Raw genomic sequence first — 72089 nt, forward strand, 5'->3', positions numbered from 1 at the left:
AAACACGTTCAATATGCAGTGTACTAAAAATGTTCTGCTCAAGGGGGCGGGGTATTGGGCCCATCAGATATATCAGTGTACCGGGCCCCAAGATTTCTGTTGCCAGCCCTGTCGGTACCTGTAGGTGATGTGGAATATTCGGGTACAATCCCAGTACTATCTCTTATATATTTGGCTACATCTGTCACTCAAAGTGTGTCTGGAGCTATAAAGCTGGGTGGAGCCTCTGACTCACATGACTGACTCATATGACAGAGAACCAGCCCAGTGAGCCCACAGACAGTGCCAGACACCCTCTGCCTCTCCATGTTACACAGCAAAGACACAGCTACTCACCAGACACACCAGGTGAGCGCCCCACACCTCCATACCTCCCAACATGACCCTCTCCAGGAGGGACAGAATGCTCTGTTTGTGGACTTCCATCTTAATTTATGATTGTCATCACCATCCTCCCCTCTCCCCTCATTGCCCAGACCCACAGTCACCAGACGTAACCTCGGGTCTCTTGACCCCACTGTCCTGTCTTCCCTGGAGACTTTCCTCTCTCCTCTCTCAACCATGACTTGCCCCAACCAGGCTGCCTCTTTCTATTACTCTTCTCTCACCTCTGCTCTCGACTCTGTAGCCCCCCTCCACACTGTTCCCCTTCGACGCTCTAAACCACAACCCTGGCACAACAAAATAACTCGATTCTTGCAAAAATGTGCACGCTCTGCTGAACGCCTCTGGAGGAAATCTCACTCTCTGGAAGACTTCCTCCATTTCAAGTTTTTTCTCTCCTCCTACAGCGCTGCTCTCTCCTATACCAAACAATCTTTCTTCAAATCTCTCATCTCTTCCCATTCCTCCAATCCCCGACGTCTCTTTGAAACATTCAACACTCTACTTCGCCCTGCACCACCCCTCCTCCCTTCATCTCTCACTGCCACTGACTTTGCCTCCTTCTTCCTCTCTAAAATTGAGGTAATCCGACATGATATCTCCTTCCATACCCCCTCTGCTGCCCACCCACCCCAATCATCCTCCCCTACCAACTACCACACTCTGTCATCCTTCTGCCCTACTACAGCTGAGGAAGTCCACTCCCTCATCTCATCCTCTCCCCCCTCTACCTGTCCCTTGGACCCTCTCCCCTCCCGTCTCCTCAGTTCCCTCTCCCCCACTGGCTGCTCCCACCTTGCTCACCTCTTTAACCTATCTCTTTCTACTGGCATCTTTCCCTCACCCTTCAAACACGCTCTGGTCTCGCCTATTCTTAAAAAACCTAACCTGGACCCTTTATCTCCCACAAGCTACCGCCCTATCTCTCTTCTCCCATTTGCCTCTAAAATACTAGAACGGCTGGTTTACAGGCGTCTCACCAGCTACCTGTCTGACCACTCCATCCTAGATCAACTTCAATCTGGCTTTCGCCCACTTCATTCCACTGAGACTGCCCTAGTGAAAGTCACCAATGACCTGCTGTCAGCCAAATCCAAGGGTCACTTCTCCCTGCTTATCCTTTTGGACCTATCTGCTGCCTTTGACACTGTGGATCACCCTCTCCTCCTCCACACACTCCAAAACATTGGCCTCTCTGGCACAGTCTTCAACTGGTTTTCCTCTTACCTCTTCAACCGTTCCTTCTCAGTCTCTGCCTCTGGCTCTACCTCACCACCTTCTATCCTTCCTGTCGGGGTCCCTCAGGGTTCCGTCCTTGGCCCCATTCTGTTCTCTCTGTACACCTCCTCTCTGGGTGCACTCATTAACTCCTTTGGCTTTCAATATCACCTCTATGCAGATGACACCCAAATCTACCTCTCCTCTCCTGATCTGTCCCCCACTGTTTTCTCTCAAGTTTCCAACTGCCTCGCTGCCATCTCTACCTGGATATCTGAGCGATTTCTGAAGCTGAATATGGACAAAACCGAACTTATTATCTTTCCCCCACCCAGAGCTATGCCCCCTACTAATATCTCAATCACTGTTAACAACACCATCATCTCCCCTGTTCCCCAACTCCGCTGCCTGGGTGTCACTCTTGACTCCTCCCTCTCCTTTGCACCCCACATCTAATCCCTGGCCCATTCTTGCCGGTTCCAGTTACGCAACATTGCTCGCATCAGGCCCTTTCTCTCACAGAGTGCAACTAAGCTGATCATCCACTCATTGGTCATGTCACGGCTTGACTACTGTAATGCTCTTCTCACCGGCCTCGCTCAATCCCAACTAGCTCCTCTCCAATCTGTCCTCAATGCTGCAGCCAGGCTTATCTTCCTCTCCCGACGCTCTAATTCTGCTACTCCCCTTCAACAAAATCTGCACTGGCTTCCATTCCCCTACAGAATCCTCTTCAAACACCTCACACTCACATACAGGGCCATCTCTAATTCCATTGCTCCATATATCTCTAACCTCATCTCCATTCATACACCCTCCCGCCCTCTACGGTCAGCTGACGACTGTCGTCTCTCCTCCACCCTGATCACTGCTTCCCATGCTAGAGTACAGGACTTTGCCCGTGCTGCACCCCTTCAGTGGAACGCACTCCCTCGCTCCATTAGACTCTCCCCGACCTTGCAAAGCTTCAAACGGGCACTGAAAACTCACCTATTCATCAAAGCGTACCCTTCCACTGCATAAACCAGCTGGTTCTCCGACCCCTTGCCTGTTTACATCCTGCTATCTAACCACCACCCCCTCGCTTGCACCTCTTGTAATTTGTCTGTCTCCCCTTCCTACTAGATTGTAAGCTCCTCCGAGTAGGGCCCTCTTCCCTCCTGTTGTCAAAGCCCACTTCTCTTCACATTTCACTCACAGCTCTCCTTTACTCCAACACTCAGTGACCATCTTCGTCTGCATACTCATCTCCATCATTGGCCTCAAGCTTCTAGTTATATGTTGATTGGGTCCTCACTACTTACATTTAAGCTGTAATGTGTATTGAACTGTGGTGCTCTTTATTTGTACTGTATTTTTGTTATTTATTCAATGTTATGCCAAGTTTTGTCTCCCTGTATTGTTCCTTTGTACGGCGCTGCGAAACACTTGTGGCGCCTTATAAATAAAATTATAATAATAATAATAATAATAATAATAATAATAATAATTGATAAGAAAGGTGTTTAAGCACAGGTGATGGTAATCCATAAATTAAGAAGAAAGTCCAGAAACAGAGCAATGTGTCCCTCCTGGAGAGGGTCATGTTGGGAGGTATGCACCTCCCTCCCCCCCCCCCCCCCCCATTCACGGCATCCCCACGATTAAATGGCACATGCAAAACACTGACATGGCTATGGTCGACAATGAAAAAGGATGACAAGATTTATTTTTCACTTTTTCAATGTTTTCATATTCATTCTCATGTGTCGACATGGACACCAATGAAGTGCCACACTTATGTCAACATTTACATGTGTTGACCTTTCTGTGTTGATTTTTTCTTGTGGCGATTTGCGGCACCCCCCGCGACCCCCCTCCCGCGATTTGCAGCACACCCCCCCGCACCCCTGGTGACTCCCGCGATTCGCGGCCCCACCTCATGACACCCCCCCCCTCCTGCAATTCGCAGCACCCCGCGACCCCCCCTCCCACGATTCGCGCCAACCCCCCGGCCCCCCCTCCCGCGGTTCACAGTGCCCCCACGACCCCCCCTACCGCGATTCCCCACCCCTGACCCCCCTCCTGTCATTGCGGCAACCCCCCGCCCCCGCGACCCACCCTCCCGCGATTCACTGCAACCCCCCGCGCCCCCCCCTCCCACGATTCGCGGCAACCACACACCCTCCCCCCCCCGCGACCCCCTAACCCGCAATTCACGGCATCCACCCACGACCCCTCCTCCCGTGATTCGTGGACACCCCTCACCTCCTCCCTTCCCCCCCCACCCCCGCGTGCGATTCACGGCAACCCCAGGATTAAATGGCACATGCAAAACACTGGCACGGCTATGGTCGACAATGAAAAAGGTTGACATGAGTTTTTGAAGATTTTTTTTTCTTTTTGAATGTTTTCATATTCATTCTCATGTGTCGACATGGACACCGATGAAGTGCCACACTTATGTCAACATTTACATGTGTTGAACTTTCTGTGTTGATTTTTTCTTGTTGAAATTTTTTTCCAGTGACAACTATGAACTATGTGCACGTCAACCTACACATCATCAACCAATTCTTTGTATAATATATAACACCTGTTCTGTTTTACTGTAGGTGTTTTAAGTCAGACCTTTTATTGCTACTATTACTGTTTATGTAAATGCATTCTGAATGACAGCAACATCCTACCATCCTTCTACAAGAATATATAACCAACTAGGTGATTCATCGCGCCCCGTGCCCCCCCCTCCCGCAATTCACGGACCCCCCGCGCACCCCCCTCCCGCGATTCGCAACCCCCCCTCGCGCAATTCACGCCCCCTCCCACGCTTTGCGGACCCCCGCCCTCTCCCGCGATTCGCTGACACCTGCGCCCCTCCCTCCCTTGATTCACGGCACCCCCCGCGCCCCTCCCACAATTCACGGCACCCCTAAGCCCCTCTTTAGTTCCCCGTATACTCACACACCCCTATCACTACCCAGCTTCCTGCTCTCCTGAACCGTAACTTCCACCACTGGGGAGTCACTGACGCTGTTGTGCCCACATGCCCCTATCATGCCTCATAGCCCAGCCTCCTGCTCTCATGCACCCGAACTCCCACCCAGTAGGAGGAGACACTGACTAAGGGCCACCATCCTGTACTCCTGTACTGCCACGCTGGACCCTCACCCACTGGCAGAAGCTGCACAGTATCTCCCACCCTCCTCTTTAGTCCCCCTTATGCCCACACACCCCTATCACTACCCAGCCTCCTGTTTTCCTGTGTCGTGACCTCCGCCAGTGGGGAGCCGCTGACTCAGAAACACCCTACTATACTATTGCACACACACACCTAAACAACATGCACACACAGCCCCCCCCACACCCACAAATGTCACTGTACCATCCACACTATCAATGTACATCTTACTCTGTAACCGCTTTTTAATTAAACATAACAATACACACCCCCTTCCACATCATATGCTCTCTATTTAACACATTTCACCTATAACTCAAGTTGCAATACAGGCATCTTTCATACAATTCTAACCATCTTTTTCATATACAAATGTTCACAAATTAAGGGGGCGCAGCCCCTTACGACGGTGTGAAGAGCGCCCGTAGGGCGCGATGAATCACCTAGTATGATATAAATGTCTCACCTCCTGGAGAAGTGCTGGATGACGGATCAGTGTAGACAGTTGAAGACTCTTCTATTGCAGTAAAATGTAAGACATCTAAATTTGTGCAAACAGAGACAAGTTAAAATGTTTATTATACAATGATTAGTAACTATGGGAAATCTATATACAGTAATTATTATCAAGTTTATATCTGCAAAACCACTGGGATCTCCCGGAAATACACAGGAATCATGAAGGGAATAGGAAACTACAACCAAGTGTCCCTGTGACATCACACAGACTTCCTGGCTCCTCATCCCCTGATTCCTTTGGCCACCTGTGGTAGCTGAGATGTTGTGAATAACCGACCATTCATGGCAGCATCTGTAGCCATGGAAACTACCAACACAACCTGCAAATATAACTTCAGATGTCTCCCATGTCTCTTATGCTGGACACTGCTCCACACACTTCTGTAGGCAACACTGTAATCAGTATGCTAACGCTATAGGTGTGTACACACAATTTTTTAGATTCGATGTCTGATTCGATTTTCCATTAGATTAGGCATTAGATCTTTGCATTCAATTTGGCATTAGATCTGCACATTAGCATTAGATATCGTTTTCGATATCGTTTTCGATTTACATTCAAAGTACAGTACAGACATTCGATTTACTGGATCTAATTCGATATTTCTTTGCCTGCACAGTCTATTTTTCTTTTCGATATAGAGGAAATGGGAGCCTGTCAAATCGAAGCTTGTGTACACCCCTTATGATATACAGTATAATGCCTGGTCTTTCACCAATGCATTGGCAACCAGGATCGGATAGATAGATAGATAGATAGACAGACAGACAGAGTGTTTAGTACCTGTAGGCAGGGCCAGCAACTGAAATCCTGGGGCCCCATACACTGACATTTCTGAGGGCCCCCCCCCAGTGCTCGAAGTGGAAACTTAAAAGTGGGGGTATGGAAAAATAAAGGTATAAATCATGCGCGCTCCAGAAAAAGCGGCGTGCTCAATTGAAAAGGGGTGTGGCCAATTTAAAAAGGGCGTGGGCAATCATATCCCTTCCCCCATCACTGTGTGCCTCATATCCCTTCCCCCATCTCTGTGTGCCTCACAGTTTGACTCTGTCCCCAACTCATCATCCCTGTGTGCCTCACAGCCTGCTCCCCATCACTTAGCCTTTCCATCTTCGTCACCAGCACCCCCCAGCCTCCCACCCTGCAGCGGTTTCAGGGTAAACCCCGGTGAGGGAGGGTGGAAGGTTCACTGGTGGCGGGCAGCAGCTGCAGGGTGCAGCATGGGGGACTTCACTCTAGTGGTGGGCAGCGGCTAATGGGTAAACTCCGAGAAGGTGGAAAGTGCAGGCGCGGGACTCCAGCAGAGAAGGTGAGTGGGGCGGGCGGGCGGAAAGAGCCAGGGGCATAGTGGTGTGCAGCAGGCTGACAGCACAAATGGGAGGTGCAGGGTGTGGCAGGGCGAATGGCAGTGTGTGAGCACCTACCTCTTCCCGGGCGGCTGCGCGCTGTCAATCACCGCCAGCCTCTCGTGCAGGGGACCGGTGCGCAGTGCTGTATTCGTGGCTCTCCCTATCTGCCCACTGGTGCGCCGTCCTCTGTCGCTGCCTGTTCCCACCATCAATCACCGCGGGAGCCGCTGAGGTATTCTCGCTCCGGCTGTTCAGCGCCACACTCTCCTTCCCTCCTCCTCCTCGGCACACCAGATCTGGGACCTCCTCGCCCAGGACCAGTGGCGCCAGTGTCAGAGGGGACCAACAAAATAAAGCGTATTATAGAGGAGCCTCTTCTAAGTGCGGCGGGATGGCCACTCCCCCGCCTCCTGCTGCAAAGGGCTGCCTCTGAAGGCTAAATAGTGTAAAAAAAAAATAATTTCCGGGACAGTGGAAGAAAGGTGCTGGTATGCTATACCGTTGCATACCGGCCCACTTCGACCACTGGGCCCCCTAACCCCTCAAGCAATAGAAGTTGTGTGGAGCAGGGATGGACGGTGGGTGTATTGGTGGCAAGAAGTCCCATATAATGGCTGCCCCCAGGGCATACAGTATCACTTCTGAACCAATAGCTACTACACATTATGCCACACACCGTAATGCCTACTACACATTATACCACAAATCGTAATGCCCATTAGACATTATGCCAGATGCCGTAATGCCCATTAGACATTATACCACACACAGTAATGCCCATTACACAGTATGCCACACACCATAATGCCCATTGCACATTAGGCCACATGCCATAATGCCCATTACATATTAATTCACAGGTACTCTTTACCTAGAAGGGCGCCAGCGATTGAAATCGCGGTCGTCGGGGGTAAAAATCGCGGTCATCGCGGTCATCGCGGGCATCGCGGGTAAATCGGGATGGCCGCGATGCCCGCGATGACCGCGATCACCGCGATTTTCCCATAGGGAACAATGTTAAAACGGCAGATTGACCGCGATTTTACTGTTAAATGCCTCAATGGACCCGATTTGGGGCCAAATAGGCCAAATTAACCCTTAAATGTCCCCCCAAATTTTTAACGCCACCCCACGATCCACGCCAACCCGAAGCGTGGCGAGCGCAGCGAGCCCGCGAGGGGCGGCGGTACGCGTCCTCCGACCTTTTCATGCCCTACTATCCACTAGGGCGTGGTGTGAGAATATAATAGTGTGGCGAGCGCAGCGAGCCACCGAGCCCGAAGCGTGGCGAGGGGACGCGGATACCTTCACAGGTAGACGCGTCCCCTCGCGGGCTTCACAGGTGTCCGCCTCGCCACGGACACCTGTGAAGCCCACGAGGGGACGCGCATAACTGTGAAGGTATCCGCGTCCCCTCGCGGGGCTCGCTGCGCTCGCCACGCTTCGGGCTCGGTGGCTCGCTGCGCTCGCCACACTATTATATTCTCACACCACGCCCTAGTGGATAGTAGGGCATGAAAAGGTCGGAGGACGCTTACCGCCGCCCCTCGCGGGCTCGCTGCGCTCGCCACGCTTCGGGTTGGCGTGGATCGTGGGGTGGCGTTAAAAATTTGGGGGGACATTTAAGGGTTAATGGGCTCTGTGGCCCATTTAACATTGATTCCTATGGCCAAATCGGGTGGATTGAGCCATTTAACAGTAAAATCGGGTCCATCGCGCCTTTTAACATTGATTCCTATGGGAAATCGGGAGCATCGCGTCGCGGGCATCGCGGGTACATTTATGGCCGGCCGCGACGCGACCGACACGATTTCCATGTTTAACATTGGTTTCAATGGGAAATCGCGGGCATCGCGTCGGTCGCGTCGCGGCCATACATAAATGTACCCGCGATGCCCGCGACGGGCGCCCTTCTAGGTAAAGAGTACCAATTCACACAGTGTAATGCCCATTACATATTATACCACACACCATAATGCCAATTACACATTAGGCCACATGCCATAATGCCCATTACACAGTATGCCACACACCATAATGCCCATTGCACATTAGGCCACATGCCATAATGCCCATTACATATTATATCACACAATGTAATTCCCATTACATATTATGCCACACTCCATAATGCCCATTACACATTTTGTCACTGGTATTGCAGAGAAGATTCTCCTCCACTCACGGACCGCATACAGTCTGCAATGACCTAGCACATGGCTGTCACAGTACAACTACGGACTGTAACCAATAACCAGTCAGTGTGGTTTGTTTGCTGCTGTCTTATGTCGGGATCAGCACCGGTATTAGCATTGCAGAGAAGATTCTCCTCCACCCAGGGAGTCATGCAGGTGATATATGTGATCACCACGGGATCCGGACCAGGAGCATTTTAGATAAGAGTAAAATTTTGTATTTGGGAATTTTTTTTTATACTCATCTGGTCATCTGGCAGTCCCCCGGCAGTCCCCCAGTGACCCCAAGCTGTCCATCGCATCCCTCCGGAGGGGCATACCCGGTTCCAATGATGCAATGTGCAGGTAACATCATAACATAGCAAACGCAACTGAGCAATTGAACTTTGGCACCGGGAATGCCTCTGAAGATGGACGCCAGGTGAGTATGAAAAATGGTACAGGGGGGGAAACCTGGCATAGTTAAAAACCTATGAGGGGACGCGGTGCAAATACATGTCTCAGGTGTTGACAGAGACACAAAAAAAATTGATACCTTTTGATATGTTGACCTTGTACCTGTCAACCTTTTTGGGGTCGACCTGGAGCACTGTGGACATAATTAATGTTGACCCCATGATCCGCACCTGGGCTCCACACATTACTATTAGAGTGGAGGACTGATTCCAGTCTACCAGGAGACCCAGAAATAACGTATATGTACAGGAATGTAAGTAATACTGCCGGCCCAGTGCTGCATCTGTGCCCAGCTCCAAATACACTATTCCTCCAATTAACAGAACAATAAAGCAATGTCTGGCGTGTAATGGCAGCCTGGTGGCACAGTGGTTAGTGTACATTGCTTCAGCCATGCCTACTTTTATGATCACTGCCATATCTGTGTGGAGTTTGTGTGTTCCCTGTACTTGCATAGGCTTCCTCCTGTGCTCCAGTATCTCCCACACTCATACATAACTAATAATAATACCCCCTTCACGACATATGACGTATATATACGTCATATGTCGGTTGGGGGTGAATCAAGCCAGCTCACGGAGTGAGCTGGCTTGATAGAGAGCAGGTAATGGCTGTATATTACAGCCATGTCCCTGCTCTCACGGCCACGAGCGGCGAGTTCGCCGATCGCGGCCGTTTAACCCTTTAAGCACCGCGGGCAAAGCGCCCGCAGTGCTTAAATAGCTGATCGGAGGGGGGGCGCCCCCCTCCGGCGCCGATCGGGGCCCCCCGCAGCGCGATCGGAGGGTGCCGATCGGTTGCCATGGTAGCCAGGGGTCTAATGTAGACCCCTGTGCTGTCCGTGTATTCATACCTATTACATCCTGCCTCAGGCAGGATGTAATAGGAAGTGAAAAAAATCACTACGTTCAGCCATAGAGCTCTATGGCTGAACCTAGTACAGGCGATCGCGCCCCCTAGTGGTCAAGTACACTAGGGGGCCTTGTAGTAAAAGTAAAAAAAAAAAAAAAATAAAGTTTAAAAATAAAAAAAAAATAATAAAATATTAAAAGTTCAAATCACCCCCCTTTCCCCATTTCCCAAATAAAAATAAATAAATAATAAAAAAAATAAACATATTTGGTATCGCCGCGTTCCTAAAAGTCCGATCTATTAAAATATAACATTAGTTATCCCGCACGGTTAAAGGCGTAAACGGAAAATAATCCCCAACGCCAAAACTACGCTTTTTGGTCGCATCGCCTACCCAAAAAAAAATAGCTAAAAGAGATCAGAAAGTCGCCCATATCCCATAATGGTATTAATTAAAAAGTACACTTCAGCCCGCAAAAAATGAGCCCTCACCCAGGTCCGTAGGTGGAAAAATAAAAAAGTTATAAGCCGCAGAACATGGCGACGCGACGCAAATTCGAAAAACCGTAACATTTTCTATTTTTTTTTTTAGTGGTAAAATGTAACGAAAACTATATAAGTTTGGTATCACCGGAATCGTAACGACCCATAGAATAAAGATAACCCATCATTTTAAACGAACTATGAACTCCAAAAAAACCGTAACCAGCGCAAAATTGTGGAATTGCGTTTTTTTTTTTTTTTACCCCACATTGAATTATTTCCTGATTCCCCAGAATATTATACGGTATAGTAAATGGTACCATTAGAAAGTACAACTTGTCCCGCAAAAAAAAAGCCCTCATGTGTCTATATAGCCGGAAAATTAAAAAAGTTACGCTTATTTGAACACAAGGAGGAAAAAAAAAAAAAAAATTACCTTAAAAGGCAATGTCGTGAAGGGGATACAATTAGATATTCCAGCGGATGTTAGTGATTTATACGCACCTGTCCTGTTGTGAGATATTTCACACCGAGATCCTGTGAAGTCCTCTGGGCATATACACTTTATATCATCATAAGCGCCGCCATTCAGACAGTAATCTATACACAGATACATTAAAGATCTAGATCAGCAACTAATAAATATCAGTCATTGCTTCATTTGCATAATTCATTACAGGGCCGATATAACTTCGTCCAAACTTCATACGGCCCCTTGCCCCGTGTTCGGGGTCAGCGCATGCGCAAACCCCAGACAGCATCCTCATAAGAACGCTGGCCTTTCCCCTTAGAACACATGCGTGACGATGCCTGCTCAGGGTGGGTGGCAAACGTCACATGACATCAGCACCCGCCCCCAATTCGGCAGATAGCGAGCATCTGAAAACTTTTCAGAGCGAAGGCTGCAGAAATCATTAGAAGGTCAGTGACCATCGAATGATCTCTCCTCCGTACCGCCCCATGCGCCAGGGCCGGCGCCACGACTAGGCAGCTTTAGGCATTTGCCTAGGGCGCCGGCCACTGGAGGGCGGCATTTGGAAGTAGCTCTTCCCCATCGATTGGAGCCAGGTGATCGGTGCCCGGTGCCAAACACACACACCCCCCCCCAACCGAGGTCCTCATCACCCCCCCCCCCCGGACTCAGCAGCGGCGGCCGCAACAAGCTCCTAACACTGCCCCCACTCCCTGACTCGGCGGCATCATGCTCACATCACCACCCCCTCCCTGAACTCAGCGGCGGTGGTGGCCGCATCAAGCTCCTACCGCCACCCCAACTCCCTGACTCGGTGGCGGTGCCCGCGCCTGCTTCACCCCCCCACCCGGTCTCGGCGACGGGCGCCGCATCACCTCCCACCCCCCACACACCCGGACTCGGCGGCGGCGGGTGCCGCATCACCTCCCCCCGGTGAGCGGCGGGGAAACCCCCCACCTGGGGTGCTGTGGGGCTTAGCAACAGCCCTGGGTTGGGCAATAAATATTCGTCAAGTTGATCATTTGCAACTTTGCAAATACGCTGCCAAAATTACAAACAGCAATAACTCCAACTATTGTTCTGTTTGCCAGACTCTCACAAGGTTTGGATTCCGCAATGCGTATGCCCATCATCTTCTAACTACCCCGGTCTCCTTACCCTTCACTAATACCTATACAACATTTGTGGACTTAACCTGAGAGCTCATTGTTATTCAGTCACACAGTCCTTTATTAGATGCTGACATACCTGGAACTCAACCCAGGGCCGGTGCTAGGGTGTCCGGCGCCCTCCTGCAAACCATACATTTTGTGCCCTTTCACATTGCCATTGCAACAAGCTGCAGCCCGATTGTGGGAGTGTATGCAACATGCGATCCTATGGAGGATCTCGGGTGCATGTACATGTATGCATACACCATCTCAGTGCTGTGTCCACAAAATGTTGCAGGCACTAAAGGTGCCCATACACGCTGCGAGAATCGCATAGTTATCGGCTAGATCGCATCACACGGCATGCATGCAATGTGTGTGCGATGCAATCCGAAAGCAGTACAAAAAGTATGTGCAGCACATTACACCCCTCTCGTGACTGAGGGGGAAAGAAGGGGAGAGCAGGAGGAGATGGAAGAAGAGGGGAGGAGATAGAGGGGGCTGAGTGTTGAGGACTGGCAGCGGCACTGGCAGAGCACACCGAGAAGAGGGAAGGAAGGGGAGGCGGCGCTGTCCGTGAGGAAGATGGAGCTGCTCAGCCTCTCCATACTGCTGCCCCCTGCTGTCAGACAGGCTGAAGGCGGCGTGCAGGAGGCAGTGACAGTGAGGGCTGAGGCAGCTTTAGCAGAGCAGGGAGGGAGACAGCGCCTTTTCTGCATGGCGCCTCCCTGCTTTGCAGGAGCTGCTGAGTGGGTAGCGCCGGCCCTGACTCAACCCAATCACCTATTGCACTGCAGTCAGACATGCTATTCATCAGCTACCTGCCCTTGCACAAAATGTTAGAAAGTTCTAACTACTGTATTTGATGCTCACCTTGTACTTCATGAAAAGTTGATCAGCATTGCAGCTGAGTAGATCTATGTAGTGGGTGGCTGCAAGGGATTGGAAGTGGCTGTACACTACAAAGATCTGCTCGATTATTTTTTACAAAGTACAAGTAGCTTCATATAGATAATACACAGTAGTTAGAAATCTCTGGTTTATATTTAGGATCAAATATTTTTAGGTCGTACATGCTGGAATATAACAGGTTATGGATTTGAATTCTGGGTATATTGAAATTAGTTTTTTTAATAAAGGATATTGTTACTGAATAACAAAGACATCTGAAGTTAAGTACATGCATGTTAGAAAGAGTATCAGGAGCCTTTCAGATAACGCACTTAAGCGTGTCCCGGCCATTTCCATTCAACCAGGATGCTGCGTCATGTTACCAATATGGATTCTGGATATAGGTGTGATATTGAAGAGTCACAAGTATATTGCTGTAGTAGTTTCAGGGCCAGATTTATAGATAAATGCTAATTCATGGCCTCTGAGCCCTAGTATACAGCAGCTGTGTGATAATGTGCAAATGCAACAGAAGGCGCCTTGTGTAACTATACACCGCTTATCTGCTGCTTGGTCCAAAGACGCAACGGTACTTCTTTCCTAGCACGGCGCCCACGATCTAGATTGTATGTGTGGGGCTGATATCTCAAGCATCTCATGCATCTTATGTGTTTGTGCGGCATAAGATGCATGAGATGATGCAATCGACGCGATCTACGAAATCTTTACATTGGAATCAATGTAAAAAGCCCCCAAAACCCCAATTTTAATTGCTAACCCCCCCTCATGGGTGAAATGGCCCCCCCATTGTTAACGTCACCCCACTATTGACGCCAACCCGAAGCGTGGCTTGCGCAGCGAGCCCGCGAGGGGCGGCGGTACACGTCCTCCGACCTTTTCATACCCCCACTATCCACGTCGGCGTGGAGTTGATTTTATATAGCGAGCCACCGAGCCCGAAGCGTGGCGAGCGCAGCGAGCCCTGCGAGGGGACGCGGAATACATGTAAAGTAGTCCGCGTCCCCTTGCCACGCTTCGTGCTCGGTGGCTCACTGCGCTCGCCACACTATTTAAAATCAGCTCCACGCCGTCGTGGATAGTGGGGGTATGAAAAGGTCGCGGGCTCGCTGCGCTCACCACGCTTCGGGTTGGCGTTGATAGTGCTGGTGGAGTTAACAATGGTTATTGGGGGCTCACGATTTTTTATCTCATGGATCTCATGGATCTTATGAATGCATAAGATCCATGAGATTAAAAAATCGCGTCCATCGCGTTGATTGTATGCCTTAAGTACCTTAAACTTAAGGCATACAATCAATGAGACGGGCGCCGTGCTAGGAAAGCAGTACCGACGCAACATTTCTTGTTTACATTGGATACCTGTGCTAGATATCGTGGTTCCAGTGGTAGGCTCAGGAGTCGTGCCAGATACAGTGGTTCCAATGGTAGGCTCAGGAGTCGTATCAGATGGACTGGTGTCTGTAGGTTCTACGTGTGTAGTAATTGTGTGAGATATGGTCTCTGTTCTTTCAGGCATAGTTGTAGTGCTGGGTGTCACTGATGAAGGTGACTTGCTTGTAGATTTTGTAGTAGTTGGGGCTGTTGAAGAAAATTAGGTTTGAACTAATTTGACACTAAACAATATGGCTGCTCTTTGTAAAATCAGAAAAATATGGACTTACATCTTTGTATGCTATTACCCAGGCTTTTTTTCTATTACTATTAATTTAAGTATTTTCAGAAGTTATAGTGATCAATATGGTTATTTGTGTGCAAAAAAAAGTAAAATAGGCAATATCCCACATAGCAGCAGCAATGGTAGAACATTTCCAGGCTGTGCTACTTTTAATCCTGCTACTGCTGTTACATGTACTAGAAGAGTGCCCCCTAGTGTTACAGCTAGTACCTAACATGGTAATGTATCTTCTGTAACATCTTACTGTCGCTCTCTGAGGTTTTTGTGGATCCAGCTTTGGATCTTGGGTCACTTCACTGGCGACCAGACATCTAAGTGGCTTGGGTCTGAGCAGTTGGGTTCTGGGCTGAGTGTCTAAGTCACAGGGGGTCTCGGGGCTAAGCAACAGCAGAGCTAGTGTCTAAGAGGTGTGGGGCCAGGTGGCTGAGCAGCAGGGGGGCCAGGTGACAGGGCAGCTATGGCTGAGTGAGGCGCTGGCTTTGGGCCCTAACATTGTCAGGGCCCGGGACGGTTGTCCACCTTGACACCCCTTTCGCCGGGCCTGCCTGGACTGTATACGCACCTTAATGACTAATAATCTATGTACGGCGCTGCGGACACTTTGCGGCGCCTTATAAATAAACATACTACTACTACTACTACTAGGGTGTGACCGCTGTCTCTGTGGCTGTAATAGGAACTGTTGCTTGTCTTCAGTTCTATTAATCTACTAATAGTTACTTTACAACATATAAAACACAAACGTTGGCGGTGTATAGATTATTGACGTATGTAGTTTATCTCATGTCCCTGTTTCGACCATACCTCCCAACTGCCCCGATTTTCTCACACAAAGCCGACAATGTCCCGCGATAGGGGGGGGGGCAGTTGGCAGTTGCATGCGCACAGAAGCTATTCCTAGAGACAGAGGGGCTGGGGGCATGTCAAGCAGCCCACAGCTGCGAAAACAGGGGCACACCCACTTGACATTAGGCACGCCACCAACTTTTGTGCTGAGCTCGCCACGCTTCGGGATGGCATGGATAGTGGAATTTACAAGGTCGACAGCTGTTGCATCGACTAGTGCCATTGTGGACAGGTTTTAATAGTGTACCCCTAGACCCAACTAAATTTAGATGCATTAGGGTCTAAATTTAGATGTACCCCTAGACTCAACTAAATTCAGACGCTTTAGCGTCTAAATTTAGATGCCCCACCACCTTAGCGGCTAGCAGGGAGTCTAGATTCAGACGCTTTAGCGTCTAAATCCAGACTCCCGGCTTCTTAGCGGCTTGCAGATAGTCTGGTTTCAGACACTTTAGCGTCTAAATTTAGCGTCTACATGGGGGACACCCCCTTTGATAGCGGTGTGCCGGGGTGTGTAGTTTAGAAGCCCCGGCACGTCAGCGGTGTGCCGGGGTGTCCACTTTAACATGCCCCCGTTGTCAGCGGTGCCCAGGCGCTGCCTATTTCACTGTGGAACTACAAGTCTGTCAGCGCCTGGGCAGCGCGCTGCTGCTGCCCGGCGCTACGCTACGCTAATAACGTAGCTGGAAATACGTAGCTTACAGCTAGAGCGGCACGAGCACAGTCAGACAGAGCTAGAGCGGCATGCGGCGGCGCCGTGAAACTACACAAGTACCGGACTTAATTTGCTCATTGCCAAGGGGGACGTACCCCCCTCCCCGCCCGCTCCCTGTTCTACCCGGCTGAGCTGCCCACCCTGTCTGCAGCTATTTTCAATTAAGTCTCCTGCTCTGCCCGGCTGAACTCAGCTGCTACCCTTTCTGCCGCTATTAAGTCTCCTGATGGACCGCTAGCCAATAGGCGCCTGCGGTCCAGCAGTCATCAATGCTGCTTCTGATTGGCTGCTTTACCGCAACCGCCTATTGGCTAGCGGTCCAGCAGGAGACTTAATAGCGGCAGAAAGGGTAACAGCTGAGTTCAGCCGGGCAGAGCAGGAAGTGGGTGGGGGGGGGGGGGGGGGGAGCGGGGGAGCAGGCTGCATGGCTCAGGCGCCCTTTGATGTCTTGGCGCCCGGAGCTTGGGCTCCGCCCTCCCTACGCCTCTGCTTGTGAAAGCTACTGGTGGGAGTCTTGCAGCAGTATACTCCTCACTGCTGCACCCTCTCCCTTTACTCCTCTTTCTCCCTATATGTACATACTCTATACGTACATGGTCCCCAGGCGTACCCCCTGTGTCCATCGTGTCCATCCTGAGATGCAATGCGCGTGTGCATGGATGACATCAATGATTAACCCGTGCAATACATCTTTGGGACCGGGAATGCCTCTAAAGATGGACACGGGGGGGAGACCAGGTGAGTATGAAAAACGGTACAGGAGGGGGTTTAAGAAAAAAATGGGATATTACAAAAACAAACGAGGGGACGCGGTACACTCACTGGGGGTCCATGTGCTCAGGTGTTGACAATGACGTGAAAACATTTTCATATTTCGACCTTTTCCATGCTGACCTTTTGCTATGTCAACCTTGTACATGTCAAACTTTTGGGGTCAACCTAAATCACTGTTGACATAATTAATCTTGACCTCATGATCCACACCTGGTCTCCCTACATTACTATTAGAGTGGAGGACTGATTCCAGTCTACCAGGAGACCCGGAAATAACATACAGTGGGGGAAATTTACTAAGAATACGAATACGAAATTTTGTATTCGTATTCTTAATACGAACGAATACGACTGCATACGGCTCTTTCAGCCGTATGCAAATTCATGTTCCGGAAGATAATTTACAAAGCAGTCCGATACGACTGCTTTGCAATCCTCCGATGGCGTATCCATTTTTTTTAGCGACCGTATATACGGCCGCTAATACGAATTCGTACAGGCAGTCTGCGCGGATCAGTCAGATCTGTGCAGGCTGCATTGTGTTAAAAAAATAGAAAAATAAATAAATATATTTAAAAAACAGCGTGGGGTCCCCCCCACAGGCGTAGCCAGCATCAGGCTGAAAGAGCCGGGGCTGGTAATAAAAAATCAGGAAACCCGGAAAATAGGGGTTCCCCGATTTTTTACAACCATCCCCAGGCTCCAGGGCCAGGGCTGGTTCCCAAAATACAGGGGAAAAAATGACTAGGGGTCTCCTGTATTTTAAGAACCAGCTCCAGGCCCAACCAGCCAGCAGGGTAATGCCAAATCCTATTTGCCGGGTTTCCTGATTTTTTATTACCGGCTCCGGCTCTTTTTGCCTGGTGCTGGTTACGGCTGTGCGGGGGACCTCACGCCGTTTTTTTAAAATGTATTTATAAATTTTTCTATTTTTTTTACACTGAAGCCTGCACGGATCTGATTGATCCGTGCAGGCTTCTGGCAAATACAACAGGAAAATGAAGTGTATTTTCCTGACGTATTTGCCTGGCCATTCCCGGACGTTTTACGCCAATTAACGGCAGTATTTTCAATACGGCCGCTTAGTAAATCAGAAATCACCATTCTTTTGAATGGGGATTCCTGTCGTATTCCATCGATGGTGTATTCATTCGTATTTGTAAATACAAATACGAATGTCCCATCAATACACGAATACGCCCCAAAAAATTGTATTTTCCTATGAAAATACGAATGTTTTTTATGAATTTATCTATGTAAATTTCCCCCAGTATATGCACAGGAATGTAAGTATGGCTCCCGGCCCAGTGCTGCATCTGTTCCCAGCTCCAAATACACTATTCCTCCAATTAAAAGAACAATAAAGCTATCTGTAGCATGTAATGGCAGCCGGGTGGCACAGTGGTTAGTTACATTGCTTCAGCCATGCCTACTTTTATGATCACTGCACTATCTGTGTGGAGTTTGTGTGTTCCCTGTGCTTTCATAGGCTTCCTCCTGTGCTCCAGTTCTCCAGTTATCTCCCACACTCATACATAACTAATAATGTTAATAATAATAATAATAATAATAATAATAATAATAATAATACAATTAAATATTCCTGGGGATGTTAGTGATTTATACGCACCTGTCCTGTTGTTCGGTATTTCACACCGAGATCCTGTGAAGTCCTCTGGGCACTGACACTTTACATCATCATAAGTGCCGCCATTTAGACAGTAAGCTATACACAGATACATTAAAGATCTCGATCAGCAACTAATAAATATGAGTCATTGCTTCATTTGCATAAGTAATTAAATGTATGATTGATCAATACATGTGCATCAAATTGATTGATACTTGGCAAATATGCAATAAAAATTACAAACAGCCATAAATCCAACTAATGATTTGCCAAAACCTAGAGATGTTCTGTTTCCCAGACTCTCACGAGGGGCCTTATTCTGATCGGTGCGGCCGGATCCGAATATACGGCCAGGACCGTGCGTGCGAAACCCTGCCTTCCGTACGGATCGCCAACTCCGTCCGTACGCGGTAAGAAGCTGGCCGAACGGACCGCACGTGTATTTTTCATGGAATACGCCTCCTCCATCTCAGGGATCCTCCCCCATCATTCGATGGTCGCAGACCATCGAATGCAGGACCGAGTGGTCCACCAGCTCCCGCAACCTCAGACCACACGGACATTTTTCCGTGCAAAAGCAGGGATCTGGGCGGGCAGCTGACATCCGGCAATGTCATATGTCCGCCCCCTATACGTGCGTCACGGCCGCATTACCATACGTACGCCCAGCGTTTGCATGGGAACGCCCATGAAACGCGGGGCGTACGCATATGGTAATGAACCCAAATAGCCTTTCACGCCTCTCTCCACCCCCTGTTCGGAGTGTTCACATTTCATGCGGGATTTGGCCGTACGCCCCGCTCGCACATGCGCAGAGACGCCTCTGCACATGCGCAGACACAAAACATTGGCGGCCCGAACGCATGCAGATATTACCGCACCAACCAGAATAAGGGCCAAGGTTTGGAATCTGCAATGCGTATGCCCAGCATCTTCTCACTACCCCGGTCTCCTTACTCTTCGCTAATACCTATACATTTGTGGACTTAACCTGAGAGCTCTTTATTATTAAATCACACAGTCCTTTATTAGATGCTGACATACCTGGGACTCAATCCCATCACCTATTGCACTGCAGTCAGACATGCTATTCATCAGCTATCTGCGCTTGCACAAAATGTTAGAAAATTCTAACTTTTTTATGCGCATCTTGTACCTTGCAGTTGAGTAGATCTATGTAGTGGATGGCCGCAAGGGATTGGATATGGCTGCACACTACAAAGATCTGCTCAATTATTTTTTACAAAGTACAAGTTCCTTCATATACTGTAGATCATATAGTTAGAAATCTCTGGTTTATATTTAGGATTAAATACATTTAGGTCCTACATGCTGGATTATAACAGGTTATGGATTTGAATTGTGGGCATATTGAAATTTGTTTTTTTACATAAAGGATATTGTTACTGAATAACAAAGATATCTGAAGATAAGAACATGCATGTTGGAAAGAGTATCAGGAGCCTTTCAGATAACGCACTTAAGCGTGTCCCAGCCGTTTCCATCCAACCAAGATGCTGCGTTATGTTGCCACTAAGGATTCTGGATATTTGTGTGAAATTGAAGAGTTGCAAGTATGTTGCTGTAGTAGTTTCAGGGCCAGATTTATAGATAAATGCTAATTCATGGCCTCTGAGCCCTAGTATGCAGCAGCTGTGTGATAATGTGCAAGGTGGAGATAAGTTAAGTAAGGCGCAATAAAATGGGTTGTCTGTCCATGCCGCAGTGTACTAAAAAGGGTTGTCACACCCGTATATGAATTAAAAAAACAAGGAGTACTGTAGGTGTACACTGCTTTAATAAATTCTCACATTTAATAAATATTTAGGTGCCAATAACATTCAATAATTAAAAACACAATTCAATAATAATAGACAATACAAATTAATTAATATATAATGGCAACAATAAATGTAAAAATATATGCTACTAGGTATAAATGCCTGAGAGGGAATTAGTAAAGTAGACCAGTCCATATGATACCGTATCGGTTGGGTGATGAGATCCGTTCCTATGGTGCATTTTATCAATGTCCTGCAATGGATCCAATATTGTGATGAGTCCAATGTAACCACGGGTTGCTTTATTTAGTCAATCCTTTTTTAGGGTGTCACCTAGAAAAAGCCACTTTATGGGTGAAACGCGTTGGTAGATGAGAGGGAGTTCTACAATCCAGCACCTTTTGCCACAAGCATTACCTTGAGACTGAACCAACCTTTTTACCACACTTATTGCAATAACTTCGTCACTGCTCCCCCCTAGATCTGTAGGGGTGGTTTGCAGTCCAATTGAGTGGATCCTCTTCACACAGCTGCTGGGGAGTGCTATCCCATGTGTGAAGTTCCACCTAAAAAAGGATTGGCTAAACAAAGCAACCCGTGGTTACATTGGACCCATCACAATATTGGATCCATTGCAGGACATTGATAAAAGGCACCAGAGGAACGGATCTCATCACCCAACAGAGACCGATACAGTACCGTATGGACTGGTCTACTTTACTAATTCCCTCTCAGGCATTTACAGTATACCTAGTAGCATATATTTTTTAATTTATTGTTGTCATTATATATTAATTTGTTTTTATTGTCTATTATTATTAAATTGTGTTTTTAATTATTGAATGTTATTGTCACCTAAATATTTATTAAATGTGAGAATTTAATAAGTTAGCGCAGTGTACACCTTCTCCTTGTGTGATAATGTGCAAATACAACAGGAGGTCGCCTTGTGTAACTATACACCGCTTATCTGCTGCTTGGTCCAAAGACGCAGCATTGGATCATTTCTGTGGACATTGGTTACCTGTGCTATATATCGTGGTTCCAATGGTAGGCTCAGGAGTCGTGCCAGATACAGTGATTCCAATGGTAGGCCCAGGAGTCGTGTTAGATGAAGTTGACTTGCTTGTAGATTTTGTAGGAGTTGGGGCTGTTGAAGAAAATAAGGATTGAATTACTTGACACTCGACAATATGGCTGCACTTTGTAAAATCAGACAAATATGGACTTAGAACTTTCTATGTTATTACCCAGGCTTTTCTTCTATTACTACTAATTTAAGTATTTTCAGAAGCTATAGTGATCAATATGGGTATTTGTGTGCAAAAAAAAAAAATGAAAACTAGACAATATCCCACATAGAACACGCAGTTTTAGAACATTTCCAGGCTATGCTAATTGTGATCCTGCTACTGCTGTTACATGTAATAGAAGAGTGCCCCCTAGTGTAACAGCCAGTACCTAACATGGTATTGTATCTTCTGTAACAACTTACTGTTGCTCTGAGGTTTTTTTGGATCCGACTTTGGATCTTAACCAAAATGGATCCAGTTAATGATGTCAGAAACTTGCTGGAATTTATAGTTGATGCTCATGGACTGTAGAACTCCGACTAGTAACAGGTAGTTAATGGAGACCCAGAGCAAGGGCACAGTCTAACACACTGGCAATTTTCACCAGGGTTCCCCCGCTGGGAAGTGTGGACTTTATTCCCACATCTGACATGGAGGCCTCAGTCATCTGACTGGGCCATTCCATAATAGTGCTGGGATATCTCGAAGGGACAAAGAAGTAGGAAACTAATTAAGGGAATTACCCAAGGGACAGGAAGTAAGATTAGGGCTAGGATACAGGTGTAGACCTGAAACTGTGAGTTCTGAAATCAAACTGTAAATGAAGAATAATTTTGGACTAGAACCAAAGAGAATATACACAAGCTGGAGCTGATTGGAGCAAATGTCAGTCTGGAACTGATGGGAGTATTTATCAAGCTAGAACCAAAAGAGCAGTTTTTGAACTTGAATTGATTGGCGAAGGAGTCTCCGGATAGGACATTTTTCTGCAGGGGCTCTCTGAAGGCAAGTGTGGCATCCCAGACTTTAGCTGAGCTGCGGACACATCAGGGGTTAACAGAGACCATTTTATTTCAAAAGCCATGCAGCCTTATCTATGAGTGGGAAAGAGTATGGCCCTAACCAGTTGGTTGTGTTTCTTGGACATACAGGGGGTGGACAGAAAGTTTTAGAACAAAGGACAAAGAACATGCTGCAGTTCAGTGTGAACTGAGGAGTGAGGATGGAAGACACAGGCTAGTGTCCAGGACAAAGAAGCCAGTCCTGGAATTGTGGACACTGGACAGGCTCCAAGGTCCCTGGAATTATGGAAAAAGAGATCGCAGTGTGAGGGCAACAGTATGCAGAGATCAGTGGAAGGAACGCAGGGATCCCTACCTTCAGTGGTACCCAAGCAGCAGAATGAGAGGTGAGGATCTTGGGAGAGGACTATCTGGTTGAATGGTAGGCAACCACGTGAGGCAAAAGGCCCCCAGCGATGAGTCTATGAGATATCCTGTTTAGATAGACTGTAGTCCAAGTTGCATATCACCCGGCCGGTACCCGCTCCCGGACTGAGGAGAGACGCTAATGTTTCATGTTCAGCACCTCTCCTCCGAATGATTCTATTGGCCACCTAGCGGCCAATCAGGAGCCTAGAAATTCTGCTCCTGATTGGCCGCTAGGCGGCCAATAGAAACATTCGGAGGAGAGGCTCTGAACAAGAACCATCAGCGTCTCTTCTATTAGTTAGGCGAATCCTATTTGCCGGGTTTCCTGATTTTTTATTACCGTCTCCGGCTCTTTCTGCCTGGTGCTGGTTACGGCTGTGCGGGGGTCCTCACGCCGTTTTTTTAAAAATTTATTTATTAATTTTTCTATTTCTATCTGACCGATCCGTGCAGGCTTCTGGCAAATACAACAGGAAAATGAAGTGTATTTTCCTGCCGTATTTGCCTGGCCATTCCCGGCCGTTTTAGCGGCAGTATTTTCAATACGGCCGCTTAGTAAATCAGGAATCACCATTCTTTTGAATGGGGATTCCTGTCGTATTCTATCGATGGTGTATTCATTCGTATTTGTAAATACAAATACGAATGTCCCATCAATACACGAATACGCCCCAAAAAATTGTATTTTCCTATGAAAATACGAATGTTTTCTATGAATTCATCTATGTAAATTTCCCCCAGTATATGCACAGGGATGTAAGTATGGCTCCCGGCCCAGTGCTGCATCTGTTCCCAGCTCCAAATACACTATTCCTCCAATTAAAAGAACAATAAAGCTATCTGTGGCATGCAATGGCAGCCGGGTGGCACAGTGGTTAGTTACATTGCTTCAGCCATGCCTACTTTTATGATCACTGCACTATCTGTGTGGAGTTTGTGTGTTCCCTGTGCTTTCATAGGCTTCCTCCTGTGCTCCATTTCTCCAGTTATCTCCCACACTCATACATAACTAATAATAATAATAATAATAATACAATTAAATATTCCAGCGGATGTTAGTGATTTATACGCACCTGTTCTGTTGGTAGGTATTTCACACCGAGATCCTGTGAAGTCCTCTGGGCACTGACACTTTATACCATCATAAGTGCCGCCATTTAGACAGTAAGCTATACACAGATACATTAAAGATCTCGATCAGCAACTAATAAATATGAGTCATTGCTTCATTTGCATAAATAATTAAATGTATTATTGATCAATACATGTGCATCAAATTGATTGATCCTTGGCAAATATGCAATAAAAATTAAAAACAGCCATAAATCAAACTAATGTTCTGCCAAAACCTAGAGATGTTCTGTTTCCCAGACTCTCACAAGGTTTGGATTCTGCAATGCGTATGTCTGTCATCTTCTCACTACCCCTGTCTCCTTACTCTTCACTAATACCTATACATTCGCGGACTTAACCTGAGAGCTCTTTGTTATTAAGTCACACAATCCTTTATTAGATGCTGACATATCTGGGACTCAATCCCATCACCTATTGCACTGCAGTCAGACATGCTATTCATCAGCAATCTGCGCTTGCACAAAATGTTAGAAAATTCTAACTTTTTTATGCGCATCTTGTACCTTGCAGTTGAGTAGATCTATGTAGTGGGTGGCCGCAAGGGATTGGATGTGGCTGCACACTACAAAGATCTGCTCAATTATTTTTTACAAAGTACAAGTTGCTTCATATACTGTAGATCATATAGTTAGAAATCTCTGGTTTATATTTAGGATTAAATACATTTAGGTCGTACATGCTGGATTATAACAGGTTATGGATTTGAATTTTGGGCATATTGAAATTAGTTTTTTTACATAAAGGATATTGTTACTGAATAACAAAGATATCTGAAGTTAAGAACATGCATGTTGGAAAGAGTATCAGGAGCCTTTCAGATAACGCACTTAAGCGTGTCCCGGCCGTTTCCATTCATCTAAGATGCTGCGTCATGTTGCCACTAAGGATTCTGGATATGGGTGTGAAATTGAAGAGTTGCAAGTATGTTGCAGTAGTAGTTTCAGGGTCATTCTAATTCATGGCCATGCTAATTCATGGCCTCTGAGCCCTAGTATGCAGTAGCTGTGTGATAATGTGCAAGTTGGAGATAAGTTAAGTAAGGCGCAATAAAATGGGTTGTCTGGCCATGCCGCAGTGTACTAAAAAGGGTTGTCACACCCGTATATGAACTAAAAAACAAGTAGTAGGTGTACACCGCTTTAATAAATTCTCACATTTAATAAATATTTAGGTGCCAATAACATTCAATAATTAAAAACACAATTTAATAATAATAGACAATACAAATTTATTAATATATAATGGCAACAATAAATGTAAAAATATATGCTACTAGGTATAAATGCCTGAGAGGGAATTAGTAAAGTAGACCAGTCCATATGGTACCGTATTGGTTGGGTGATGAGATCCGTTCCTCTGGTGCCTTTTACCAATGTCCTGCAATGTATCCAATATTGTGATGGGTCCAATGTAACCACGGGTTGCTTTATTTAGTCAATCCTTTTTTAGGGTGTCACCTTGAAAAAGCCACTTTTAGGGGCGAAACGCATTTGTGGATGAGAGGGAGTTCTACAATCCAGCACCTTTTGCCACAAGCATCACCTTGAGACCGGACCAGTCTTTTTACCACACTTATTGCAATAACTTCGTTACTGCTCCCCCCTAGATCTGTAGGGGTGGTTTGCAGTCCAATTGAGTGGATCCTCTTCACACAGCTGCTGGGGAGTGCTATCCCATGTGTGAAGTTCCACCTAAAAAATGATTGACTAAACAAAGCAACCCGTGGTTACATTGGACCCATCACAATATTGGATCCATTGCAGGACATTGATAAAAGGCACCAGAGGAACGGATCTCATCACCCAACAGAGACCGACACAGTACCGTATGGACTGGTCTACTTTACTAATTCCCTCTCAGGCATTTACAGTATACCTAGTAGCGTATATATTTTTTAATTTATTGTTGTCATTATATAATGTCATTATATATTAATTCGTTTTTATTGCCTATTATTATTAAATTGTGTTTTTAATTATTGAATGTTATTGTCACCTAAATATTTATTAAATGTGAGAATTTAATAAGTTAGCGCAGTGTACACCTTCTCCTTGTGTGATAATGTGCAAATGCAACAGGAGGTCGCCTTGTGTAACTATACATCGCTTATCTGCTGCTTGGTCCAAAGACGCAGCATTGGATTATTTCTGTGGACATTGGTTACCTGTGCTATATATCGTGGTTCCAATGGTAGGCTCAGGAGTCATGCCAGATACAGTGGTTCCAATGGTAGGCCCAGGAGTCTTGCTAGATGAAGTTGACTTGCTTGTAGATTTTGTAGGAGTTGGGGCTGTTGAAGAAAATAAGGATTGAATTAATTGACACTCGACAATATGGCTGCACTTTGTAAAATCAGACAAATATGGACTTACAACTTTCTATGTTATTACCCAGGCTTTTCTTCTATTACTACTAATTTAAGTATTTTCAGAAGCTATAGTGATCAATATGGGTATTTGTGTGCAAAAAAAAAAAAGGAAAACTAGACAATATCCCACATAGAACACGCAGTGGTAGAACATTTGTGACAGGCTCACTGACACGGTGTGGTGCAAGATGGCGTACCTTGAGCTGGACCCTCCTGCTTCCGATGTTCGCCGTTTCTTCCTGGAAGACCTGTAGCAGGGGATAGGACAACCCAAGGAGACCCACAGAAGACAATACTAATACGCTTAGCAGCAACAAATATTTATTTAGAAAGAAGATACCTGTACCGGTTGCTGCAGTGCATTTACACATATATGAATAGCAATGGAAAGGTTGCAACATGCAAAACAGACAATAATTAAAGTAGTAAATACTCAATGGCCAGATTAAAGATAGAACAATTATGCAATAAATGACATCATAGCAATCGCAAAGTGCAAGAATAATATTACCTCACTAGAACACTACAGCACATATATAACACAATGTCACAATATGTCCGCCAGATGGCGTTACACCTGACACATATGCATGCTCAACTGTAGTCCCGGGTGCAACACAGTCCCTGAGGGTGAATAAAGGTCCCACGCAGAACAAGTCCTCAATAGCGAATTAGGCCCTAACTTAGTGTGCACACTACTTTTAGAGATATCAATAAAATGATCCTCATTCAGAGGGACAAGCCGATTCCCGTTACCTAGGGTAACCGCTTGTATTTAAAGGCAAAAAGACAGGCTTCAGGCACTCTCTTTTATAAAGCTCTATCAGCAAGGAGTCTCACTGGATGCCTGGTGCAGGGCTTTCAGGACAGCAATGGGACAACACAATGTCCCTGTAGCTGGGGTGACTTGGGGGATCTGTGATGGGGCAATATGGGTACAGGCTGGGTGGGGTATAGAGCACTCCAGTACCTTATATGTTGCTGGCTCCTGCCAGTTAACCACCAGCTGTGCAGCTCTTGTGTCTCCAGGTGCACCATGCACCACCATGCGGCTCCCAGCTCTCTGTATCATGTGCAGGGGTATGGGTCTCGATGTGTGCCTCTCCACTGTTCTCCTCTCTCCCTCTGCAGGGTCACTATTCTGCCTGCTGCCAGGTTCAAGCTACAAGCTGTCCTCCTCTTCCATTACTCTCTGGGCTGCTCTTCACATATCCAGCACACTGCTCTTTTTCACAGGGAGTTCACAGGGCTTTCTCCTCTCTCCACGCTCCCTCTCACACTGCTGCAGGGATCACCTCTGACCTTCCAGTTTCCTGTCTGCAGGGGAGCTGGGACACTAGCTGACTCTGTTAACCCCTCACAGCCCTGCTGACAGGGGAAAGGATCTGTTCTGACAGCATTGGCTGCAATGTTAACAACCTGGGGGTACAGGAATAAAAGGGGTACCCCCTGGGGTGCCACATACCTCCATGCTAGAAACTTGCCTGTCCCCAGGCAACCAACCAGGGGCATTAAATCCTGAGTACAGTCTTTCAATGTCCATGACAAAATATTTGAATGACAACAGAAAACGGTGAACATACACACATTCAACAAATATACATCGCTACCTCTCTGTCACCTGATTATCCAATGTGGGCTCCCTGGGTCAACCATCCCTCCGCCAGAGGACTCCCATCCCTCTGCGGTCCAGGTGCTTCACTGCTGTAAATGGATGGTGCCCACTCTCACGGCGTACGACCGGTTCTAATTGCGTCTTGCCTCTTGGTCTCGCTTCTTAGACCTCAGTATCGTCTGCTGAATCCTGATGGCGAATTCCTCTCCTGATATCGTTGTGTATTCACCATTTGTTATAGGCTTCAATCCAGTGGGACAGGTCTCGGCCTTCTCATCTCCCAATGGCATTTCTTCCTCTGCCTTAGATTCATGTGGTGGCATAGCTGGCTCTGCTTTTGAGAGCTCCACGGTCTCTGTCGCAGCCATGTGGACCACAATCTCAGGGCTTCTCTGCTGTTCTACAATTCTGGCATTTCTTGGCCCTAGGTTCGCCGCCCGATAATCAGCATCATCCATTCTTGGTACATACTCCCGCATTGGCTCTGGAGAACGTTGAGGCCTGGTCGCTTCTTGCCAGTTCTGATGGACTGCCTCACTCCGCACGACTGGTTGTTCACTTTCTCTCGGCGGTCCGCATTGCCTCATGATGTCAGGTTCCGGTGAGTGGGGCATCTGTCCAGGTCGAGGAGGGTTGGCGTTAAAACTGCTACTCTCGCCGTTGGCTTCCCTCGCTTGCCCTTCATTCCTGTTTTGCTGGTAGCCTTGCTGATGGTGCTGTGGAGGCTCACTATGAGGCGGGTGGCGCCAATGTTGCTCTGGGGCGTGTCTGTAGTGCAGCACCGGTGTTCCATTCGGCCCAGTCACTTTGGCGGCCTTGATGCCTCTCCTCCCATTCACCAGTTCAAATTCGACTGCCTCACCGTCGCTCAGGCTCCGGAAGCAGTTTTGGGGGTCAGCATGCTGGATGGCGGTATAATGGACATACAAGCTACGCCCGGTATCTGCACGTTTAATAAAGCCATACCCGCGTGGTACATCAAACCATAGGACACGACCAGCAATTCTTCTTGGTCTGGTTCGTGGTCTATCCCTCGACTGTCTCACACCGGATGTTCTTTCTGTGTTCTGAAGCACTGCCGGTGAACCTCCTTTCACGTGTCTTCTCGCAGTCTGTGGGCATGCGATGACTCGGTCAGAGGGTAGTCGTTCTGACCTCAATGGGGGATTCCACTGCTGTCTGCGCCTTCTGACACATTCACGTCGCCATCTTCTATGCTCATATTCCTCCTGTTCTATTCTCTGGTCAGCTAGGGTTTTCCTCATCTCCGTCATCATCTTGATGATTCCATCCAGTGCGACAGACATTTCACTGATGGACTGGTCATATGCGGTGGGGTTGCCTTTATGCACTTCCATGTCCGATCCTGTTCGGTATGACGCCAAGTGTGACAGGCTCACTGACACGGTGTGGTGCAAGATGGCGTACCTTGAGCTGGACCCTCCTGCTTCCGATGTTCGCCGTTTCTTCCTGGAAGACCTGTAGCAGGGGATAGGACAACCCAAGGAGACCCACAGAAGACAATACTAATACGCTTAGCAGCAACAAATATTTATTTAGAAAGAAGATACCTGTACCGGTTGCTGCAGTGCATTTACACATATATGAATAGCAATGGAAAGGTTGCAACATGCAAAACAGACAATAATTAAAGTAGTAAATACTCAATGGCCAGATTAAAGATAGAACAATTATGCAATAAATGACATCATAGCAATCGCAAAGTGCAAGAATAATATTACCTCACTAGAACACTACAGCACATATATAACACAATGTCACAATATGTCCGCCAGATGGCGTTACACCTGACACATATGCATGCTCAACTGTAGTCCCGGGTGCAACACAGTCCCTGAGGGTGAATAAAGGTCCCACGCAGAACAAGTCCTCAATAGCGAATTAGGCCCTAACTTAGTGTGCACACTACTTTTAGAGATATCAATAAAATGATCCTCATTCAGAGGGACAAGCCGATTCCCGTTACCTAGGGTAACCGCTTGTATTTAAAGGCAAAAAGACAGGCTTCAGGCACTCTCTTTTATAAAGCTCTATCAGCAAGGAGTCTCACTGGATGCCTGGTGCAGGGCTTTCAGGACAGCAATGGGACAACACAATGTCCCTGTAGCTGGGGTGACTTGGGGGATCTGTGATGGGGCAATATGGGTACAGGCTGGGTGGGGTATAGAGCACTCCAGTACCTTATATGTTGCTGGCTCCTGCCAGTTAACCACCAGCTGTGCAGCTCTTGTGTCTCCAGGTGCACCATGCACCACCATGCGGCTCCCAGCTCTCTGTATCATGTGCAGGGGTATGGGTCTCGATGTGTGCCTCTCCACTGTTCTCCTCTCTCCCTCTGCAGGGTCACTATTCTGCCTGCTGCCAGGTTCAAGCTACAAGCTGTCCTCCTCTTCCATTACTCTCTGGGCTGCTCTTCACATATCCAGCACACTGCTCTTTTTCACAGGGAGTTCACAGGGCTTTCTCCTCTCTCCACGCTCCCTCTCACACTGCTGCAGGGATCACCTCTGACCTTCCAGTTTCCTGTCTGCAGGGGAGCTGGGACACTAGCTGACTCTGTTAACCCCTCACAGCCCTGCTGACAGGGGAAAGGATCTGTTCTGACAGCATTGGCTGCAATGTTAACAACCTGGGGGTACAGGAATAAAAGGGGTACCCCCTGGGGTGCCACACATTTCCAGGCTGTGCTAATTGTGATCCTGCTACTGCTGTTACATGTAATAGAAGAGTGCCCCCTAGTGTAACCGCCAGTACCTAACATGGTATTGTATCTTCTGTAACAACTTACTGTTGCTCTGAGGTTTTTGTGGATCCGACTTTGGATCTTAACCAAAATGGATACAGTTAATAATGTCAGAAACTTGCTGGAATTTATAGTTGATGCTCATGGACTGTAGAACTTCGACTAGTAACAGGCAGTTAATGGAGACCCAGAGCAAGGGCACAGTCTAACACACTGGCAATTTTCACCAGGATTCCCCCGCTGGGAAGTGTGGACTTTATTCCCACATCTGACATGGAGGCATCAGTCATCTGACTGGGCCATTCCATAATAGTGCTGGGGTATCTCAAAGGGACAAAGAAGTAGGAAACTAATTAAGGGAATTACCCAAGGGACAGGAAGTAAGATTAGGGCTAGGATACAGGTGTCCACCTGAAACTGTGAGTTCTGATATCAAACTGTAAATGAAGAATAATTTTGGACTAGAACCAAAGAGAATATACACAAGCTGGAGCAGATTGGAGCAAATGTCAGTCTGGAACTGATGGGAGTATTTATCAAGCTAGAACCAAAGGAACAGTTTTTGAAATTGAATTGATTGGTGCAGGAGTCTCCGGATAGGAAATTTTTCTGCAGGGGCTCTCTGAAGGCAAGTGTGGCATCCCAGACTTTAGCTGAGCTGCGGACACATCAGGGGTTAACAGAGACCATTTTATTTCAAAAGCCATGCAGCCTTATCTATGAGTGGGAAAGAGTATGGCCCTAACCAGTTGGTTGTGTTTCTTGGACATACAGGGGGTGGACAGAAAGTTTTAGAACAAAGGACAAAGAACATGCTGTAGTTCAGTGTGAACTGAGGAGTGAGGATGGAAGACACAGGCTAGTGTCCAGGACAAAGAAGCCAGTCCTGGAATTGTGGACACTGGACAGGCTCCAAGGTCCCTGGAATTATGGAAAAAGAGATCGCAGTGTGAGGGCAACAGTATGCAGAGATCAGTGGAAGGAACGCAGGGATCCCTACCTTCAATGGTACCCAAGCAGCAGAATGAGAGCTGAGGATCTTGGGAGAGGACTATCTGGTTGAATGGTAGGCAACCACGTGAGGCAAAAGGCCCCCAGCGATGAGCCTATGAGATATCTTGTTTAGATAGACTGTAGTCCAAGTTGCATATCACCCGGCCGGTACCCGCTCCCGGACTGAGGAGAGACGCTAATGTTTCATGTTCAGCACCTCTCCTCCGAATGATTCTATTGGCCGCCTAGCAGCCAATCAGGAGCCTAGAAATTCTGCTCCTGATTAGCCGCTAGGCGGCCAATAGAAACATTCGGAGGAGAGGCACTGAACATGAACCATCAGCGTCTCTTCTATTAGTTCGGCGAATCCTATTTGCCGGGTTTCCTGATTTTTTATTACCGGCTCCTGCTCTTTCTGCCTGGTGCTAATTACGGCTGTGCGGGGAACCTCACACCGTTTTTTTTAAATTTATTTATTAATTTTTCTATTTTTTTAACACTGAAGCCTGCACGGATCTGACTGATCCGTGCAGGGTTCTGGCAAATACAACAGGAAAATGAAGTGTATTTTCCTGCCGTATTTGCCTCGCCATTCCCGGCCGTTTTACGCCAATTAGCGGTAGTATTTTCAATACGGCCGCTTAGTAAATCAGGAATCACCATTCTTTTGAATGGGGATTCCTGTCGTATTCTATCGATGGTGTATTCATTCGTATTTGTAAGTACAAATACGAATGTCCCATCAATACATGAATACGCCCCAAAAAATTGTATTTTCCTATGAAAATACGAATGTTTTCTAAGAATTCATCTATGTAAATTTCCCCCAGTATATGCACAGGAAAGTAAGTATGGCTCCCGGCCCAGTGCTGCATCTGTTCCCAGCTCCAAATACACTATTCCTCCAATTAAAAGAACAATAAAGCTATCTGTGGCATGCAATGGCAGCCGGGTGGCACAGTGGTTAGTTACATTGCTTCAGCCATGCCTACTTTTATGATCACTGCACTATCTGTGTGGAGTTTGTGTGTTCCCTGTGCTTTCATAGGCTTCCTCCTGTGCTCCAGTTCTCCAGTTATCTCCCACACTCATACATAACTAATAATGTTATTAATAATAATAATAATAATAATACAAATAAATATTCCAGCGGATGTTAGTGATTTATACGCACCTGTCCTGTTGTTCGGTATTTCACACCGAGATCCTGTGAAGTCCTCTGGGCACTGACACTTTATATCATCATAAATGCCGCCATTTAGACAGTAAGCTATACACAGATACATTAAAGATCTCGATCAGCAACTAATAAATATGAGTCATTGCTTCATTTGCATAAGTAATTAAATGTATGATTGGGCTATAAATGTGCATCAAGTTGATCATTTGCTACTTGGCAAATATGCAATAAAAATTACAAACAGCCATAAATCCAACTAATGATTTGCCAAAACCTAGAGGTGTTCTGTTTCCCAGACTCTCACAAGGTTTGGATTCTGCAATGCGTATGTCTGTCATCTTCTATCTACCCCGGTCTCCTTACTCTTCGCTAATACCTATAAATTTGTGGACTTAACCTGAGAGCTCTTTGTTATTAAGTCACACAGTCCTTTATTAGATGCTGACATATCTGGGACTCAATCCCATCACCTATTGCACTGCAGTCAGACATGCTATTCATCAGCTATCTGCGCATGCACAAAATGTTAGAAAATTCTAACTTTTTTATGCGCATCTTGTACCTTGCAGTTGAGTAGATCTATGTAGTGGGTGGCCGCAGGGGATTGGATGTGGCTGCACACTACAAAGATCTGCTCAATTATTTTTTACAAAGTACAAGTTGCTTCATATACTGTAGATCATATAGTTAGAAATCTCTGGTGTATATTTAGGATTAAATACATTTAGGTCGTACATGTTGGATTATAACAGGTTATGGATTTGAATTTTGGGCATATTGAAATTAGTTTTTTTACATAAAGGATATTGTTACTGAATAACAAAGATATCTGAAGTTAAGAACATGCATGTTGGAAAGAGTATCAGGAGCCTTTCAGATAACGCACTTAAGCGTGTCCCGGCCGTTTCCATTCATCTAAGATGCTGCGTCATGTTGCCACTAAGGATTCTGGATATGGGTGTGAAATTGAAGAGTTGCAAGTATGTTGCAGTAGTAGTTTCAGGGCCAGATTTATAGATAAATGCTAATTCGTGGCCTCTGAGCCCTAGTATGCAGCAGCTGTTTGATAATGTGCAAGGTGGAGATAAGTTAAGTAAGGCGCAATAAAAGGGGTTGTCTGGCCAAGCCGCAGTGTACTAAAAAGGGTTGTCACACCCGTACATGAACTAAAAAAACAAGGAGTAGGTGTACACTGCTTTAATAAATTCTCACATTTAATAAATATTTAGGTGCCAATAACATTCAATAATTAAAAACACAATTTAATAATAATAGACAATACAAATTAATTCATATATAATGGCAACAATAAATGTAAAAATATATGCTACTAGGTATAAATGGTAAAGTAGACCAGTCCATATGATACCGTATCGGTTGGGTGATGAGATCCGTTCCTATGGTGCCTTTTATCAATGTCCTGCAATGGATCCAATATTGTGATGGGTCCAATGTAACCACGGGTTGCTTTATTTAGTCAATCCTTTTTTAGGGTGTCACCTAGAAAAAGCCACTTTATGGGCGAAACGCGTTGGTAGATGAGAGGGACTTCTACAATCCAGCACCTTTTGCCACAAGCATCACCTTGAGACCGGACCAGCCTTTTTACCACACTTATTGCAATAACTTTGTCACTGCTCCTCCCTAGATCTGTAGGGGTGGTTTGCAGTCCAATTGAGTGGATCCTCTTCACACAGCTGCTGGGGAGTGCTATCCCATGTGTGAAGTTCCACCTAAAAAAGGATTGACTAAACAAAGCAACCCGGGTTACATTGGACCCATCACAATATTGGATCCATTGCAGGACATTGATAAAAGGCACCAGAGGAACGGATCTCATCACCCAACAGAGACCGATACAGTACCGTATGGTCTGGTCTACTTTACTAATTCCCTCCCAGGCATTTATACCTAGTAGCATATATTTTTTAATTTATTGTTGTCATTATATATTAATTCATTTTTATTGTCTATTATTATTAAATTGTGTTTTTAATTATTGAATGTTATTGTCACCTAAATATTTATTAAATGTGAGAATTTAATAAGTTAGCGCAGTGTACACCTTCTCCTTGTGTGATAATGTGCAAATGCAACAGGAGGTCGCCTTGTGTAACTATACACCGCTTATCTGCTGCTTGGTCCAAAGACGCAGCATTGGATCATTTCTGTGGACATTGGTTACCTGTGCTATATATCGTGGTTCCAATGGTAGGCTCAGGAGTCGTGCCAGATACAGTGGTTCCAATGGTAGGCTCAGGAGTCGTGCCAGATACAGTGGTTCCAATGGTAGGCCCAGGAGTCGTGTTAGATGAAGTTGGTTTGCTTGTAGATTTTGTAGTAGTTGGGGCTGTTGAAGAAAATAAGGATTGAATTAATTGACACTCGACAATATGGCTGCACTTTGTAAAATCAGACAAATATGGACTTAGAACTTTCTATGTTATTACCCAGGCTTTTCTTCTATTACTACTAATTTAAGTATTTTCAGAAGCTATAGTGATCAATATGGGTATTTGTGTGCAAAAAAAAAAAAAAAGAAAACTAGACAATATCCCACATAGAACACGCAATGGTAGAACATTTCCAGGCTGTGCTAATTGTGATCCTGCTACTGCTGTTACATGTTATAGAAGAGTGCCCCCTAGTGTAACAGCCAGTACCTAACATGGTATTGTATCTTCTGTAACAACTTACTGTTGCTCTGAGGTTTTTGTGGATCCGACTTTGGAACTTAACCAAAATGGATCCAGTTAATCATTTCAGAAACTTGCTGGAATTTATAGTTGATGCTCATGGACTGTAGAACTCCGACTAGTAACAGGTAGTTAATGGAGACCCAGAGCAAGGGCACAGTCTAACACACTGACAATTTTCACCAGGATTCCCCCGCTGGGAAGTGTGGACTTTATTCCCACATCTGACATGGAGGCCTCAGTCATCTGACTGGGCCATTCCATAATAGTGCTGGGATATCTCGAAGGGACCAAGAAGTAGGAAACTAATTAAGGGAATTACCCAAGGGACAGGAAATAAGATTAGGGCTAGGATACAGGTGTCGACCTGAAACTGTGAGTTCTGATATCAAACTGTAAATGAAGAATAATTTTGGATTAGAACCAAAGAGAATATACACAAGCTGGAGCTGATTGTAGCAAATGTCAGTCTGGAACTGATGGAAGTATTTACCAAGCTAGAACCAAAGGAGCAGTTTTTGAACTTGAATTGATTGGTGCAGGAGTCTCTGGATAGGAAATTTTTCTGCAGGGGCTCTCTGAAGGCAAGAGTGGCATCCCAGACTTTAGCTGAGCTGCGGACACATCAGGGGTTAACAGAGACCATTCTATTTCAAAAGCCATGCAGCCTTACCTATGAGTGGGAAAGAGTATGGCCCTAACCAGTTGGTTGTGTTTCTTGGACATACAGGGGGTGGACAGAAAGTTTTAGAACAAAGGACAAAGAACATGCTGTAGTTCAGTGTGAAATGAGGAGTGAGGATGGAAGACACAGGCTAGTGTCCAGGACAAAGAAGCCAGTCCTGGAATTGTGGACACTGGACAGGCTCCAAGGTCCCTGGAATTATGGAAAAAGAGATCGCAGTGTGAGGGCAACAGTATGCAAAGATCAGTGGAAGGAACGCAGGGATCCCTACCTTCAGTGGTACCCAAGCAGCAGAATGAGAGGTGAGGATCTTGGGAGAGGACAATCTGGTTGAATGGTAGGCAACCACGTGAGGCAAAAGGCCCCCAGCGATGAGCCTATGAGATATCCTGTTTAGATAGACTGTAGTCCAAGTTGCGTATCACCCGGCCGGTACCCGCTCCCGGACTGAGGAGAGACGCTAATGTTTCATGTTCAGCACCTCTCCTTCGAATGATTCTATTGGCCGCCTAGCGGCCAATCAGGAGCCTAGAAATTCTGCTCCTGATTGACCGCTAGGCGGCCAATAGAAACATACGGAGGAGAGGCGCTGAACATGAACCATCAGCGTCTCTTCTATTAGTTCAGCGAATCCTATTTGCCGGGTTTCCTGATTTTTTATTACCGGCTCTTTCTGCCTGGTGCTGGTTACGGCTGTGCGGGGGACCTCACGCAGTTTTAAAAAAATGTATTTATTAATTTTTCTATTTTTTTTTACACTGAAGCCTGCACGGATCTGACTGATCCGTGCAGGCTTCTGGCAAATACAACAGGAAAATGAAGTGTATTTTCCTGCCGTATTTGCCTGGCCATTCCCGGCTGTTTTACGCCAATTAGCGGCAGTATTTTCTATACGGCCGCTTAGTAAATCAGGAATCACCTTTCTTTTGAATGGGGATTTCTGTTGTATTCTATCGATGGTTTATTTATTCGTATTTGTAAATACAAATACGAATGTCCCATCAATACACGAATACGCCCCAAAAAATTGTATTTTCCTATGAAAATACAATTTTTTTCTATGAATTCATCTTAGTAAATTTCCCCCAGTATATGCAAAGGAATGTAAGTATGGCTCCCGGCCCAGTGATGCATCTGTTCCCAGCTCCAAATACACTATTCCTCCAATTAAAAGAACTATAAAGCAAAGTGTGGCATGTAATGGCAGCCGGGTGGCACAGTGGTTAGTTACATTGCTTCAGCCATGCCTACTTTTATGATCGCTGCACTTTCTGTGTGGAGTTTGTGTGTTCCCTGTGCTTTCATAGGCTTCCTCCTGTGCTCCAGTTCTCCAGTTATCTCTCACACTCATACATAACTATTAATAATAATAATAATAATAATAATAATAATAATACAATTAAATATTCCAGCGGATGTTAGTGATTTATACGCACCTGTTCTGTTGGTAGGTATTTCACACCGAGATCCTGTGAAGTCCTCTGGGCACTGACACTTTATCCCATCATAAGCGCCGCCATTTAGACAGTAATCTATACACAGATACATTAAAGATCTTGATCAGCAACTAATAAATATGAGTCATTGCTTCATTTGCATAAGTAATTAAATGTATTATTGATCAACAATACATGTGCATCAAATTGATTGATACTTGGCAAATATGCAATAAAAATTACAAACAGCCATAAATCCTTCTAATGATTTGCCAAAACCTAGAGGTGTTCTGTTTCCCAGACTCTCACAAGGTTTGGATTCTGCAATGCGTATGCCCATCATCTTCTCACTATCCCTGTCTCCTTACTCTTCGCTAATACCTATACATTTGTGGACTTAACCTGAGAGCTCTTTGTTATTAAGTCACACAATCCTATATTAGATGCTGACATATCTGGGACTCAATCCCATCACCTATTGCACTGCAGTCAGACATGCTATTCATCAGCTATCTGCGCATGCACAAAATGTTAGAAAATTCTAACTTTTTTATGCGCATCTTGTGCCTTGCAGTTGAGTAGATCTATGTAGTGGGTGGCCGCAAGGGATTGGATGTGGCTGCACACTACAAAGATCTGCTCAATTATTTTTTACAAAGTACAAGTTGCTTCATATACTTTAGATCATATAGTTAGAAATCTCTGGTTTATATTTAGGATTAAATATATTTAGGTCGTACATGCTGGATTATAACAGGTTATGGATTTGAATTCTGGGCATATTGAAATTAGTTTTTTTACATAAAGGATATTGTTACTGAATAACAAAGATATCTGAAGTTAAGTACATGCATGTTGGAAAGAGTATAAGGAGCCTTTCAGATAACGCACTTAAGCGTGTCCCGGCCGTTTCCATCCAACCAAGATGCTGCGTCATGTTGCCACTAAGGATTCTGGATATGGGTGTGAAATTGAAGAGTTGCAAGTATGTTGCAGTAGTAGTTTCAGGGCCAGATTTATAGATAAATGCTAATTCATGGCCTCTGAGCCCTAGTATGCAGCAGCTGTGTGATAATGTGCAAGGTGGAGATAAGTTAAGTAAGGCGAGATAAAATGGGTTGTCTGGCCATGCCGCAGTGTACTAAAAAGGGTTGTCACACCCGTATATGAAGTAAAAAACAAGGAGTAGGTGTACACCGCTTTAATAAATTCTCACATTTAATAAATATTTAGGTACCAATAACATTCAATAATTAAAAACACAATTTATTAATAATAGACAATACAAATGAATTAATATATAATGGCAACAATAAATGTAAAAATATATGCTACTAGGTATAAATGCCTGAGAGGGAATTAGTAAAGTAGACCAGTCCATATGGTACCGTATCGGTCTCTGTTGGGTGATGAGATCCGTTCCTCTGGTGCCTTTTATCAATGTCCTGCAATGTATCCAATATTGTGATGGGTCCAATGTAACCACGGGTTGCTTTATTTAGTCAATCCTTTTTTAGGGTGTCACCTAGAAAAAGCCACTTTTTGGGCGAAATGCATTGGTAGATGAGAGGGACTTCTACAATCCAGCACCTTTTGCCACAAGCATCACCTTGAGACCGGACCAGCCTTTTTACCACACTTATTGCAATAACTTCGTCATTGCTCCCCCCTAGATCTGTAGGGGTGGTTTGCAGTCCAATTGAGTGGATCCTCTTCACACAGCTGCTGGGGAGTGCTATCCCATGTGTGAAGTTCCACCTAAAAAAGGATTGACTAAACAAAGCAACCCGTGGTTACATTGGACCCATCACAATATTGGATCCATTGCAGGACATTGATAAAAGGCACCAGAGGAACGGATCTCATCACCCAACAGAGACCGATACAGTAACGTATGGACTGGTCTACTTTACTAATTCCCTCTCAGGCATTTACAGTATACCTAGTAGCATATATTTTTTTTAATTTATTGTTGTCATTATATAATAATTTGTTTTTATTGTCTATTATTATTAAATTGTGTTTTTAATTATTGAATGTTATTGTCACCTAAATATTTATTAAATGTGAGAATTTAATAAGTTAGCGCAGTGTACACCTTCTCCTTTTGTGATAATGTGCAAATGCAACAGGAGGTCGCCTTGTGTAACTATACACCGCTTATCTGCTGCTTGGTCCAAAGACGCAGCATTGGATCATTTCTGTGGACATTGGTTACCTGTGCTATATATCGTGGTTCCAATGGTAGGCCCAGGAGTCTTGCTAGATGAAGTTGACTTGCTTGTAGATTTTGTAGTAGTTGGGGCTGTTGAAGAAAATAAGGATTGAATTAATTGACACTCGACAATATGGCTGCACTTTGTAAAATCAGACAAATATGGACATACAACTTTCTATGTTATTACCCAGGCTTTTCTTCTATTACTACTAATTTAAGTATTTTCAGAAGCTATAGTGATCAATATGGGTATATGTGTGCAAAAAAAAAAAGGAAAACTAGATAATATCCCACATAGAACACGCAGTGGTAGAACATTTCCAGGCTGTGCTAATTGTGATCCTGCTACTGCTGTTACATGTAATAGAAGAGTGCCCCCTAGTGTAACAGCCAGTACCTAACATGGTATTGTATCTTCTGTAACAACTTACTGTTGCTCTGAGGTTTTTGTGGATCCGACTTTGGATCTTAACCAAAATGGATCCAGTTAATAATGTCAGAAACTTGCTGGAATTTATAGTTGATGCTCATGGACAAAGAACATGCTGTATTTCAGTGTGAACTGAGGAGTGAGGATGGAAGACACAGGCTAGTGTCCAGGACAAAGAAGCCAGTCCTGGAATTGTGGACACTGGACAGGCTCCAAGGTCCCTGGTATTATGGAAAAAGAGATCGCAGTGTGAGGGCAACAGTATGCAGAGATCAGTGGAAGGAACGCAGGGATCCCTACCTTCAGTGGTACCCAAGCAGCAGAATGAGAGGTGAGGATCTTGGGAGAGGACTATCTGGTTGAATGGTAGGCAACCACGTGAGGCAAAAGGCCCCCAGCGATGAACCTATGAGATATCCTGTTTTGATAGACTGTAGTCCAAATTGCGTATCACCTGGCCGGTACCCGCTCCCGGACTGAGGAGAGATGCTAATGTTTCATGTTCAGCACCTCTCCTCCGAATGATTCTATTGGCAGCCTAGCGGCCAATCAGGAGCCTAGAAATTCTGCTCCTGATTGGCCGCTAGGCGGCCAATAGAAACATTCGGAGGAGAAGCGCTGAACATGAGCCATCAGCAATGCAAGGAATTGGAAGCATTACTTGAGCCTAGAATCATGAGAAAAGAAAAGGAAATTATCTCACGCAAACAAAGAAAGTTTGCGAGAGATAGAAATGAAATTCTGCAAATACAGAATGAAAATGATAGGCAGGAAGTGTTGTCAATTGAGGACGAGGAGTAAGCAGACACAGAGGTCCCTCTGGATGATACTCCTTGCCCCATTCACAACACTCCTGTGAATAGACTTAACATTAAGAACAAAAATCTCAGATGGAATCTGAGACAAAAAGTCTTTGATACTTATGATGAATATGAATCTAGAGATAAGAGTCAAGAAACATATAGAATACCAAAGTATAGAAAAAATACCTATGAAAAGAGAAATAATTGGAATAGACACGATTACAATATGAGAGGGAATCCAGATAGAGAAAGACGACAAAATCTGTATCATCTGACTAATAATAGATCATATGGATATCCACCAAGAAACAGACCATATAGGGCATATGAAGATGACCATTGGGACAGAGAACGTGCTCGGAATAGATATGAACCCATGACTAGGCCGTCTTTTTTAGAACGGAATTGGAGGAGGAATCAAAGATATTAACAAATAGATGTAAAATAAAACTAAAAAGAGAGGTAAGAGGGGGAAAAAACATAAAAAAAGTGGAGTAGATAATAGCCCTGAAAAAAAGAACACACAGGACGATAATATGGAAGTGAAAACAAAGGTCTTCAATCTTAGCAGCTACCAATTGAAACCAGATGAGGAAAAAATATTGGAAAAGGGCCTAAAATTTGCCCCTCAGAGTAAAATGAATAAATTTGAGACCTATATTAACATACAGAAATTTGTCAGACTATTGAGCCTCAAGAGGTACTTCCATAACCAACCGACAGAAAATAAAGGTGGAGAGAATAAAAGTCCTTTAAAAATGCAAAGTTTTAAACTAAAATCTACATTCAACCCTACGTTCATCCGAGGTTGCTTTTTAGATAGTTTCAATAAACTGGTATGTTCAGATATGAATAAGGTAGAACCAAAATTTCTAGGTAAACCTAATTTTACTAAAAAAGAAAGAGATGCCCTAAAAAGTTTAGAAGAAAACGTAGGAATTATAATCAAACCAGCCGATAAGGGTGGAGGAACAGTGGTTTTAAATACAGAGGATTATGAAAGGGAAGTTCTCCGACTTCTGGGCAACTTAAAGGAAATCCCACAGAAAGAATAGAAAAAAGTCTTTCCAAATTAGTTGAGGAATATAAAAGCCTTAAAGTCATTAATGAACAGGAAAGTAAATACCTTATTAACCCCTTCCTGACACAGCCAATTTTTGCCTTCCTGACAGAGCCCTTTTTTTCAAATCTGACATGTATCACTTAAGTGGGGATAACTTTTTTTTGCTTTTACTTATCCCAGTGATTTTGAGATTGTTTTCTCGTGACACATTGTACTTCAAGTTAGTGGTAAATTTGGGTCCATACAGTCTGTGTTTTTTTGTGAAAAATACCAAAATGTCGGAAAAAAATGGAAAATTTAGCAATTTGCAAAATGTTAAATTTTCTGCTTGTGAGACAAATAATCATACCACTCAAAATAGTTAATAACTAACATAGACCATATGTCTACTTTATGTTTCCATCATTATTTCAACTTCCTTTTAATTTTTTTGGACACTAGGAGGCTTACAATGTGAATAGCAAATTCTCAAATTTTCAAGAAAATTTCAAACACTGATTTTTTTAGGGACCAGTTCAGTTCTGATGTGACTTTGAGGGACTTGTATGTGAGACACCCCCATAAATGATGCCATTTCAAAAACTGCACCCCTCACAGTATTCAAAACAGCATTTTGGAAGTTTGTTAACCCTTTAGGTGTTTCACAGGAATTAAAACAAAGTGTAGGTGAAATTTCAAAATTTCATTTTTTTTGCAGATTTGCAATTTTAATACATTTTTCTAAGGAACACAGTAGATTTTACTAGAGAAATGTGACTAAAAATTGATTCCCCCAATTCTTTTGTTTTCATAAATATCCTATATGTGGCCCTAGAGTGCACGTTGACCAAACCACAGGCTTCATAATAGAAGGAGCACCTACTTGATTTTGGAGCCTCCTTTTTATGAGATTATTTTTTAGGCACCATGTAGGTTTCTAGGCACCATAAGATGCTAAAATTTAGGAACCCCCCCACAAGTGACCCCATTTTGCAAACTACACCCCTCAGGGAATTCATCTAGGGGTATAGTGTACATTTCAAACCCCCAGGGGTTTCACCAATTTTGATACAACTGGGCAGTGAAAATGAAAAATTACATTTTTTTACACAAAAATGCAGTTCTGGCTCAAAATTTTTCATTTTCAGAAGGTATGAAGGAGAAAAAGCACCCCAAAATCTGTGCCCCAATTTCTCCCGAGTACGGCAATGCCTCACATGTGACCAAAAAATACCATTTGGGTGCATGGCAGGACTCAGAAGGGAAGGAGTGATTTTTGGATTTTGCAGCTCAGATTCTGGTGGAATGTTGGTGGGTGCTATGTCGCATTAGCAAGACCCCCCATGCACCAATACAGTGGAACCCCCCCACAAGTGACCCCATTTTGCAAACTACACCCCTCAGGGAATTCATCTAGGGGTATAGTGTACATTTCAAACCCCCAGGGGTTTCACCAATTTTGATACAACTGGGCAGTGAAAATGAAAAATTACATTTTTTTACACAAAAATGCAGTTCTGGCTCAAAATTTTTCACTTTCAGAAGGTATGAAGAAGAAAAAGCACCCCAAAATCTGTGCCCCAATTTCTCCCGAGTACGGCAATGCCTCACATGTGACCAAAAAATACCATTTGGGTGCATGGCAGGACTCAGAAGGGAAGGAGTGATTTTTGGATTTTGCAGCTCAGATTCTGGTGGAATGTTGGTGGGTGCTATGTCGCATTAGCAAGACCCCCAAGCACCAATACAGTGAAACCCCCCCACAAGTGACCCCATTTTGCAAACTACACCCCTCAGGGAATTCATCTAGGGGTATAGTGTACATTTCAAACCCCCAGGGGTTTCACCAATTTTGATACAACTGGGCAGTGAAAATGAAAAATTACATTTTTTTACACAAAAATGCAGTTCTGGCTCAAAATTTTTCATTTTCAGAAGGTATGAAGGAGAAAAAGCACCCCAACATCTGTGCCCCAATTTCTCCAGAGTACGGCAATGCCTCACATGTGACCAAAAAATACCATTTGGGTGCATGGCAGGACTCAGAAGGGAAGGAGTGATTTTTGGATTTTGCAGCTCAGATTCTGGTGGAATGTTGGTGGGTGCTATGTCGCATTAGCAAGACCCCCCAAGAACCAATACAGTGGAACCCCCCCACAAGTGACCCCATTTTGCAAACTACACCCCTCAGGGAATTCATCTAGGGGTATAGTGTACATTTCAAACCCCCAGGGGTTTCACCAATTTTGATACAACTGGGCAGTGAAAATGAAAAATTACATTTTTTTACACAAAAATGCAGTTCTGGCTCAAAATTTTTCATTTTCAGAAGGTATGAAGGAGAAAAAGCACCCCAAAATCTGTGCCCCAATTTCTCCCGAGTACGGCAATGCCTCACATGTGACCAAAAAATACCATTTGGGTGCATGGCAGGACTCAGAAGGGAAGGAGTGATTTTTGGATTTTGCAGCTCAGATTCTGGTGGAATGTTGGTGGGTGCTATGTCGCATTAGCAAGACCCCCCAAGCACCAATACAGTGGAAACCCCCACAAGTGACCCCATTTTGCAAACTACACCCCTCAGGGAATTCATCTAGGGGTATAGTGTACATTTCAAACCCCCAGGGGTTTCACCAATTTTGATACAACTGGGCTGTGCAAATGAAAAAATTACATTTTTTACACAAAAATGCAGTTCTGGCTCAAAATTTTTCATTTTCACAAGGAATGAAGGAGACAAAGCACCCCAAAATCTGTGCCCCAATTTCTCCCGAGTACGGCAATGCCTCACATGTGACCAAAAAATACCATTTGGGTGCATGGCAGGACTCAGAAGAGAAGGAGTGATTTTTGGATTTTGCAGCACAGATTCTGGTGGAATGTTGGTGGGTGCTATGTCGCATTAGCAAGACCCCCAAAGCACCAATACAGTGGAAGCCCCCCACAAGTGACCCCATTTTGCAAACTACACCCCTCAGGGAATTCATCTAGGGGTATAGTGTACATTTCAAACCCCCAGGGGTTTCACCAATTTTGATACAACTGGGCAGTGAAAATGAAAAATTACATTTTTTTACACAAAAATGCAGTTCTGGCTCAAAATTTTTCATTTTCAGAAGGTATGAAGGAGAAAAAGCACCCCAAAATCTGTGCCCCAATTTCTCCCGAGTACGGCAATGCCTCATGTGTGACCAAAAAGTGGCAGGACTCAGAAGGGAAGGAGTGATATTTGGATTTTGCAGCACAGATTCTGGTGGAATGTTGGTGGGTGCTATGTCACATTAGCAAAACCCCCCAAGCACCAATACAGTGGAACCCCCCCACAAGTGACCCCATTTTGCAAACTACACCCCTCAGGGAATTCATCTAGGGGTGTAGTGTACATTTCAAACCCCCAGGGGTTTCACCAATTTTGATACAACTGGGCAGTGAAAATGAAAAATAACATTTTTGTTACACAAAAATGCAGTTCTGGCTCAAAATTTTTCATTTTCAGAAGGTATGAAGGAGAAAAAGCACCCCAAAATCTGTGCCCCAATTTCTCCCGAGTACGGCAATGCCTCATGTGTGACCAAAAAGTGGCAGGACTCAGAAGGGAAGGAGTGATATTTGGATTTTGCAGCACAGATTCTGGTGGAATGTTGGTGGGTGCTATGTCACATTAGCAAAACCCCCCAAGCACCAATACAGTGGAACCCCCCCACAAGTGACCCCATTTTGCAAACTACACCCCTCAGGGAATTCATCTAGGGGTGTAGTGTACATTTCAAACCCCCAGGGGTTTCACCAATTTTGATACAACTGGGCAGTGAAAATGAAAAATAACATTTTTGTTACACAAAAATGCAGTTCTGGCTCAAAATTTTTCATTTTCAGAAGGTATGAAGGAGAAAAAGCACCCCAAAATCTGTGCCCCAATTTCTCCCGAGTACGGCAATGCCTCATGTGTGACCAAAAAGTGGCAGGACTCAGAAGGGAAGGAGTGATATTTGGATTTTGCAGCACAGATTCTGGTGGAATGTTGGTGGGTGCTATGTCGCATTAGCAAGACCCCCCAAGCACCAATACAGTGGAACCCCCCCCAAGTGACCCCATTTTGCAAACTAAACCCCTCAGGGAATTCATCTAGGGGTATAGTGTACATTTCAAACCCCCAGGGGTTTCACCAATTTTGATACAACTGGGCAGTGAAAATGAAAAATTACATTTTTTTTACACAAAAATGCAGTTCTGGCTCAAAATTTTTCATTTTCAGAAGGTATGAAGGAGAAAACGCACCCCAAAATCTGTGCCCCAATTTCTCCCGAGTATGGCAATGCCTCATATGTGACCAAAAAATACCAGTTGGGTGCATGGCAGGACTCAGAAGGGAAGGAGTGATTTTTGGATTTTGCAGCTCAGATTCTGGTGGAATGAATGGTGGGTGCTATGTGGCATTAGCAAGACCCCCGAAGCACGGTGAAATGATGAACCTAATAATCCATAGATGTGTGGTATATTTTATAACACTCCTTTATACATAGGCCGGGTTTGTCGGGGCAAGTTTCACAGTGGAAAATAGTTTCCTTTCTTATTCCCTTTTTATAGCAAACTTTGCACCTTTTTTGTGTCCTGCCCTTTCTTGCAGTGGAGGGGATTTCGTTAGGAAAATGCTGCCCTGGTACAATACGGGGGCCAGTACTAGAAGTACTGGGGCCCTCTGCCTGCTGGTTCCCAAATATTAGGCCCTTTATGACTTCCTCTTGAAAGTGCATAAATGTCCCCCTCTGGCTGGTAGAACGGAATAGCACGTAAGCGTTATACAGTGCCATCTGGATGATATACACGGCCAGCTTCTTGTACCAGATTTTTGTTTTCCGCAGGGCACTGTACGGCTTCAGTACCTGATCTGAAAGATCCACTCCGCCCATGTACCTATTGTAATCTAGGATACAATTAGGTTTTGAGGTGTGGGTACTGGTACCTCGTACAGGGATGGAGGTGGTACTGTCTCCATGAATTGTTGTCAGTATAAGGACATCCCTCTTGTCCTTATATTTGACCAACAACATATTTTCGGTGCATATTCCCCTGCTTTCACCCCTTCTCATTACTTGGGCAATGTGCGTTTTTGGGAGGCCTCTTTGGTTCTTACGCACAGTACCACAAGCTGCTGTACCTCTTGAACCAAGGGCCTTAAACAGGGGGATGCTAGTGTAAAAGTTATCCACATAGAGGTGATAACCTTTATCCAGGAAGGGGTGCACTAAATCCCAGACAATTTTTCCACTAACACCTACGAGGGAGGGGGGGCATTCTGGCGGTTCAATTCTTGAATCCTTCCCTTCATATACCCTAAACCTGTGGGTGTACCCTGAGGTGCTTTCACACAGCTTATACATTTTTATGCCATACCTTGCCCTCTTACTGGGAAGGTACTGGCGGAATTTAACCCTTCCTTTAAAATGTATAAGGGACTCGTCAATACAAATAAATTTTTCAGGGATGTACATCTCTGCAAATTTGGCACTGAAATGATCAATGACCGGCCTGACTTTGAATAGCCGGTCAAAGGTGGGATCATCTCTGGGTGGGCACAGTGTATTATCGGTGTAAAAATTTAAGGATTATCTCAAAACAAGCCCGAGTCATGGCCATACGGTAAAATGGGGTGCTGTACAGAACATCTGTACTCCAATATTGCCTAATTTCTGGCTTTTTTACTATGCCCATATGTAACACCAGACCCCAAAACGTCATCATCTCTACTGCATCTACAGGGGTCCACCTAGCAAATGATGACGTGGGGTTTTGAGCAATAAACTGCTGGGCATATAAATTAGTTTGGTCCACCATTAAATTTATAAAATCATCAGAGAAAAATAATTTGAAAAAGTCAATTTCTCTGAGACCTGCTGAATCAAATTGGATTCCTGGGATGGCCAAAAACTCAGGAACCTGGGGCTCAAAATTGTCTGGTGGTGGGGTCCATACGGGATCAATCATTTGGGGGGGGGGGGTCTCAGCTGCTTTACAGGGGCGTCTTTGAGGGGGTCCCTCATCAGCAGAGGAGGAAGAGGAGCTTAAGGCGAATCCTTCAAATTCCCCGCTTGCATCACTGGCTGTGTCAGAGTCAGAGGCAAGCATGGCATATGCCTCCTCCGCTGAATACATTCTTCTGGATGACTGGGATGACATTTGGGATGACATTTGGGATGCCATTTTTATTTTTGTGTTTCTGTAAGTGTAATGTTTCAACACGTGTATAGTGTAGGGGGGGTACAAACTTTATTTCAACACGGGGGGTATGTAGTGTGTAGTGTGTATGTAGTGCAGAAAAAAAAATACTTTATACAGGAATTTGATCCCAATAAAAAAAAAATTGAAGGGGTTAAAAAAAAAAAAAAAAAAAGGTCCTGCGCCAAAAATTGAGCACAGATGTTGGTCAGTAACGTCCGTCACTGAACAGCGCTCAAAGGCAACAGGACACCCACAAAAACAACGTGGGTGTAAAAACAAAAAAAAACAATTTAAAAAAAACTGCAGAAAAAAAATGATATAAACCTGTGCCAAAAATGCTGTTCAGTGATTGTACGTCACTGATCAGCGGCCACAGGACACCCACACAAGCAACGTGGGTGTAAAAACAAAACCCCACTGCACTCTCCAAAAAAAAAAAAAAACTGCAGATCAGCGATGCAGTGATGCACCACTGATTAGCAGTGAGGGGCAGCAGACACACAACCTGACAGGGTATATATATAAAAAAAAAACCTGGACCCCCAAAAAGTTGCTGATTAATTAATTTAAACTGACCAGCACAAAAGGGGGGGCAGCAGGGGGGGCAGCAGTCAGTTGCACACGCAGCACAACCTTTGCTGCAACTGACAGGTATTTATATATAAAAAAAAAAACCCTGGACCCCCAAAAAGTTGCTGATCAGTTAATTAATCAGCACAATCAGCACAAAAGGGGGGGCAGCAGGGGGGGGGCAGCAGTCAGTTGCACAGGCAGCACAACCTTTGCTGCAACTGACAGGTATATATATTAAAAAAAACCTCTGCACCCCCAAAAAGTTGCTGATCACCTCAGATATAGTGATCAGCACAAAAGGGGGTGCAGCAGACACAAAATATAGCACTCTCTATCACTCTCTATCACTCTCTATCACTCTCTGTCACTATCTGTCCCTATCTCTCACGATCTGTGACTCTATGACACTGCAGCAGCAGCACACACACAGAAGTCACAAGATCACAAGATCCAGGAAGTATCCAGCTGCTGGCAGCACGCTACCAGCGGTGATCAGCGGTGATCAGGTAAGTTTCAGGCAAGGATCAGGTATGTATCACGACAGATTGGCACGGTGACCGCTCTGCACGCAATTCCAGACCGGAATGGCGTCTGCAGCGCAGTCACCGTTAGTTTAAATCACGCGCCTTGGCTGTGATTGGTCCGTGGGTCCCACGGACCAATCACAGCCTTGGGGGCAGGTGGGGTGAGGTGTCGTCGTCACCGATGACCCCCTCATGCCCCCTGACGCCCGGCAGTGATTGACACCTGTGTTACCGAGCGTCTGATTCGCCGGTAACACAGGAAACCGCTGTGAATGGCTGTTCACACTGAACAGCCAATCACAGCGATCGCCGACGGGGGGGGGGGGGGGGCGGCATCGCAGCCCCCCCTGGGCATGCAGGGACATGTCTGCTGTCAGGGACAGCAGACATCGTCCCTCTGTCACTGCGTCTCTAGACGCAGTGGCACTTTGAAGTCATGACGTATATATACGTCATGTGTCGGGAAGTACATCCCGGCCATGACGTATATATACGTCAAATGTCGGGAAGGGGTTAATAATCATCCAGTCATGCCAATAATTTACATACTGAATAAAATCCATAAGGATTTAAAGAAACCCCCTGGCAGGCCAATAATTGCAAGCACGGAGTCACTTTCATCTAATCTTAGTCATTTTTTAGATTTTTTCGGTACTTGTTTCCTAGAACGGCCACAACGATTTAGATCGTTGTGGTCGTAAGATAAAAAATCGGATCGATCGCATCGCATGCGATTTGGTCGCATACGATGCGACCGATCCGATCGACCGATTTTTCACCCGATTTTTTTTTTTTTTCACCTGATTATTTTCAATTGCCCCCACAAATGTTACTAAGTGGGCTAGACCCCACGATAGACGTCAACCCGAAGCGTGGCGAGCGCAGCGAGCCCGCGAGGGGCGGCGGTGCGCGTCCTCCGACCTTTTCATTCCCCTACTATCCACTAGGGCGTGGAGTGAGAATAGAATAGTGTGGCGAGCGCAGCGAGCCACCGAGCCCGAAGCGTGGCGAGCGCAGCGAGCCCCGCGAGGGGACGCGTGTAACTTCACAGGTATACGCGTCCCCTCGCGGGGCTCGCTGCGCTCGCCACGCTTCGGGCTCGGTGGCTCGCTGCGCTCGCCACACTATTCTATTCTCACTCCACGCCCTAGTGGATAGTAGGGGAATGAAAAGGTCGGAGGACGCGCACCGCCGCCCCTCGCGGGCTCGCTGCGCTCGCCACGCTTCGGGTTGACGTCTATCGTGGGGTCATGGCGGGCACATAAAAAATGTGAAATGGGTCATATTGGCCCATTTCACCTTTTTTAACATTTTTCCCTATGTGAGATGGACTTAATCAAGTCCATCTCATCTTGTGCCATTATAATGGCACAAGACCGACAAGATCCTCCTGATTTCAATGTTAAAAGATTTTTTAACATTGAAGTCTATGGAAAAATCGGGTCAATCGGTCGGTCGCATCGCGGCCGATTTTAATTGGTCGCGACCGACCGATTGACCCGATTTCTGTCAATCAAAGGGAAAAAAATGTAAAAAATCGGCCACATCGTGAGGATCGTGTCCCTTAATTAAGAGCCACGATCACTCACGATTGTGGCCGTTCTAGGAAACAAGTACCATTTTTTCTTACAACCGGAAGTTTTAAAATTAAAATCCTATATTAAAGATACCATAGATGTGATTAATAAATTGAAGAGTGTAATAATCACAGAACAATGCTGCTTAGTGACAGCAGATGTCATCTCCCTATATACCGTTATTGAACATTCCTTAGGTGTAGAGGCTTTAGAATATACATTTAACAAAGACCCAGAGAATAACAACCCGAACCGTACTGCTTTTATCAAAAATGCTGCTATGTTTTTATTGAATAATATTTTTTTTGGTTTAAGGGCCAATTTTATTTGCAAGTACAAGGTACGGCAATGGGTTAACGTTTTGCACCCTCCTACGCCAACCTCTTCATGGGGTGGTGGGAGGATAAAAATATATGGCAGAACAACCAATTTTTACGAAGAAATTGCTCAAAAAAAGATGTGTTTTAAGAACAGGTTAAAACCACTAAAAATAAGTTTATAAATAAAGGGTATAATGGTAATAATATAGAGATACTTATAAATGTAATAGGGGAGATCCCACAAGATAATCTTTTAAAGTATAAAGATAAAAAACAAGAAAACCAACCTATTGTGCCTTTTATAACCACATTCAATTCCCAATATAAAACCATGGAGAAAATCATTGCCAAACATTGGCATATACTGAAAGCAGATCCTATTTTAAAAGAAATCATCCCCAATAAACCGAAATTTATTTATAGAAAATCTGGTAATATCAGAAACCGGTTGGTTAAAAGCGCAATCCCAAACAAAACTTCGGATCGTATAAAAACTAAAGGTTTTCATAGATGTGACTCATGCCTGGTATGTAGGACCCACACAGGACAAGACACCAAGATTGTGAATTTTGAATCCAGTGCAAATAAAAAAAGCTACCCCATAAGGGATTTCATGACATGCAATAGCAACAACTGTGTTTACCTTATCGAGTGTCAGTGCAACCTTCAATATATAGGCCGCACCTCAAGGAAATTAAGAGAAAGATGGGGCGAGCATATACGAAATATTAAAAAAGGTTTTCTTAACCACAGTGTTTCTAAGCATTTTAAAGAGAAGCACAATTGCTCAGTGGATGGTATAAAATATATGATGGGGATTAAAAAGATAGAGGGCAATTGGAGAGTAAAAGGAACTGAAAGCTTTTTAGCAAAAAATGAGATGAGATTAATTTATGAGGTTGAAACCCTTGAACCATCAAGATTGAATAGTGACTTTGAAATCAAGTGGTTTTTATAATTTGAGCTTTTTAACCAATATTAATATTTTAACATCTAAAATGTATCATGTATTATTTATCTGATTTCATGCTTATTTATTTCCCGTTTTTTTAGTAAGAATTCGTTACGTAAATACATTAATTACAAGGCTCCCATCCAACCAGGAAGCCGACCCGGCATATGACACGCATATCTAGGTTTATTGTGCATTAGATATCCGGGAACGGAGCCTCCGTTCTGGAGGGTGCCCTGTAAAAGTAACACTAGGCACATCCGGAGTTGACACGCAGATGCGTGTCATAACAGAATAGCAGAAAGGAAATTACGTACTTCCGGGTACGGAGTTACCGTGCCGGAAGCCTTTTTTACATTGTACATCCGGCGCAATGACACGCAGATGCGTGTCAGAACATCGGGGGAACTAATAGAGGATGCGTTTCCGGGTACGGAATAACCGTGCCGGAACACATATCTACATTATAGCGATCACCCCATTGTTAGGACATTACCATGGGGAGTGTGTTCGCTATTAGATAGGCTCAGTCATGAATATTGTAAATGGTAAATACTTGAAATTCACTAGTGCATTCACTTCCAGGTATGACCACTTCCGGTCTACAAACTTTATTGGATGAAAACTGTTTTAATTTTTGGAATTGTGATATAAATTTACTAGGATTGATAATATTTATAACAGATGTATGATTTGGTGTATCTCTCTGTATAGTTTGATTATTTTTATTGTTGCTATCAACCTCCCATGAGAACTTGCAAGAGGGAGGAGTGATAGGCATGCTGGGTATATAAACCCTAACACACAGCATGCATGACACACCCTGAGGAAGGCTTATTCATAAGCAGAAACGCGTTGGTGGGGACTAACTGGACATTGTTACCGTGAACCTGGACTTCCTTGGCTGTTTACATCTTTTGTTTCCATATCGGGAGGGTGGACCTTCTGCAGAGACCCGGGATCTCTCCAGGACATACTCTCCTCCTTGTTTATGTAACACGAATAGCCTTGATTATAAGGCCAGACACGGTACTACGCCAGTTGGCTTTTTATATTTGTTGGTTTTATAAATAAATGTTTGCATATTTACACTATGTGGAGCATTTAATTCTTAATCCGAGGTACACCTGAGTTCGTGAAGATTTCGTTTGATTGATTGAATCACGGGCACCTGATCTATATGCGAGATATCTTGTGGCCTAAGTGAAGGCACCTTTATGGTACGGATTTATTACTACAGAAAAAGAGGAAATATTATATACATTTCTGTCAGATGGTTTACACTATGAGGAGTGTATTTTTCCTGTGCTTTCTTTGAGGTATACAAAGAGTCACCCGAAAATCAAAAAGGAAAAAGAAAGAAAGAAAAGGAACATTTACATCATTCCTGTATCCCAAGTGGGAGCGCCTTATCCGATTGTTTGGTTTGTTGTGCATGAACTATCAGCGTCTCTTCTATTAGTTCGGCGAATCCTATTTGCCGGGTTTCCTGATTTTTTTTATTACCGGCTCCGGCTCTTTCTGCCTGGTGCTGGTTACGGCTGTGCGGGGGACCTCACGCCGTTTTTTTTTTTTAAATTATTTATAAATTTTTTTTTTTTACACTGAAGCCTGCACGGATCTGACTGATCCGTGCAGGCTTCTGGCAAATACAACAGGAAAATGAAGTGTATTTTCCTGCCGTATTTGCCTGGCCATTCCCGGCCGTTTTACGCCAATTAGCAGCAGTATTTTCAATATGGCCGCTTAGTAAATCAGGAATCACCATTCTTTTGAATTGGGATTCCTGTCATATTCTATCGATGGTGTATTCTGATCCCCACCAGCGGGTGCAGCGAGCCGGGATATTTCCCCCATACGCACTGGTGCGCGTGTACCGCAGACTTGTTCTTGTATAACAGCCTGTATTGGGCAGATTAGATCGCTGTACTGGCATTGTGCCCAATGACCCAGCCTCAATAGTGCTACGAATGTTTACTAGCGCATGTACATAATAGACAGACTGGTGCTCACCACATAGCGCTATTAAGCGCAAACAGTGGAATATATACAGCATTAGCGAGTACAAGATTGGGAACGCTATGCAATGTAGATCGGCATTAAAATTTAATCAATTCAGTTGCAACTAACATGAATAAAAGTTGTTGATCCTGCAATACAGCATACTGATACAATACGTCTGGTAAACAACCAAAGTGCACTCACATGCATACACACCAGGACACTATTGTGCCAACTTGCACTAATGTGTACGTAAAGTGACAGCCTATATATTGTACTCATAGGCAGTTCACCGGGCCATACAGCAGGCCACTACCTATTTGTCATTCATACACCATATAGGCATTATGTCTAACATAAGTGCAACACTGTATGATTAGCTCGTTTTCGGATCACAATTGAAACAAGGATCTGTGCATAGTGTGCTTGAACACACGACACAGAGAGCAGAAATATTGCAAGATATCCATGTGGTAACATTACTGTATATTGCGCAAGGAGCAACATACACTGAATTATTACAAAGGGACACTCTAAGTGTGGATAGCAGCAAATAGAAACTCCCCATATAAGAGGAGATTGCGCAATTAATTAAATAAAATAAAATAAAACACACAACACGAGTTGACATTTGACCTTAGATTGGGAATAAAACCATTTAATATATACATTTGTACTAAGAATATATATTATACTTACCTGCATAATAAGCGTGATCTATAAATTAAATTGAGCAACAATCTACAAATAACGGTTAGCAGAGAGTAATTTTAATCTCTTATAACATTTTTCTCTCTATACAGATAAAGCAGCTCTCATCCTGGCAGGGGATGGCGCTGGCGTCGCCAGCCGCCATCCCCCGCCAGCGCCATGGCGGTGGCGAGAAAGGGACGCGTGCGCACGAGAGGCGCGCACGTCCCCTTCCGACGGCGCTTCCATCCGTTCCCCCGGGTCCCCGCCGGCTTGCCGGCTGTAACCCGGGGTCCCCGCCGCCTGCCCGCACCCGCCCCCCTAACCCCCCCTAACCCTGTCCGTCTCCCTGAGGTGGAGACGGACAGGGTTTCCGTCGTGCTGGCACACGCGTCTCAGTATATTCGCTGGCGTGGCTGCTGGCGGGTCGCCAGAGGGGACGTCCTGGCGACCCGCCAGCAAGGATGAGACCTACTCCATCTGTATTTCACATTTTCTTTATTTTAATATTTTCGAAACTGTAATCCCTGATACAGGGAAACAGATCATCGGGTCAAGCATGATTAATAAAAATTAAAGACTATTACTGTAATGCATGATGGCCTGTAAGTAATATTAATAATAATTAAATATAAAAAGTATTTACACTCATTAAAGGAACTGCACAAAAATTTTAGTCCTATTTGGACGCTATGAATGAGGAGTGCGTCATGATAAACTGATCTGCTTTTCTTTCTTTGTAGACATCAAAAAGTATTAATCGGTATCTTTATTTTTAAAATTCATCATGGTTATCTAATATAGAAATGCAGAATGTTATATGTTATATACCATGCCGATTCCAGGGTTGGGGCTGCAGGAGAATAAATGCAATTACTTCCTGGTAAAAGATGGTAGATCGCCATGATTGGCCGAGACACAATCAGGTGATGCGGCACATGACCACATCACATGATCGCACGGAGGGCACTCAGGAGTTGGGAGGATGCCCGGCGGTCACATGACTATCAGCCTGAATATGTTATAGAAGGCTGATCATGTGACGCCGGACGCGATCACGTGGTACGGGACGCCAACCAAGTGATGCGGGCACCCGGTCATGTGACCAATAACGTCAGCTCCTAGATGGGAATATATCAAATCCAGGGGGAGGTACTTTACAATCAAAACAGATCCGTGATTGGATATAATGTACACATGACACAGAGATAGGACTCCCATTGGTGGGCCATTACTGAATAAATATAAGCCAGCTGGGGCAATCAGGTTGGCCTTGACAAAGCTGATTCAGTAAGCGAAACGCTTGCGTTGGTTTCCATATTGAAATGTTTTGTTTGTTAATCTAAATATATTAGTAATAATGTGATGTTAGTGTAACAGTGCGCAACCAAGACCTCCCAAGTGTTAGAACCAATACTACACCTAAGGTGAAACAGTGACCTGCATCAGGTATTAACCTGCCAGATATAAATATACCTGAGGGCAGCATGGAATAATTTAAAGTCTGCCACAGAGTATTCTGGTTACATCTACCTGGGCACACAGGCACAATTGAGCAACATATCTGCTTGAGTGTTCAAGTATATCTAGACAGATACCCTTTATTTCGTGTGTAACAGATTGTTCCATCTCTCAAATAATTTCAGGGAGTTATCTCTCTCTCTCTGATAAATCTTTTGACTGTCTCAATAAAGTTCTATCCTGTAAAATACACTGAAAATCAGTACATTACCATCAACCACCAGTAGGTGGCACCAAAAGATTATTTATAAATAATTGGTGAAAAATAAAGGTATTTCCAACAGGAACCCTACCTGATAAAAACAGTGCAATATGCTCAACCACCAATAGGTGGCACCAAATGGTGGAGAAATAAAATGTACTCTAACAGGACATCAGACATTATATAAATCTTTATTAGACATCTTATAAATCTTTATAGACACAAAAGACCAGTAGAAATCTTGCCACACTGTTCTAAACGTTTACCTACAAGGGGATAATCATATGTTACACAAACATCACTTACAGAAATTAAATTAACATTTTTCAAACTGGATTCAAATGTGATTTTAAAACACTCTATTTCTTTGAGCACCATATATGTATATACGTTTGTATGTAAACGTTTTTAACCCCTATTTTTCGCTGCAAACCACAATTCCCATATAGTAAATTTGGGAATATTTAACGATAAAACAATAAAGGTTATATTTTATGATTCCTTATTTTCTTAGTGCGTTCCCCACATAGCAGTCCCTTTTCTCTTTTGTCCTAAAAATGACCAATAGACCCAGAAAGAGCATATATGCAAAGGAATGTAGGTAAAGCTGCCAGCCCAGTGCTGCATCTATTCCTCCATCTGCAAAACTAAAACAGTAAAGCAATGTGTGACATGTAATGGCAGCCTGGTGGCACAATGGTTAGTGTACATTGCTTCAGCCATGCCTACTTTTATGATCACTGCCCTATCTGTGTGGAGTTTGTGTGTTCCCTGTACTTGCATAGGCTTCCTCCTGTGCTCCAGTTATCTCCCACAGTCATACATAACTAATAATAATAATAATAATAATAATAATAATAATAATACAATTAATATTCCTGGAGATGTTAGTGATTTATACACACCTGTTCTGGTTACAGGTATTTCACACTGAGATCCTGTGAACTCCTCTGGGCATGTACACTTTATACCATCAGAAGTGCCGCCATTTAGACACGGGGAACCTATACACAGATACATTAAAGAGCATGGTCAGCAGTTAACAGATATGAATCATTACTTCATTTGCATAAGTGATTAGATGTATTTGTGGGCTTTAAATGTGCCTGAAGTTGATGATTTGCTACTTGGTGAATACGCCCCCAAATTAGAGACCACCATAAATCCAACTAATGTTTTGCTAAAACCTAGAGATGTTCTGCTTGCCTTGAGTCACCAGCCTGATTCATAGGTAGATGGCTAATTCAGACCAGTGAGACTTACATCTGTAGTAGGGAAATTATTGGAAACACTATTAAAAGAAAGAATAGTGGAATTTCTTAAATTAAACAATTTACATGATCCAAAACAGCATGGTTTTACTGCAGGGAGATCATGCCAAACAAGTCTCATTGACTTTTTCGACTCCGTGATCGAAATACTAGATGAAGTGGGGGCTGTAGATGTGGCATATCTAGACTTTAGTAAGGCATTTGACACTGTCCAACATCGCAGACTGCTAAATAAACTTGAAAGTGTGGGATAGGATTATAAAACAATTAAATGGATAAGAATTTGGTTGCAGGATAGGAAACAGACAGTTGTAGTAAATGGAGTGCATTCTATGGAGCGACATGTTACCAGTGGAGTACCCCAGGGATCTGTACTTGCTCTTTAATATCTTTGTTAGCGACATTGCAAATGATATTGATGGGAAAGTATGCCTTTTTGCAGATGACACAAAGATATGCAACCAAGTAGACACACCAGGAGGGGTAAATCAAATGACTGATGATGTAAGTAAACTTGAGAATTGGTCAAGAGCATGGCAACTACAGTTTAATGCTAAAAAATGCAAAATTATGCACTTGGGTTTCAAAAACCGAAAAGCTCAATATAGTATCAAGGGTACTATAATGGAAACTACTGAGGAGGAAAGAGATCTAGGAGTCACTATTTCAAGTGACTTAAAGGCAGCAAAGCAATTTAGCAAAGCAATGAGGAAGGCAAGTCAGATGCTTGGTTGCATAAGGAGAGGAATCAGTAGCAGAAAAAAAGAAGTAATAATGCCACTTTATAGGTCATTGGTACGACCTCATCTGGAATACTGTGTCCAGTTCTGGAGACCATACCTTCAGAAGGATATAAATACATTGGAGAGTGTACAAAGAAGGGCAACTAAAATGGTGCATGGCCTACATCACAAAACTTACCTGGAAAGACTGAAAGATCTTAACATGTATAATTTGGAGCAGAGAAGGGAAAGGGGGGACATGATAGAAATTGTAACGATCAGATCAGGTGATCGATCAAATTAAAGTATGCCTCCCATTATTATTATTATGTGAGATCAATGTATGTCTGATAATTGTTGTAAAGTTATGTCTCCTGTGATTATTATGTTTGGAATCAGGACATGTCTTGTATTATGTGGGTAAACTGTCGGTGACCCTGGGAGTTTGAGGTCTGTATTCCCTCAGATTGACAATCTGTAGAAATCCTTCGAAGGTAGGATGCCAGATAAAGATCTGAGACCCCTCATAAACCATGGCCCAGAAGAGAGAGCTTAGACCTCTTATCAGTGAAGAAGGCAGTTATCAATCCCTTTGGAAACAGCAGACAAACTCTTCATGGGAAAAAACCTATATCTATGGGCATTCCCTAGGCTCAGCAAGAGAATGGTTAAAATCCCAAGGGTGGGAGGGATGAGGGAGGCTGCAGATAAAACCCCTCTCCTTTCAATACCTAGTTGGTACTTCTTGGGGATCAGCATCTAGCTGGAAGCAACCGTTTGACTTCAATGTGGCGACCCCCCCCCCCACTTCAGGATTTGTACTTAGGTGTAAGATACAGTTCTGTCTTTTTTTATTTCTGAATTGCATTTATCTTGTGTGTACTTTTAAAATCATTGTAATATCTTGTAACCATTTTTTTTTTCACTAAAGCTCTGTAGTATTTCTAGGAATAAATAATAAATATTCCCAGTTCTAATTTTGTGATTCTTAGAACTTTTAAGCCAAAGAAGGGTGGTCAGCGTTACCTTATTGTTATACTGTATTGTGTGGTCAGGTGCGAGCCAAGCCGCTCCTTGCGCAGTTTCAAAGCGCTAAAATTAGGTTTTGGCTGGTGGCAGTGTACCTCAAAGAAAGGACCCGAGTGTCCAAAGTGAACCCCAGTCACGGCCGGAGCTGCTCAGATTGACGTATCGGAGCAGGCGACCGGTGGGTCCATGACAGAAATCTTCAAATATATCAAGGGTTTAAACATAGTTCAGGAGGGAAATTTTCTTCAAAGGAAAAGAAGTGATAGAACACGAGGACATGCACTGAAACTGGAGGGATTTAGGTTTAGGGGAAATGTTAGAAAAAATTACTTCACAGAAAGGGTAGTGGATAAGTGGAATAGCCTCCAATCAGAGGTGGTAGAGGCTAAGACAGTAGAACAATTTACACATGCTTGGGATGGGCATATGAATATCCTTACAAAGAAATAAGTCTCAAAAAGGGTTGAGATTACCTGAAGGATAAAAAGGGGCAGACTAGATGGGCCAAATGGTTCTTATCTGCCGTCAACTTCTATGTTTCTATGACCGCTGAGTCCTAGGCTGCAGCAGCCGTGTGATAATCTGTAAATGCAACAGGAGGCGCCTTATGTAACTATACGCCTCTAATCCGCTGATGGGTCTGAAGATGCAGCATTGGATGATTGGTGTGGGTGTCGGTCATCTGAGTAGTCTTACTCAGGATGGCAGGTGTTTTCTTGCAGCAGAGGCCAGTGGTCGAAGGACCCAGCAACTGACCTCTTCAAGGCCAGAAAATGGAGATAATATACCCCCATTTTCTGTCACATTGGCCATAGCCCAGTGGTTCCCAAACTGTGTGCCGTGGCTCCCTGGGGTGCCTCGGGACACATGCAGGGGTGCCGCGGCTTGGTGGTCTAGGACCAACTCAAATTATTAACGGTTAATTATTTATGAGCAAAACCAGTGCTGGTAGCTGGCAATCATAGAATGTGTACCAACAGAAGCAAATCCTGCCCTTTACCACATAACTGCCACTAAGAATCGCATATAAACCCAATCTAAATAAAAAAAAAAAATTGACCTAGGGGTGCCATGAAAAAAAGTCTGATTCTCTAGGGTGCCGTGAATCAAAAAAGATTGGGAACCCCTGCCATAGCCATTGGATCCACTCCCCAAGGAGTTGCAGAATGGTAATCATCCTGCAGTTTAAAGGTAATTGCGACCATTGTTGGTTTAGTGTATATACACAGAGAGAGAGGGTGAAAATGCACTATGCGATCATTACATGACAATATAATATATTATAAGAGGTTGTTAGTATATCATTGGCGAGTGATATTGGCCTGCCCACCAACCGTCCAGGTCACGTCTTGTCGAGCAGGTCCCTAACACTATGGGGTCACCATCTGGGATGCAGGGAACCCCAAAACATGATTCAGCCAAGGACCCTGGGCCCCCAGGGCATTACAATAAAGAAAAGTGAGTTGTAAGTATGAAGGTCCCTACTATGTAGAGTGTGTAAAAAAACTGTGCATACGTAAATAATGAACAAACATGATATAAAAAGTGACTGTGTATTTAAGTAGTGATTCACTGAGACAGTCCAGCCAGATCAGCCTGGGGGGCCCCACGCCCAGATACCTACCCCAAATTTTCTGACGCTACAGTATATACAAATAAATAGGACTTACTTAGAATTATGCCTGTGTCTCAGTGCAGTCCATGCTAGTTCCCTGCTTAAAAACATAGAGGGTGGTGGGGGAGGGGTGCCAATCTAGATATCTAGATGAAGCATTCTCAAACCTCAGGTGTGTATTTCTACACTTACATACCCACTTCTAGCATTCCGGTTGGTCTGAATGACCTTTGTCCTGTGCCTGATGGATTGCTGACCTATGTTGGGCCATGCGTTCCCGGAAGGTCCGGTGGGTCTTCCCAACATAGGTCGGTCAGCCCACACGGACAAGTCAACATATAAATGACAAAGGTAGTGGTACAAGAGATGGGGAATTTTATGGGAATTTTTACACCCGTATGGCAGGGCCGTAACTAGGGGGGGGGGGCTGGGGGGTCACGCGCACCGGGCGCTGGAGGTGGGGGGCGCTGTGAGGTCCGGGAGCAGGGTTGCCTAGGCTCCCTAGGTTCCTCACGTTTTTTTGTCCCGACCGTGACGTTCCAGGGGCCTGCATGGCTGATGTTGTGACATCCGGCTTATGTCCCTTGTGATATTTAAATGCCGGGGGCTGTGTGGGTAGCGGTGGCCGGATTAGCGGTGGAGGCCGTGGGAGCGGAGAATTTATGTGGTGCAGGAGCAGGATCAAGAGCGGTGCCAGGAGTAGGAGAGACAGCGGAGAGGGAGAACCGAGGTGCGGCAATAAGAGCAGGACCAGGAGAGCTGGGCAGCGGGAGCACGAGTGACAGACTACGCAGTGTAAGGAGTGGCAGCCGCAAGTATAACTGTGTACCTGTGTGTCCTGTGGGTATACACAGGACAGTAGAATCTGCAATGCTTGCCTTTAAGTGCAGTATAGTAAGCTTCCATGTTTGTGCAATGTACTTGCTGTCTTTTGTAAGAATTTTTCTGGCTTTTCTTCTCATAAAATTTTTAAAAGCATTATTTTGGTGGTGTGCTGGTGGTTTGTGTTATACTTTGGTTTAACACATTGCTTTATTATCAATTATTGGACCGGGCACCCACAGCCCATTACTTAGTGTGCATTCCAAAATTGCGCTCTCTCTCTTGTGTGTGTATATAATATATTATATATATATATATATATATATATATACATATACATACATATATATGCCCTTTGGTTGAAACATGACACGCCCCTTCAATGTTGCGCGACGCTGCACTCTCCTCTGCCTCCAGTGTTGGGAGGTATGTTTGTGACATATTGGACATTGCAGTGTGTGGCATATTGTGTATCATTCAGGGACAGTGTTCTATCCAGTGGCACCAGCAATTAACCATTGCTTATAATGTGTACTGGGGGGGCATAATGGTGTGTGCTATAATGTGTACTGGGCATTACGGTTTGTGGTGTAATGTGTACTGGGCATAACGGTGTGTGCTGTAATGTGTACTGGGCATAATGGTGTGTGCTATAATGTGTACTGGGCATTACGGTTTGTGGTGTAATGTGCTCTGGGCATTACGGTGTGTGCTGTAATGTGTACTGGGCATAACGGTGTGTGCTGTAATGTGTACTGGGCATTACGGTGTGTGCTGTAATGTGTACTGGGCATAACGGTGTGTGCTATAATGTGTACTGGGCATAACGGTGTGTGCTGTAATGTGTACTGGGCATTACGGTGTGTGCTATAATGTGTACTGGGCATAATGGTGTGTGCTATAATGTGTACTGGGCATTACGGTGTGTGCTGGAATGTGTACTGGGCATAACGGTGTGTGCTGGAATGTGTACTGGGCATAACGGTGTGTGGTGTAATGTGCTCTGGGCATTACGGTGTGTGCTGGAATGTGTACTGGGCATAACGGTGTGTGCTGGAATGTGTACTGGGCATTACGGTGTGTGCTGGAATGTGTACTGGGCATTACGGTGTGTGCTATAATGTGAATTGATACTACTATGTGACCACACCGCTTCCTCCCCCCACCCCTCCAAAAAAAAAATGTCCTAAATTTTTGACGCGCGCCTTCGGCACGCACTGTCCCTGTTTTCGGGTTCTTATAGTTTCTAGTATATATGGATCTTGATGCAAGTGGACCAGTTGAGGGATAATTTATAAATATATATTTCATTTCAGAATACATTGTATATATAATAATATATGATATATTGTCTTGTTTGTTGGTTTAATATCACCCTTCTGCTGTCTGTAAGCACATATATATATATATATATATACAGTATATATATATTTTTTTTTGGGGGGGGGGGGGGGGGGGCACTAAATGAATGTCTTGCCCTGGGCACCAGAAACCCTAGTTTCGGCCCTGCGTATGGGGATGACAAAATGTGCTTCCCACTGACATGGACCTGCAGGTGGGGTGCACAACCGGTAGCGCGGCATTGTTTACAGTTTAAACATAGCATTGCAAGCATAAGGACTATGCTTATTGATCATGTGCCGCCATCATTAAGAGGAGGAAATAGAAACAGGATTCTCATGCAGAAAGAGAGTCATTGGATTTTTAAGCTGAAAACTCTTGCTCCTAGGGGGCTAAATGAAACACTGGGGCTCCAGCGTTTCTTATGATAATATTCTGCATTTTATATCTCTCCACTTGCTTTATATAAAACAGTATGGTTATATTCTTATATAATTATTGTTTTCATGTATGTAATTATATCAACTGTCTGCTCGAATATTGCAGTTTGTTCATTCCTTGTTTTTAATATAATTTTAAAGTTTTTTCACTTTGTTTATGTGTTTCCATAGTAACCGGATGCCTGTCGCCATGCTGACCCGGCTCGGCAGAACGCACTTCCTGGATCCGGGAGAAGCCAGCTGACTGTGAGGTAAGGCCTGACGGAAGTCAGGTGAGAGCGACTTCCGCCGGCGTCCTCGCGGGGAGCTGGGTGAACCTAAGGATTACAGTGATGACGGGCAGAGTGACGGGGAGGCTGTGGCCGGATGTCAGCAGGTATTGGGTTAATCTGTGAGGTGGGCGGGCAGGAAAATGTATGGTATATATAAAGAAAATTTGCTGTTCACAAAAGCCTGGAGTGCCGCGTCCATCGCTGCTGAAGTATGTATATATATATCTATATATAGATATATATATATTGCACAAGGTCTGGCACTTCCCCCATCCATTGCTGTGGCTTACTTCAGCCCAGGTGCCCATCCAGAGGGAACTGAGTCCCACTGTATAAGCTGTCAAAGAAAGAGGTCACTCTGGGTCTTTAGAAGATAAAGAAGTAATTTACTGGTGCCTACGGCATTTCGGGACAAGCCCGGTGTATGTCCTGAAGATACACACACACACACACACACACACACATGTACACACCAAAGGGTGTGTACATGTCTCAGCCTGCTGGAGCCTTGACATTGTACCTGTGCATTGTGGTGAACATTCCACTACATTTCGCCCCGTGACCACTACATTCTTTCTGGGAGCGGGCAATATTTATGTATTAAACAGCTATACGGCAGGTCAGCTGAGGACATTTTTCATATAAATATCCGTGTCTTGATTAAAGGCACCAACTCATGCAGTACCATCTGTCTTTTTAAAGACTTATTACTCCAATTAACCCACTACTGATGTTTGTATAAACTTGTATAAAGTTCCTTAAGAATACCACTTGATGTACAGACCCGATTGTGAGGTCTAATATCGTCACACCCCTGATGAAGTCGTTTTGATGAAACGCGTTGGGTTTTTAATAAAAGAATTTCAAGCCAGAACAAATTCTACGTCTCATTTCCAAAAAAGGACAAGAGTTTTTTATTTGATTAGAGGATCAGATTGTGTCCAGCAGACAGCAGCGGAGGCTGTGTGACCCCCGTCCAACCTCCATACTGACCACAGGACGCTGCGGTCCGGAGGTTCGGCTTCCCCCATTGATGTAAACAGGAGCCGGGTCAGATGAACGAGACAGGTAGCAGGTTGGATGAATGTGACATGTAGTGTGACATAGAGGTGCATGTCCCTGCATCACCCCGCCATCTCTGTCCCTGTATCACCCCACCATCTCTTTCCCTGTGTCACCCCGCCATCTCTGTCCCTGTATCACCCCACCATCTCTGTCCCTGTGTCACCCCACCATCTGTGTCCCTGCATCACCCCTCCTTCTCTGTCCCTGCATCACCCTGCCATCTCTGTCCCTGCATCACTCCACCATCTCAGTCCCTGTATCACCCCACCATCTCTTTTCCTGTATCACCCCAATGTCTCTGTCCATGCGTCACCCGGCCATGTGGCATAATGTGAATTTTTGCTCAATCCGTGTGGCATAAAGTGAATTTTGGCTCTTTCTGTGTGGTATAATGTGAATTTTGGCTCAATCCATGTAGCATAACAGAAATGTTGTCTCTTCCAGTTTGGCATAACATGAATTTTGGCTCACTCCGGGTGATATCATGTGAATTTTTTTGCTCATTCTCTGTCGCATAAGGGGAATTTTGGCTCTTTCCGTGTCACATAATGTTTAAGGGGCAAGTGTAAGGGGGTCTACTACTGTTTTGCATAATGTGTATAAGGGCCATAAAAAGGGTACACATAATACCATCGGTAAACAAACAGTATGATATCGCAGGCCAACACAGCCTTCCTTGTATGCTAGCTTTTAACTTTTTCACATATTTTAGCTACTAATTGTGACTTAATGAACAGCTCCACAGATAAAAGATAGATCCATGTAATGTATACACCACCATCAGCACACAGAGTTTATTGCTCCCATGCAAATGGTACCCACACGACATCACATTGATACGGGGTGGTTGATTTAAGAATATACAAACAAAAATGATAATGACACCATTCTGACTATGCCACTTAACTAAAACACTAACGAATGTCACTTTTGTTTTCTGTACAGTGCGCTGCTCCAGAACGCCCAGTTCACTCAATGATCCGGCCGCCTACAGCTGAACTGTTACCTAGGAGACGCTTGCGCTCCACACACAGCCAGCTGAGGCGCATAGCCAGGGAGGAAGTCCGCGATGTCAGCTGACTTCCCATCTCTGACCACTAACTTCCGGGTACGAGTACACCGGCAGGACAGGGCAGCACGCTATTGATTGATTGTAAGCCCGGTATTCACTATTTAAGGTAAGCACATACTGTTACTCTTGTTCTCACCCACACCTTGACAAAGGGGCGTGTGGTAGCCCCGAAACTTTGTTTTTTTTTGTTGTTGTAACCTAATATACTTTTTGAAGAAATCCTTTGAGTGCTGCTGCTTGATTGTCCAAATGGCTCTCTCTCTCTCTCTATCTATCTATCTATCTATCTATCTATCTATCTATCTATCTATATATATATATATATATATATAGAAGTGTAATAAGAACAGGTGCGTGAAAAAGTTTTAAAAGCAATTTATTGATGCACAAATACATGGATAAGGATAGGGTCACGTACCGAGACAAGCGGTATAGAGTACCGCAGACAAAACAGCATAAAATGGTGCCCAGCACCTTGTAATCCTTGGAGCAGGTTACACCGTGAACTCCTTCGTTCTAGTGACGTCGCTAGGCCACGCCCCAACGCGTTTCGTCATCGACTTCGTCAGAGCACTGGCCTAGCGACAGTCAGTTACCTCTTTTATTCTCCACCACAGTCTACCTTTGCAGCTGTCAGCGTGAATAATCAGCCTAATTGACTAAACTCTCAGGACTTTTGCCCAATGCCTTTTATAAGCACAATAATACCTACTATCAATGTCACATATAGATTACAAAATATCTATTTTTCCTTACGCACATAAACAGGTGAATAACAGTAATATTTCAAAACATAATTCGGAGCTTAGATTTCATATTAAGCTACAGATTGACGCGATGTTTGTACCACACAATATATATATATATATATATATATATATATATATATATATACTAGGTGATTCATCGCGCCCTACGGGCGCTCTTCACACCGTCGTAAGGGGCTGCGCCCCCTTAATTTGTGAACGTTTGTATTGTGAGAAAGATGGTTAGAATTGTATGAAAGATGCCTGTATTGCAACTTCAGTTATAGGTGAAATGTGTTAAATAGAGAGCATATGATGTGGAAGGGGGGGTGTATTGTTTTGTTTAATTAAAAAGCGGTTACAGAAAAAGATGTACATTGATAGTGTGGATGGTACAGTGACATTTGTAGGTGTGGGGGTGGTGGCTGTGTGTGCATGTTGTTTAGGTGTGTGTGTAAGTGCAATAGTATAGTAGGGTGTTTTTGAGTTAGCGGCTCCCCACTGGCGGAAAACAGGAGGCTGGGTAGTGATAGGGGTGTGTGGGAATAAGGGGGACTAAAGAGGAGGGTGGGAGATACTGTGCAGCTTCTGCCAGTGGGTGAGGGTCCAGCGTGGCAGTACAGGATGGTGGCCCTGAGTCAGTGTCTCCTCCTACTGGGTGGGAGTTAGGGTACATGAGAGCAGGAGGCTGGGCTATGAGGCATGATAGGGGCATGTGGGAAAAACAGCATCAGCGACTCCCCAGTGATGGAAGTTACGGTTTAGGAGATCAGGAAGCTGGGTAGTGATAGGGGTGTGTGAGTATACGGGGGACTAAAGAGGTGCCGTGAATTGCGGGAGTGGCACGGGGGGTGCCGTGAATCAAGGGAGGTAGGGGGCGCAGGTGTCCGCAAATCGCAGGAGAGGGCGGGGGTCCGCAAAGCGCTGGAGGGGGCGTGAATCGCGCGAGGGGGGGGTTGAGAATTGCGGGAGGGGGGGTGCGCGGGGGTGACGTGAATCGTGGGAGGGGGGCGTGAATCGCAGGAGGGGGGTGCGCGGGGGGTCCGCGATTTGCGGGAGGGGGGGCACGGGGCGCGATGAATCAACCTAGTTGGTTATATATTCTTGTAGAAGGATGGTAGGATGTTGCTGTCATTCAGAATGCATTTACATAAACAGTAATAGTAGCAGTAAAATATCTGACTTAAAGCACCTACAGTAAAACAGAACATACAAAGAATTGGTTGATGATGTCTAGGTTGACGTGCACATAGTTGTCGCTGGAAAAAAAATTGCCACAAAAAAAAATCAACACAGAAAGGTCAACACATGTAAATGTTGACATAAGTGTGACACCTCATTGGTGTCCATGTTGACACATGAGAATGAATATGAAAACATTCAAAAAAAAGAAAAATAAATCTTCAAAAACTCATGTCAACCTTTTTCATTGTCGACCATAGCCGTGTCAGTGTTTTGCATGTGCCATTTAATCCTGTGGTTGCAGTGAATCACGCGCACGGGGGGGGAGGAGGTGAGGGGTGTCCGCGAATCACGGGAGGAGGGGTCGTGGGTGGATGCCTTGAATTGCGGGAGGGGGGGTCGCGGGGGTGTGTGGGTGCCGAGAATCGTGGGAGGGGGGGGGCATGGGGGGTTGCAGTGTATCGTGGAAGGGTGGGTCGCGGGGGCGGTGGTTGCCGCAATGACAGGAGGGGGGGTTGGGGGGAAGTCGCGGTAGGGGGGTACCGCGAACCGCGGGAGGGGGGGCCCGGGGGGTTGGCGCGAATCGTGGGAGGGGGGGTCGCAGGGTGCGGCGAATCACAGGAGGGGGGGTGTCACGGGGTGGGGCCGCAAATCGCGGGAGTCACTGGGGGTGCCACGAATCGCGGGAGGATGACAAATCGCCACAAGAAAAAATCAACACAGAAAGGTCAACACATGTAAATGTTGACATAAGTGTGGCACTTCATTGGTGTCCATGTCGACACATGAGAATGAATATAAAAACATTCTTAAAATGAAAAATAAATCTTCAAAAACTCAATCTTTTTCATCGTCGACCATAGCCGTGTCAGTGTTTTGCATGTGCCATTTGATCCTGGGGTTGCTGTGAATCGCAGCGGCTGGGGGGGGGGGGTGGGTCCACGGGATGGGGGGTGGCGGGGGGTGTGTGCCATGAATTGGGGGAGGGGTGGTTGCGGGGGTGGGTGCTGCGAATCGCGGGAGGGGTGGGTGCGGGGTTGCAGCGAATCGCGGGAGGTGGGGTCGCGGAGCCAGGGGGTTTGCCACGAATCACGGGAGGGGGGGGGGTCAGGGGGGGTGCCGTGAATCACGGGAGGGTCGCGGGGGGTGCAGGGGGGATGGGCGCGGGGGGTTGCAGCGAATCGCAGAAGGGGGGGGGACGCGGGGGGTGGGGTGCCCCAAATCGCCGGAGGGGGGGTCCGGGGGCTGGGGTTGCCGAAAATCGTGAGGGGGGGGGGGTGTCGCGAATTGCGGTAGGGGAGTACGTGGGGGAGATCGCGAATCGTGGGAGGGGCCCCGCGAATCGCGGGAGGGGGGGCGGCGGGGGACGCTCACTTGGTGTGTCTGGTGAGTAGCTGTGTCTTTGCTGGGTAACATGGGGAGGCAGAGAGTGTCTGGCACTGTGCATACCTCCCAACATGACCCATGCCAGGAGGGACACAATGCTCTGCCGCTGGACTTTCTTCCTAATGTATGATTACCTCCATCTGTGTTGAACAGGTTAATTGATAGGAAAGGTGCTTCAACACAGGTGATGGCAATCATACATTAAAAGGAAAGTGCAGGAGCAGAGCATTGTGTCCCTCCTATGACTGTGGGCTAACTGGGCTGGTTCTCTGTCATGTGAGTCAGAGGCTCCACCCAGCGTTAGAGGGTCAGACACACTTTGAGTGACAGATGTAGCCAAATATATAAGAGATGGCAATTGGATGGCTGCGGCACTCCTCCTGTGTCAATGGGTATACAACTGGTGCCCCCCGCGGCAGATACCCTGAGGGTGTCAATAGAGAGCGTGGTGGGAGCGGCGGCACTCAAATAAACAGACACAAAACGACCTGGATAACCCAACGTTTCAAGACCTGGTGGTCTCTTTATCAAGGAGTGATATCACTCCTTGATAAAGAGACCACCAGGTCTTGAAACGTTGGGTTATCCAGGTCGTTTTGTGTCTGTTTATTTGAGTGCCGCCGCTCCCACCACACTCTCTCTCTCTCTCTCTATATATATATATCTATAGGAATAGACAAAACGGGCGCTTTATAGTGCAGATATCTTTAAAAGTTGGTATTTTATTCAAACACATAGATAAAATGACGTTACCAAAGTTGGCGGCTCCAAATGCCGCACTGTAAAAGCATAAACACACAGACGTCCCGGCGTCTAATGCAGGGAGAGGTTACACTCCTCCGGACTCTCGCTGGTCTGATCGACGCTGAGCCACGACCCTACGCGTTTCGTCACGAGGACTTCGTCAGGGGGCTGACGATTCAAGACCTACAAACTTCATACCCCATTCTGACGGTTACGGTACAACTGTTAGACCACACTTAGGTCGACAGTCATTAGGTCGACCCCGGAAGGTCGACATGGGCCAAGGTCGACAGGGTTAAAGGTCGACATGGGTCAAGGTCGACATGACTTTAGGTCTACATGGGCCAAGGTCGACATGGGTTTAGGTCGACAGTCATTATGTCGACATGAGTTTTTCAATGTTTTTTGACCCGAATGTCGACACAGTCGACATGGACACAGTTGGAGTTGAACCGCAGCCCCTTGCAACGCTCGCTTCGCTCGCAATGCTTCGGGCACGGTGCCTCGCTACACTTTTTTATTCTCCCACCACGCCCTAGTGGATGGTAGCTCATGAAATACCGCATGTCGGCTCAAAAAAACAGTGAAAAACTCATGTCAACCTAATGACTGTCGACCTAAAACCATGTTGACCTTGGCCCATGTCGACCTTCACCCATGTCGACCTTTAACCCTGTCGACCTTGGTCCATGTCAATCTTCCGTGGTCGACCTAATGACTGTCAACCTAAGTTTGGTCTAATAGATGACCGTTTCCCATTCTGACATGCTAGGAAATGTCTGGGCATACTGTACTATGATTTTTTTAACTTATTTTTTATATTTCTGTAGTGCTCCAATATGCGCAATTTTAGTACCCATTTTGTTTGTCCGACATATCTCTTGCCGCACGGACAGCTCAAGAGGTATATCACATGAGTTGTGTTACAATTAATTGGACCTTTTATTTTAAAGTCTTTTCCCCAATTCCTTGAAATTTCTTGCATCCCTTCATGCTATAGGGGCACATTTTGCATCTCCAACAGCAGGAAAAACCTTGAAATGGAACTAAACCAAACCGTGAAATAACGGGTTCTAATTCTATAGGCAACAGCCTCGGTGACAACTTATTCCTTAAGGTATTTGCTCTTCTAAATAATAGTTCTGGATAAGTTGGAAAAGATCTTTTGGAATGGGATCCATTTTAATTATTGACCAATGTTTATTCAAAATACGTCTAATATCATTAGTCGGGGCACTGAACTGTGTGATAAAGGGACATATCAATTCTCTCTCTCTCTAGGTTTCCTTTCTTTATATTGCAGTAGACTACTCTGCTCAATCCCCCTACATTTAGTCACAGCATCTTCTATAAATGCTTCGGA

General features: G+C 45.0%; 1 protein-coding gene across 1 annotated transcript; it reads right to left on the minus strand.

The window, feature by feature from the left end:
* Positions 1-5502: 5502 nt before the first annotated feature.
* LOC146073334 (uncharacterized) lies at positions 5503-33468 on the minus strand. The gene is made up of 9 exons (XM_083180511.1): positions 33369-33468; positions 33125-33220; positions 26375-26500; positions 24150-24245; positions 21598-21723; positions 18793-18888; positions 14512-14730; positions 11122-11217; positions 5503-5588 (listed from the first exon to the last, which is right to left on the minus strand). The coding sequence occupies exons 1-9, from the start codon at positions 33466-33468 to the stop codon at positions 5503-5505; spliced, it is 1041 nt and encodes a 346-aa protein (XP_083036637.1).
* Between the last annotated feature and the right edge of the window lie 38621 nt (positions 33469-72089).

Source organism: Crinia signifera, chromosome 4, assembly GCF_055691185.1.
Source record: "Crinia signifera chromosome 4, ASM5569118v1, whole genome shotgun sequence".
NCBI classification, from domain to species: Eukaryota; Metazoa; Chordata; class Amphibia; order Anura; family Myobatrachidae; genus Crinia; species Crinia signifera.

Coding starts and splice junctions, on each gene's coding strand:
- LOC146073334 (XM_083180511.1), bottom strand. CDS start 33,468: ATGACAGACATACGCATTGCAGAATCCAAACCTTGTGAGAGTCTGGGA. Junction 26,501..33,124: donor AATACCGAACAACAGGACAG/GTGCGTATAAAT, acceptor TTTCTTCAACAG/CCCCAACTCCTACAAAATCT. Junction 18,889..21,597: donor AACCACGATATATAGCACAG/GTAACCAATGTC, acceptor ATCTGTGTATAG/CTTACTGTCTAAATGGCGGC.